General features: G+C 39.9%; 1 protein-coding gene across 1 annotated transcript; it reads right to left on the reverse strand.

The window, feature by feature from the left end:
- Positions 1-377: 377 nt before the first annotated feature.
- On the reverse strand, positions 378-36,876 carry akirin1 (akirin 1). Its single transcript, XM_060847241.1, has 5 exons — positions 36,377-36,876; positions 13,913-14,056; positions 7,832-7,963; positions 2,846-2,917; positions 378-765 (listed from the first exon to the last, which is right to left on the reverse strand). The coding sequence occupies exons 1-5, from the start codon at positions 36,570-36,572 to the stop codon at positions 755-757; spliced, it is 555 nt and encodes a 184-aa protein (XP_060703224.1). The 5' UTR covers positions 36,573-36,876; the 3' UTR covers positions 378-754.
- Between the last annotated feature and the right edge of the window lie 35,213 nt (positions 36,877-72,089).

Raw genomic sequence — 72,089 nt, forward strand, 5'->3', positions numbered from 1 at the left:
AATATGAGACCATAAAAGGTTTTAGCATTGTTCTCGTGACTTTCACAAGTATACATTTCATGTGTCTGGACAGTGAGCCATGGATGTTTATATTTCTGCCTCAGTCAATTTTTGCTTCAGACCAGGTTGTGCGCGCAATTTGGAGGTTTCCAGTTGAAACTTTGAATTCAAAGACTAGATTGGATATACACATCTCACTTACTGTGTAGTAACAGTGTTACAGGTATCTGTTGCTGACAGGTAACAATGCTCCACTGAATTAAAAATTCTACAAAAAAATGGAGATTTCTGCAATATTACTGTAGTGCACTGCATTTTTCAGATCAATATATAGAAACTGAAATTTCTACTTTAATGATGTTCAAAATTCAGATTAATCACTTGTGACAGAACTTTAATCCTTTCAAAAGGTTTGCACGGTAACAATCCCATATTCAGTGCCACTTCTTAAAAGCAGATTAACTGTTGCTTGGTATTCAGCTTCTTGAACTGGAAATAAATGGCAGGTTATTCTCACAGTAGCAGAGTTAGCAGTGGAAAGTAGACAAATCTCTGTACTGATAGCACAATGCCTGGTAAAGTCAGATTTTTTTTGTCTTTTTGTTTCATTTTACAAGAGGTAGGGTGGGCCAGCAGTGAAGAGTTAAAATCCCTCAAGTAGAAGATGGGTAAAACATGGCACCAAAATTAGTTCTCATTAAGTACAGCAGCTGACTTGAGGTGAAAGCCAACACCCGTTCAATCACAAAATGCTTCAGGACACATCTGTAGGGAAAAAAGAAGTATTGTAAGACGGTATATAGAAATGAAAAGAACAAGAACATTGCAATTAAAACTGGCCAGTCATCCAGTTAAATTCTTGCAATTCACTATTTACACATTAATAAAAGACTAACAGTTAGGGAAGTGCATTATCTAAAGTTATGCAAAGATAAACTTCATTAGACAAGATTACAACAGTTTATACAGTTGGACATGAACAGGATCATTACAGAAATCAAGCAGTTTTTTAAAAAATAGTTTAGAGATTTCAATCTTTACTACGTTAATAATGAGTAAAACCAAAATTGTGCCAAATCTATTCATAAATGTATATTGTTTCACAGAAGTGTGGAAATTCTACTGCATCCACTTCTATTGATAATAATCTACAATGGGCTAGCTGCCCTCTAGTGTCTCAGAATAGTTATTCACATTGTAGCTGTGGATAGAATGCCACCAGATTTTCCAAAACAAAAAAATGGGCAAAGTCAACTCACTGCACCTTCATAATACTTTATTCAACAAGAGTCACAGAGTATTGGGCAAAATTCCATTTTAAGGATCAAGCCAATGACAATAACCAGGTTGTCAAGCACAGGAAATATCCATTTATTATGCGCACAATCTCAGTTTTCCTAAATTGAGAACTCAATTCATTTCACATAAGCTGGTGGGAGCTACCATTTGCTTTTTACATCCACTTCATTTAAAAAGTAACATTAAAGTACTGGATACCAATCATTCACAATGTTCTCAAGGTAATCTATCTTCTCTAAACTGCTTACCTGCAGAGTTCTGTTCAAATGCTTTTTTGGATAACATTGCCTGTGTGAATGAACATCTCTATCTAGAAAAAACACTGACTAGCTCTCTAATGTTCAACGAATGACACTTATCTAAACGCAAAAGGGCCACTATTCATCACAACCCTAATTACAGCTGCTTTTAAAATGCTATGACAATAGGAGCAGAATAGAGGCTGAACATTTTGTAGTAAAGTGTCTCCAACATTTCAAGGCAAAGTTAATAGCTTGATGAAATATTCCCCATTTGCCTGATTATGCACAGCTGCAAAACAACCACATCATGCAGGAGAAATTAGTCTGATTGACCAGGGCTCGATTAATCTAAACATTCATTATCAGCAGGTTGTAGCAACAATATACTTTTAGATTAGATTAGATTAGATTAGATTACTTACAGTGTGGAAACAGGCCCTTCGGCCCAACAAATCCACACCGACCCGCCGAAGCGCAACCCACCCATACCCCTACATTTTAACTCTTACCTAACACTATGGGCAATTTAGCATGGCCAATTCACCTGACCCGCACATCCTTGGACTGTGGGAGGAAACCGGAGCACCCGGAGGAAACCCACGCAGACACGGGGAGAACGTGCAAACTCCACACAGTCAGTCGCCTGAGTCGGGAATTGAACCCGGGTCTCAGGCGCCGAGAGACAGCAGTGCTAACCACTGTGCCACCATGCATACACCATGCAACAGCATGCCAAACCTTCCTCGACTGTTCCCATCATGTCACTTAGCAACTCAGGTGTAACAGGGATGGATGATAAATGAAAACAGTGACAATGTGACACCCACTTCCTCAGCAAATATTTTAAAAATTCACAAGTTTTCCAATCAACAACAAAGCTGAACAGATTTAAGATTTCAGTTCTAGCTCAATTTAAACCACAACATTAGAGTGAAACACAATGCCCAACCTGAAACACACTAGGATTTTCAGAATTGTATATATTTGATTGAATCAGAAACTTGCTGGTGCATAGAAGTGTCAATGCTGTACAAAAGCTTTTTCTAAGAGCTGGTAAGCAGTTTATATTTCTAGAATGAATATTAAAAAAAATTGCTTTAGTCTCTCAAACAATTACCAAAAGTAAACCGGAATCTAATAGCCAGTGTTACAGAATGCAAATCTAAAATGCAAACTCTTTATATTCATATTTTAACTGAGTGGTAAGAGGGGTTAGGTACATGTCCAATGGCTTTCCTTGTCACTAAAAACTTGTAGAAATATTAAATTAAAAATTGCAAAGCCTACAAGAAATCTATACTTACAACTAGCAGGTCGTTCTCCATATCGTCTCATAATCTGATCGTGTGTGAATTTCACAAAAGCATCATATTGTTCTGAAAAATAGAATATTCTATTTAAAACAGAATGCAACAGAACTTAGTCTGAAACAGTTGGATTCAATTTGTTTGACATAATTTTGTAATAATAAAATGTTTTAATTAAGTTTGGAAGAATCTTTGTTTTGTCATTTTTAGGACAAGTGTGACACAATGGGTTCAATATATATTATTTTTGGAATTTTGGATTTCAAATTGGTGGCACAGAGAGAGGTCATTTGGTTGAAGTTTTTTTAAAAAAAACAAAAAGAAACAAAAAAAAAGTCAGTATTTCCTTCCGGAACAGAACCCCTAATCCAGCATTTCTCAGAAAGCATGTGGGTGGAAATCCCTGTGGTGTCAATGGAAAATTGTTTAAACTTGGTGGTTTTCAAAGGTCATTAACTTGTTTTCAGTTCAGAATAACCAAGGGATTAATTTTCGTTTAGAAAATAAAGACTGCAAGTGTTTGTCAGTTCAGAGGAGACCTAATTTGGCTCTCTCTTTTTACAGGAGTAGAGGATGGCTCAGGGAAAATGTGGTCACCTCAGCAGAAGGGTAGTTTATGAAGCCTCCAAACTAAGAAAGAAAGAGCTTGGTTAGAAATATACAGGTTATTAAAAACAGAATATTTTAAAACTTGTGTGTAATGACGTAAGGATTTACCGCTGCAGTTCACAGGAAACAAATGGAGTGAATTAGTAAATTGTACTCAAAAAAGAGTTGATATGCAGGTGCTGATTCCAAGGATTTGACTTTCTACAAATGGATCATGGCAGGAAACAAGTTGAGATTTTGATTTGATGGGTGTTTTAAGATCTGTGTTCCATATTTAAAATGTTGGCTTTCACTTATTTCTCGTTAATAAGTCCTGTTAAAATCCACAACCTTGCAGGATTCTGTCCCAGTGACTAAAAAGCATGTTAATTAAGAAAACAAAAAAATCCATCAAGCCAGGTTTCAATCTGGGGTCTGACTTGAACAGCAATATAATTAGCTGGTATCATAAAGCTTATGAAATACACTACTGGAACAATTATGTTTCATACCCACAATCTAAAGACTTGAGATCTTTTAGCACTGTGTCAGTGCCATGGTTAACTGTCTCAATCCAGGCTGGATGACCAAGGAATATGCTTTCATAACACTTGCCAAAAAGGCTAAGTATCAACCTGTACATCTTTCCAATATACACAAACAGTAGATGTTAATAGCAAGAGATTCCTGGTCAGCCACACAAAGAAAACTGGAGTCTCTGCCATCACTATTCATTGCTTCAGGATTAAAAGTAGTATATCTAGCCACAGCAGCCAGACTCTTGGACTCGGGATTGGGTTCCAGCTGGGATTGATTCCAGACATCTTTTTGCCCTATCCCTAATGGGACAGCTTCCAGAATCAAACAGGATAAGATTAGTCAGCATGTAGAAAAGTGCAGGTTAATTCAGAAGAGTCAATATGGATGAGTAAAAAATGTCTAAGTACTTGGAATTTTTTTTGAAGCAGTAACAGAGGGTTGATAAGAGCAATGTTTTTGATGTTCTCTACGTAGACTTGCAAAAGAAATTCTACACAAGAGCCACACCATAGAACTAAGAAAAACTATAGCTCAAAAGGGACAGTACTAAAGGCATTATAAAACGGGGAGGTGATGGTCTAGTGATATTATCGCTTGGCTGTTAATCCAGAGACCCAGGTAATGTTCAGGGGACCCAGGTTTGAATCCCGCCACAGCTGACTGTGTAATTTGAACTCAGTAAAAAAACTTTGGAAGAAAGAATAATGATAAGTGAGAATCCATTGTCAATTGTCGAGAAACCCATCTAGTTCACTAATGCCCTTCAGGGAAAGAAACTGCCATCCTTACCTGGTCTGGCCTCCATGTGACTCCAGACCCATAGCAACATGGTTGACTCTCATCTGCTCTCTGGACAATTAGGGATTGGCAATACATGCTGGCTTGGCCAGTGATTCCCTCATCCCATTAATTAATGTTTTAAAAAGTACAGGAAGTAGATTAAGTATAGAAACCAAAGCAATAATTAATGTGCATATTTTTCAGGTAGGACAAAAGGATTATAGTAGAGCTCCTCAGTTGTCAGTATCGAGTCCCTCACCTATCGTGTGTTAACAACGAAATCTAGATCTTAGTGTGCAGGTGACAATGTCAAAGGTTACACACAATATAAAATTTGGGAGCACTGTATACCGGACAACAGTAAAAAGGTCTCCAAAAGAACACTGACAGGTTCGAGGAGACAGAAAGCTGATAGTTGGAGTTCAATATGGAGAATCGTAAAGAGATTTATTTTGTGTTAAAATGAAGGTATAAACTGAAAGAGTACTATACATGTTGAAATGCTGCAGGAACAGAGACGTAGCTCCATATACTCAGGTGGACTGACAGAAGGTTTCAAAATCATGAGGGGGCCTGGACCAGATAGAATTGAAGAAACTGTTCCCATTGGTAAGAGCATCAAATAAAACAGAGGGCACAAATGTAAAGTTTTTAAAAAATAAAAGCAGCAAATGAAAGTGAAAGCAGATTTTAAAGGTGAGACAATTTAACTAAAAAACAAACGTACAGGGCTACAAGGGGAAAAAAAGCAAATGGTATTAAGTCAAATGCTTAAAGAGCTGGAGAAGGTAATGGGCGGAATTCACCAAAGATCCTTATGTAGCATCTTCCAAAAGCAAACAACTGCTTTCATCTTTAAAAAAACACAAGGGTAGCAGCTGCATTGGAATACCACCACATGCAATCTCCCCTCCAAGCCATTCATCATCTGGACTTGGAGTCAAAATCCTGGAATTCTCTCCCCAAAGATATTAAGAGTCAATTTACAAACACTTGGACTACAGTAGTTCACCACCACCACCTCCACCTTCTCAAGGGCAACTAGGGACAGGTCATAAATGCTGGCCAGCTGACAATGCCTACATCTCATGAGTTAATTAATAAAAAAAAAGTGTGACCTTCTACATCGTAACAATTCTGGGATTCTTGATGTTGCAGTTCAGATCTGCCTTCAGGCAAGTAGTAAAGCTAAATTTAGAGATGAATTCTTCACCACATTGCTTTGACATTTAGAATACCCATGTATGTCTGGGTAAAATTATTCACAGAATCATTATAAAGTCTTCAATGTACCAGTGGTCAGTTCACACTTAGCACTTAAAAGAAAAGACATAAGACCTGTTCAAGTGTTGTTGGGAGGACCAGAATTTACTTGTGCACAAATAATGCTGCAGTACTTCAAGCCAAATTGTTTAGTATCATAGACCTTCTCCCAGCAGAGGTGTGCATAGGCTATATTTCTTAACTCTCCAACTCTCAAAAGTTAACTAAGTATGACAGGCAACTGCAAAAATTGCTCTCCAACTTACAGAGCAAGTGTAGCTTTACAGTTACTCCTACCTTGTTGCATATTGTGTATTTATCATTGTAAGACAATTTCTTCCTTTCAGGCTGCAAGAATCTTGAAACCCATTCTTGACTACCCACAAGACAATATGACAGGTGCTCAGATTGACCATTGGTAACACAAACAGGAAGCAGCAAAAACATACAATAAAGAAAGACAGAAGGATAAAGGGTAAAGTGAAGTTGGAAGTTTTGTCGTGCCCAGAACCAAAACAGGATGCAGCAATTACTTAAAAAGATAACTTAGGTTAACTTGTAAACAGTACCATGTAGATTTGCAAGACTAAGATTTTGCCCAAACTTTAAATATTTCCAAACTTATTGAAAAGAATCACATTGAATATATGGTATTCCAATCATTTTATGCAGAGATCAGAAGAGATTTTCAAGTGTTCAAAGTATTTTCAAAAATCTAAGTGTCACTGGGGGAAAATAAACAATGGCAGAGATTGTCTCTATCCAGCTGCAATTCACATATTACAACCTTGTTTTTCTAAAGACATCTATATAATATCTAAACCATGTGCACATAGACTGAAGCGAGTCCTCAATAACGTTTGGCTGCATTCCTGAACAAAGTTCCACCAAATCTTTCATCAGAAAATCACAAAACGCTTTATCCTCAATGCTGACATTACATTGGTAAATTTGTATGTTGTTTAATTGACCAAATTTAAGAATGCAGGGACGTCACTTCTTACAGCACCTCCTGTGGACTTCTGACTTTGACACTGCCCTGTCAACTTATGACTTTGCACACACCCCCTCCCAGATATGCCAAAAGGTGGAGCCACAGTCTACACCAGGAAGTGCTTCATCATTAAGATCTAGAACAGATCGAGCCATTGTTCATTCCTGACTACATCACCACTAACCACTTCCAGGATTCACTCAACATTGTGGACTTGTTCCTCTTAGTTAGTTGTGGGGCCCTGGCCTTTCTCCTCCTCTTGGCCAGCAGAGCCAGTCATGGCTCCGTTCAGTAGATTTTCCAACTCCACTTTGTTGGAGCAGACTCTGGAAGGAGGGAGTAGACACCAAAAAGCAGCACACTCTCAAAAGAGATGCCATCAGATAGTCACCATGAATGGCTTGGATCAATCATGGCTCAAATAGACAGTCTGAAGTCTAGTGACAAAGGCTCTCTGATTCAGGCCTCAGGATCCACTGAGTTCAGACATTTGGAGATAGTAAATGTCAGAAAGGGAGACGCCTGAAAATACAGTACTGGTAAAACTGTACCAGAATGGTGCCAATCGGATCAGGGAAATTATATTAAAATTAACCTTCAAAACAAGATTACACGTCCAATTAGCTTTCTCATTTAAACACAAAAACATTAAATAAGGCCATATTATATGAGGACTTATTGTACTGTTAAAGATGGTTGCTAGAATTCACAACTTGAAATTTTATTCACCATTATAATACTGTCTATTACTCTCACACAACACTGCTCAATGTTTCCCAGTTCTCCACTGAACTGAACAATGTTTCAAATTATCTTACCTGCAAGTTTTGTGTTCAGAACTTGTTCATATTCCTCCCGGATCTTGCTTTCATGATCTTTAAGTAGGCGCTCACAGATTATTCCAACCTGTCGTAACGTGAACAAAGGTTGGTCTTTCTTAGATAACGTCCCTACATAAAAAAAATGAATTTCAGTTATAGGAACAAATTCAGTTCCGATTGAAGAAACTTTATTTTCTATCACTGGCCTACAGATCTGATGCGATTACTGCAGACCTTTAATGTTGAATGGCTTCTTAAAGCAGATCTTCGATTCAACAGCCAAAATTACAGCTGCCAGAAATGATCAGAATTTCCAATAACTGCATAATCCTTCACCTTTGAGCAATTGTGATAAAATCACCTAAAATAAACAAATTTCTAGATAATTACATAGCCTTTTTATGTGACTATACCACCTACTTGAAAGACATTGCTAACTGATAATGATAGAAAAACAAAGTAAGAGGAGAATAAAGTGAAGGGAAAGATTAAAAAGGATAAAGGAAGGACCTATGGAATTGGAATTTCTTCTTCCTTTTCATTTCAGATCGTTTTTTGGTTAGTAGTTTCATGATCTTTACTCCTGTTAAGCAAATCAGTTTTGTGCTTGAAAAAAATTGAATTACCCAATATTTTAAAGTTTACAAATTTAATCCTACATTACAGGAGCAATAGAAATGATACAAAAGTCAAAAGTTACCAATGGAATTTGCAATCTCTCCCAAAGCTGCAGTTTACAGCCCATTCTCATGCCACCTTCTGCACAGTGGACCAAAATTTTGAGGTCCCTTCCTCTCATTAGCAGAGCTCATGGCATTCAAATAATTTCTCATTTGTAAGCATTTACAAAGAATGTGCACTCAAAGGAGTTTGGTATGATACTAACAACTGTCAACTCAAGATAGATATTTTGCTTTGTAATCCCAGACTTCAACCTGGCACAATTACCCCTAACATCAATCATTCACACTAATTTTAGGAACATTGTTTCAGTAAAAGGGAAATTTCACTTACTTTCATAGAAATGTGACTCTCCTTAAGATATCCATGTATTTTTGTGGACACAGGACAAAATGCACAGTCAACTACCAATATGAAGCCAGTTCAAATACAGCGGTTTTTGACAATGCTAAAGTTAAAACAAGTGGCCATTGCTGAAGGCTACACCAATGACCACTCAACAACAAAAAAAATGACAAACCAATTGTACTTTGTAAGATCTACCTTGAGAGCAAGTTATCTTTCCTGTTTCTAAAAGTAGCGTTCTTTGCCATCAGTTTTCTCTTTTACTGCAAATTTATCTCTATAGGGAAGCTGTTGCATTTGACAGTGAGCACCACCTTTGGAGATCCAGAGGAGCTAACTGCTTTTTCAAGCTAAGAAAAGGCATGGCTTCAATTCTTTCTATTGGAAATTCTCAAACTTTCTCACAACCCTGATTTCATAGAAACTTGGAAGTGGATAGGTTTGGTTTTAAAAATTCAAGAGCTTTCACCGGAATTTTTAAAAATCAAATATTAAAGCATTATACTGAACATTAGCGACTTGGAGTGTTTTCAATATCGGTTGTAACATTAAATATGCCATATAGACCACACAGAAATTCTTGCCTTTTGAATCAAATGTGGTGTTTCTACTTAGCTGTAAATGTTTCTTATGTCTTCCAGAAAAAAGAAAGTTTTGATTTTGTTACTACTGCTCCTACAAAAAAGGTTGAGTGGGTCAAATGTTTCATCTCACTTGCTCAACAAATTGAAATAGCTTGTTTGCACCATGTTATTCACACATTTATTCGACAGCCAATATCATCCAGGCTGACTGAAGATGTTACCTAGTATGGTGATGAAACGTCTGAAAACAAACCTTCCAGCTCAGCAAGCAAACTTACATCCAATGAATATCACATTTTGGATTTGACTACTGGGTAAAGGCTCATTCATCAAAGTGTCATTGAGACAGACAGAGTCTTACTTTCACCAATGGTTCTTTTTGCATTGCCATTTGCAGTCAAATCTTGCCTGTGTGTTGGAGGAGCATCTTCCCTTTCCTAATTATTTACAGAATTAACAATCTCATGGTATGGAGAAAAAAGCCTTTCAGCCCATCGTGTCCTTGCCACATCTGCCAGTCAAAATATGACTGACTGCATTGATGACATGGCTGATTCGTCAAACGATTAAATCAAAAAGACTGCAGAGTTTCTCTAGACTCAAGTTTTGAAGTGTTTTTTACATTTGAAAACATAATGCATTGTAAGATATGATCAAATTGGAAAACTAAAGAGACTAATTTCCTACAGTGTTTTCATTTTTTAGAAATGAAAGTGCATTCGAAGACAAAAATCATATTGGCTCTGCTCAGTTACCTTAAAATTAATAGCAGAGCCCTATTCTGAAGGGTCACTGGACCCGAAACATTAAACTTTGCTTTTTCGCCACAGAAGCTGAAGACCTGCTGAGTTTCAGTAACTTTTGCTTTTGTTTGATTTTTAGCAACCAGAGTTCTTTGGGAATTTTTTTTTGCCTTGTTATTATATCTTCAATAATAGATTCCAACATCTTTCCTTTGACAGAAGTTTACTGTCTCACTTGTTTTTGACTAAAGGAAGCGCATTGGTTATTTTTCAATCTAAAAGGAATCTTCCCCGAATACAGAGGAACCTCGATTATCAGAATATCGATGACCCAAATTTCGTTGTCCGAAGATGATCCGATGGTCCTGATAGAAATATTATAAAGAGGGGTTTTCAACATTGATTGCATCTTTTGTTCATTGATTAAACATGAACTCGGCTTACTGAAATGCTGCCGAGAACAGTTCTGGACAGATGGGAGTCCAGGCACTGTCTCCAAATGACTGACCACCTGCCCTCTCCCCACACTTTCCCTGGAGTTCTACGTAGGGGTGTACCCTAAATCCTCCTTCCCCAGGTAATCTCTCCAACACTGTCCTGAGGACAAAGGTAGAACTTGTCAAAAAGTGGTGTGGCTGCATGTGTATACACTATTTTGAGAGTCACCCCATAAAGGCAGCAGCTGTCTTGCTGCTGGTTGCTGGTGTCCAGTCTGGTTGCGCCGGTTGGGGAGGGGGGTTGGACGGGTTGTTGGGGCTCGCGCACAGTATGCTGCTGCCTACTCCTGAACGAGGAGCAGTCTGTGCGCGTGCACGTGTGTGTGCGCGCGTGTGTCAAGAGGCTTCAGCAATGCTGCAGGTTCTGTACACAGGAGTGTGTCTCAGCTCAGAAATAAGCCCGAAGAGAGAGAGGGGAAAAAAAAAGGAAACTTCAGAAAACTCTAAGCCCTAGAGGAGAGGCACTGAATCAATTAACCAAACAAACAAAATATAGTGCCCGCCAATCTCATTCAGATAATTGAGGTTCCTCTGCAAAATGAGTTTTGGGGAAATCAGTTGGTATGGTAGTTCATCTCGTGAACCACTTTTTTCAAGACCTTACGATTAAATCCATTAGGACCCAGGGACTTGTCAACTCTCAGGAGCAGAACAGGAGAAAGATGATAATGCGCTGAGGGGCGGCATTTCATGGCCACAGACAAGGTTCTATGGAAGGAGATCAGTATTGGAAAGCCTACTGCATACCAAATACAAGCAGGGGAAATAACAATACATACACATTCTATTGAATGTTCACAACACCTTTGTCAACCTTTGTTCAACATCACTGATATTTTGTTCGCTCTATATACAAAGGCGCAGCTGTCAAAGAGTTGCCCAAAATGCACTGCATGAGCCAAACTGATTTGCGTTAACCCTCACCTGTGAAGTCATCATCTGCTTAGTGTGCTTGCAGCTATTTACCTTCCCTTGCTATGTAAATCTGAAGTGTACAAAGGATGACAGAAAACACTTTTGCCAGCCTCCCTATCTCAGCCCAAAAAGCCAGCAAGCCTCCAAAAACATCCATTCCCCTTCTTCATAGGCCAGTTTATCAACCCCAGACGTTTCACACTTCCAACTCCCAATGCAACCGGTCTACATGGTTACAGAACTGGCTGAGTGGCAGAAAGCAGAAGGTAATGGCTCAGGGTGTTCGTGTAACTGGAAGTCCGTCCAGTTAGGCTTTGCAAGGATCTGGGTTGGCTTCCTTGCTGTTTGTGGCATATATACAAGTGATTGAAGGTTGACTAGAGGAGGGTTGATCAGAAAGTTAATGGATGATATAAAAATTGGTGGGGTGGTAATTAGTGAGGATTGCCTTAGATTACAGGAGGGTAATAGACACGCTGATCAGTAACAAAATGGAATTGAATCTGGATAACTTGATGTGATGCACTTGGGCTGGACAAACAAGACAAGAGAATATACGAAGAGCAGCAAGACCCTGGGAATCAGTATGCATCAGGGAGCAGGAGAGGTAGATAAAGTGATTAAGGTGGCACATGGAACACTGGTTTTTACCAGCTGAGGTAGAGAGTTTAAGAGTAGGGAGATTACGTTGGAACTGTATAAAACACTGATTAAGCCACAAGTACAGCCGTGTTCGCAGTTCTGGAATTTACAATATAGGAGTAATGAGACTACCTTGGACAGGTGCAGAGGAAATTTATGTTGTTTGGGTTTGAGGGTTTTAATTACAAAGAGGTAGGGTAGAAGGGGTACGTAATTGAGATGTATAAAGTTAAGAGTGGTAAAGACAGGAAGAAACTTTTCCTCAAGGCAAAGGAATCAATGAATAGGGGACATAGATTTAAAGGTTTGAGACAGGAGGTTTACAGTAGATGGGAGGAAAACCAGTTTCACCCAGAAGGTGGTGGGAATGTGGAACTCACAGTTTATAAGGGTGCTAGCGAGACAGAAACCCTTGTAACAGTTAACTAGCACTAAAAAAAATGTACAATTGCGATGCCAAGACCTCCAAAGCTAACAGCTAAATAAAATGGGATGAGAATAATTAGGTTGTGTTTGAATGGCACAGACTTGAAGAGCCAAAGGGCCTCTTTCTGAGGTGTAGTCCTCTTTGAGATAAACCCAGGATTGGTTGGGAAAGGAGACACATGAAGTGACTTATGTCTGGTGTGGTCATTCACTGCCTCTCCAGGTCAGGGTGCTCTTCTTTGTCATATACTGCCTAGCAATATTTGCTACACCATTTCCCCCCCCTCCCCCAACTTAATTACACACTCTTATCCAGAGCCTGCAGTCCCCAGCCATGAAGATAACTAGAGGACATTCAGTCCACACCTATGGATGCACTTGTACAGTTTCAATCCCAGCAAACAGATTAACCCACTGTGATCGATACCTTGGATCAGAGGGACAGATCATATCCCCCCACCAATTAAGAATACCTCAACCAGATGCCTAACCATGGACAGTTCTCTGGGAGTGGTAATGGGAGGCTACTCTCAACCTACCATGCCAGAATCCCCCTGACTGGTGGGTTCCTTCACGGACTATGCCCCTAAAACTTAAGAGTCATGGCTCCTGCTTGCCGCACACGGGTGCAGCTGAGAGACCGATGTAGCAAACTGCACACAGCAAGAGATATACTCCCTTAACTGATGACTGCTTAGCAAAAAGACAAGCTATTTGTTTCTGTAATTGTGCTAATTGGCACAAAGGCAGAAATGCTGTGAACATGCATGTAGGTCCAAATTAAGGAATGACAAGAGAGCTAGCAATTCAATCTGAATGCCTGTCCCTGTGCGCAAATCTTTCAATGCGAGCTGCTGGTGCACCCGGCAATGCAGGTTTAGTCTGCTAGAATATCCTGACTGTAAATAGGAGCAGAAGTGCCAGAATAGTAGTGACTGATTAGCAGATGCCTAATGCTATACCATAGAGAAGGTACAGTGCCTGATGCCCACTGTTGAAGACATCATGAAGATTTTGGAGCAATCAGCAAGCTGAATCCACCAAGTACACACTCTTGTTGAATATTCCCAATACCCAGCTTGTTTGCTGAGTTAGGTTAAGATGGGAGACCAAAACTAATGAGGCAAGTTGTGGTATTAACAAAATTAATCTGTCGATTGCTATTGTGGCATTCTCTAGCATGATTAAAACTAGCAAAAATATTAATGCAAATTTCTGAAATGTAGTTTGAATATCTTTGCTTACCTGGTGAGCTTGGTGCATTTAGTAATAAAGTATTAGATGATCCTTCAACAGAACTGTTTGCCTCACTTGGATTAAAACTTCCTTCTAACTGTCTCCTCCATTGGAAGCGGCTATATTCTTGCCTGATGTTCTGAAATATCTGTTCTGCAAATTCATTTAAAAGACAAAGTATAACCAAATGAGAAAAGCCAAATAAAAATTATGAGTCAAACTTCACATACAGCAATGCTACAAATTATTCCTAAAGTTCTGCATGGAAATGAAATGTTATGCAAGTTCACCGAAATCTGTAAGTTAGAAACACCAGAAACTTGCATCAAATGGCTCTTTTCAAAATGGTCATTATAATCTAGAAACCAAATAAGAAAATTAGTTGTATCTCTTGCAGCATTCTTTCTTTCAGCATCCTCATTTAAAAGGCCCAATATTTATGCACTGCCAGTGGAAATGAAATTTCAGATTTTAATTTGGTGGTTAGATATCGGAGTCCATTGTACTACCAAGATCTTCAACATGGAAAACATTGGGAGCATCATGACCCTATAAATCTGCTGTGTTGGCCATTTGCACATTACAAGGGGCTGCTGTTGGGCCTGGGAGAACCCTGTGACATAGGAATGATTAATACCTACTGATCCCAGTCCTGACTTCGTCCTTCCACTCGCTATGGTTGTTAATATTGTCAGTTTCTGATACACTGGTAGATTAAGATGTCTGTAATTGCCAAACTTTGAAATACTCCTGCATAGCTGATCACATGACCTCACCCCATGACTCATTTCCCCTCCCCCCACTCCCAACTCCAAAATCATCCTATCCCCAATACTGGCAGGATTGACAAAACAGTTAAAGGGTAGAGATTGCTATGCTGATTCCTCAATGAGAATTGAGTGTTGTTATAGATAGCCCCTGACATTGGAATTACAGCATGGGTACCTAATTTTATTAAACTTCCTGGATTCCTCTCTCATTTGCCAAACGTGACAGAATCAGTAGGAGCAACCATTGTACAGCCCATGCTATATCAATATTTATTGCTCATCCCTAATTGCCTAGAAGGCAGTTAAATATACTCAATGTGGTTGACTCTTTAAGACGGAGGTAGTTTCTGGAATATCAATGGGATCAAGGGTTTACAGGAAGAAAGCAGGATAATGGGATTGAGAAGCATACTAGCTATGATTGAATATCAAGGTAGATGTGATGGGCCAAATAGCCTAATTTCTGCTCCTACGTCTAATGGTCTTACGTTGGTGTGGCACTGGAGTCACATGTAGGCCAGACCAGGAAAGCATAGAAGATTTCCTTCCCTAAAAAAAAAGGGCATTTGTGACCCACATTGGTTTTCTCAACAATCGACAATGGATTCACGGTCACTAGACTCTTAATTTTCTTTTATTGAATTCATATTCTACCATCTGCCAAGGTGGGATGTGAACCTGGATTCCTGGAACAATAGCCAGGTTTCTGGCTTAATAGTCTAGTGATAATACCAACAGGCTATTGCCTTCTCTGAAGCACTACTACGTTAGTAAAATGAAACAAATTTCAAAACAGGCCTAGTAACTCAAAAACTGAACATCCAGGATGTGCTATCAATAGAAGGCTGTCTGCAGTTCGTCATTTGCAAATACCTATCCACTTCAATACAATTACTTGAGAAACTGTCAAAAAAAAGTGTTAGTTTTTTTTGGGTGCATCCATTTGTACTGGTTTTCCTGTACAGGTTGTTCTGCTGTAATGCACATTTCATGAATGCAAAAAATCACTAACACATTGACAAATTGGGGAAATTTTTTCTAAAGCGCGAACATTTAGAGTGTGCATAGGCTATAATGTGACTCCAGCCCCATTAGTTTAAACAGTGCTGCTATTGCATGATTTTCTTATAACACAGGATTGCATGAGATCAGAACTACTGTGTTATAGCAGAACTGACTGCATTGCATTAACTAAGGTTTTTTCACCATTCCCAGTCAACCAGACCTTCAAAAATATTTCTTACTAAATATCCATAATGGATAGCTGTCCTAAAGAATCTGATATTTTGCACAACAGGAAATGAATGGGAATTAAAAGATGCACATCCTTGTGAAGCCAAAACAAAAAATAAAAAATACCCTCTTGGATAAATGAGTGTAAAGAGGAAATACTGAGGTTCAAGGCCTCTTGAAAAAGTGAAAATACAAACACTAAGTTTAAAGGGATGTCTCGGGCATCTTTGTCAAGCAAAATCAAGCTCTAGTGCATTATATACCATTGTAAACTATATAAATGCAAATCAACAAGATGAATATTACAAGAGTGAATTAATACCTTTTATCTATAAAATGGAAAATAGAATCAGAAATTTTACTTCAGCAAATAAACTTTTTTAATTTTCAAATATTCGATCTGGCATTTAGACGAGTGCAAATAAGCTTTCAATATTACCGATCTGGGATATGCCTATAAACTCATGATACTGGAGCAGCAGTTCAGAGTAAGACTCAACCCAAAACGGTAATCTGTACAAGATGTGCTGAAATAAACCATTTTATATAGTGTTTTATTTTAGAAAATTGGTGAAGGATAGCACTCAAGCCAAAACAATGTTTAAATTTTACAGGTTAGTTATTAAAAAACATCTCCTTACCCAGATACAGTTTAGCAAAATTATATACAACTGCATCTCGCTGAAATTCTAAGGGGAATCTGTCAATTAAGAGTTCATTGTATGGTGATGGGGGTAGTCTTTCAAACCTCAGTTCTGTTGATGACTTTAAATCCATTCCATTTTCTCTCCTAAAAAATCTTTTAAAACCAAGCCCAATCCGTTTTCACCCATGTATTATTCCCATATCGAATGATTATTTTCAATGACGTTCAACATAACCATTATGTCGTATCCTATTTAAAATGGAATTCCACATCCACAGTTTCCACAAAAGTGAACATTTCAACAACCTAAGAACTTTTAAACAAACTTTTTTAAAACAACATTTTCTGGAGTTCAATAGGGCAACAGTTCCTACTCTCATCCACTAGAAAAATAACAGAACCAAAAGCAATAAAATAATCATGAATATTAGAATATGAAGCATTTCAAAAAGGTGAACCATGAGACATTTGAACTACAGACAAATACATACTGATGATCCTATTTAATTTTGATGATCCTGCAACGGCTTTTTGTATATTGAGTGACTGGCTATAAAGGAACCATCTGTTAAGTGTTGTTATTCTAACATCGAAAAGACAAAGAGAACGTAGAAAACATTACCACACCAATGGTGTGAAGAAAACAAAGCTTCAGAAAATTTGACTTCATAATATACAATACAAAAAAAACACAATTTAATTTCATTGAAGCAGATATAGAACAGTTCTAAAATAAAGAAATATGGATGCTGAAGATCCAAAACAGATTGCTGGAGAAACTCAGCAGGTCCGGCAGCATTGTGCAGAGAAATCAACGTTAACATTTCAAGTCCAGCAACCCTTCTTCAGAGCTGCCCAGGGGACTCAAAACCTGAACTTCATACAATAGGAATTACTAAGACAGTCATACAGCATAGAAACAGGCCCGTCAGCCTATCATGTCTACGCCAACCAACATAGACCAAACTATACTAAGTCATTCACTTGCACTTGGTCCATAGCCGACTGCCATTGCATTTTACATACCCGTGCAGATGCTTGTTAAATACATGCCTCAAACAGCACTCTTGCAGCACGCTTTCATGCATCTACCACCTTCTGGGGTGAAAATTCCTCCACGTAAACTCATACCACCTGTCTTAAAGAACATAATCTCATGATCTTCTGACTATAACCTCTTAATTTTGTACACCTCAAATTAGAGCCCTCTTCAGCTCCATGGAAAACAAATCTAGCCAGTCTCCATAACCAAGTCTCTACATTTCATCTCAGGCAATATGTAGGTGAACCTCCTTTGGGGCCATGACATACGAGCGGTATTATCACAAGACTATTAATACAGACACCCTGGAAATGTCAAAAAGACTCAAGAACCTTCTCTGAAGTCCCAAGATATTGGCAGAGTAGGGCTCCCATGACAGAGTTTATCCACTCCAGCTTTTTCTTTTCAATGTCTTCTTTGCTTACTGTCCTGAGCTTGGTGGCTAGCATCAGTGACAAGTGCCCAGAGTGCGGACCTCAGTCAGGGCTACTGTAGACCACAAGTGAGCGCCTGGTAGCTTTTCCAAACCAAGCACAAGACCTGGAATTGGTAGCTGCAACATTGGCAGAGGCAACCTACATGTGGTAAGCCCAGCAGTAAAAGATGGCACCTGAGGATTGACGACTTTGTTGTTAGTTCAGTCTGGCACTGGTGAAGCAGTGGCAGAAGGACATCACAGCAGCATCAAATGTGGTGGGCCAAGTGTTGAGAGATGCAACTCTGACATTGGTTGCTCTTGTTGGCAGTGAAAGAATAAAATCGGCCTAGTGGCAAATATGGTGCCTGAGGGTTGATCACTTTGATGTTAGTTGGGTCTGGTGCAGATGGCGGTGAAGTAGTGGCAGGGAATGGTGGCACAGGAATTATTAATGGTGATGAGCTGGCTCAGTACAGATGGACCCTCTAAGCTTTCTCTCTATTTTCCTTATTCTGAAATTATTCAAAATGGTGCCATTTTGTGGCAACAAATGAAAGCTTTCCACTGAATTTTATTGCATTCTTATTGTAAAATACACAAAATTAAAATCAAGTAAAACCTATAGTAGCATACATATTGGTTCAATATCCACATCACTAAAAACGGATTTCTGCCACATGGTCACTCTGAAGAAGTGAATAGTGAATTTGCAATGAGTCAAATTTCAGGGGGATCTGCCCACAAGTTTATGTAAGTGATGCTTAGAGATAGTCCCATATAATCCAATTTGCCTACAACATGCTCTATTAAAAAGTCAAAATAGAAATATTACCTTTGCAATGTTAGTCTACAAATGGCCTGTCATTAAAAAATGTTGCAAAGTTCAGCATATTGGACAAAAAAAAATTGCTGTCTCTCCAGGCAAGTACAATACACAGATCTGTCATGTTGATAAAAAAAAATGACTGCAGATGCTGGAAACCAGATTCTGGATTAGAGTGGTGCTGGAAAAGCACAGCAGTTCAGGCAGCATCCGAGGAGCAGGAAAATCGACGTTTTGGACAAAAGCCCTTCATAAGGAATATTCCTGATGAAGGGCTTTTGCCCGAAACATCGATTTTCCTGCTCCTTGGATGCTGCCTGAAGATCTGTCATGTTGTCAAATGTGTTTTTGGTGTTTGTGTTGCAGTGCGAAACCCTCAGTGACCTTGATGACTTCAGCTAGGGAAACATGTGGGCTAGCATTCACTCATCAGACCCCTTGGATGAAGGACATACTACATCTATCACTGGCATTGTAGATTACATGGTATTGTCCACCTTTAACACTGGTTTCCACGGTTGCCTCTGCTGGAAATTTCTTCACTGGCCTACCACAGGTGAATAGAGTGTCAAGTTGGTTTGCCCCATCTTTGGCAGTTTGCAGTCAAAAGTGATTTGAACCCAGCATGGCATTTGTTAGCATTTTCCACAACATTATGATGCTTGTAGAGTGGAGTTTATTCTGGCTTCCTTAAAAGAAAAATTGATGTTCCCCAATAGCTACAGAGATCAACTCCAGTCAGTAGTGGTTTTCACACTGACTAGAGCTTTGTTGGGGGTTTTTGGCAGCAGGGAGTATCAACTTGACAATCAAGGTGGCAGCGTCAGGATAAGAAAAGCTTCCTTACAATTAACTGTTCTATCATCTTTTTTCCCTTGATGCACATTGTTGGAGTTTGAGCCAGACTTAAAAAGCAAAAACAATGCTGGAGACCATTCAAGTGGTTTTATCGCTTCAAACTGTGGGTAAAGCATAAGTTAGCAAAGCAATGTAGCTTACACTTTCCGAACACGAGCAGCAGTAGCTTTTCAGGCCACAGAACTTTAAGATGAAAAGCAATGGTGAAAAAGTGATGTGACACGTTAAAAAAGTCAAGACATATAGCTTTTCAGGATGTGGGTAGAACCATTTTGCAGCAAATCATCTGCCATTACTGCAGCGCAGTCACCATTTACTGCACAAAATTATGCTGTGCCTGGTCCTGAAGCAGTCCAGCCATGTATTACTGCAGGTGAATTCCTTGTGACCCAACTACTTTGCAAGGGGAACTCCTCTTTCCTGCTGGATTGGACTGGAGCCAAACATTCCCTGCTTAAGTTGCACTGAATAGTATTAAATTTTCTTTTAAATGGTCAGGATAGGCAGCTATTCTCATCCTCTTCCTTATGGAGAAGAGTGCCTATTCGTCAATCTGGTCCAAACTTTCATCTTTTGCTTCAGAATGATTGACAAATTTGATGAAATCTCGCTTTTTTGGAGATATCCATTTTTCACTACATATCATAGTTCCTACTTGCTGGGTCCAGTTAGCTATTAGATTAGATTCCCTACAGTGTGGAAACAGGCCCTTCTGTCCAACCAGTCCACACCGACCCTCCGAAGGAGTAACCCCACCCAGACCCATTTTCCGCAGACTAATGCACCGAACACTTTGGGCAATTTAGCACGGCCAATTCACCTGACCTGCACCCGGGAGATAGCTCTCTTGAGACAAAGCTGGGTAAATCCTCCACATTTATTTAAATTTTCACAGACTGGGTCTCTCCAATCAGAGCTTGAGCTCCCACCCACATTTTGCCTCTTCCTCTCTTTTTTGCAGTCTGCCTCTGTCAGGTTTGTTGATATTTAGAAAACTCTCCAACTGATCATATGATGGTTTCCAATGGATTGTTCCCCTTTCGAAGCCCATTCTCATGATAATATGAAATCACATGGATCTAGTGTCTAGGTAAAAATACTAATTAGCTATCTTCTAGACCACCACAACCCTCAAACCCCACTCTATCTTGGATTAAAGAATCAGTTTACAAAACCTGATGTTTATAACATTTCCTTAATATGGGCAAACTAACAGTCCATCAACCATAAGATTTATTTTTTAACAAACCTGATCAGATACATCTCTGGAGCAGGTAGGACTTGAACCCAGGTTTCTGACCTAGAGGTGGGGACACTGTTACTGCATCACAAGATGCTGGGGTCTGGAAGTTGAAGTAATTTTTCCTCTGTTACAGGTAAAAGCTGGGGGGTTGTCTTCCTGATGCTTGAATCACATGAGAATTTATTAGTGGGCGGCACGGTGGCACAGTGGTTAGCACTGCTGCCTCACAGTGCCTGAGACCTGGGTTTAATCCCCGACTCAGGCGACTGACTGTGTGGAGTTTGCACATTCTCCCCGTGTCTGCGTGGGTTTCCTCCAGGTGCTCCGGTTTCCTCCCACAATCCAAAGATGTGCGGGTCAGGTGAATTGGCAATGCTAAATTTCCCGTAGTGTTAGGTAAGGGGTAAATGTAGGGGTATGGGTGGGTTGCGCTTCGGCCGGTCGGTGTGGATTTGTTGGGCCGAAGGGCCTGTTTCCACACTAAGTAATCTAATCTATTTTTACTTTTCACTGGATTTCCCTTGGCAAAGGTGTGTTTGTGGGGTGTTACAGTATTGGAACAGTTATTGTTTTAGTTGTAAAATAATCTATTATTTTGTAAAGTTTTCCAACAGAGTTGTTATTCCAATTTCTTCTTTCTTTTGTTGTCTTTTCACTATAGTATATTATTAAAGTAGGTTTTGCTTCAAGACTGGTAGTGTGACCAATTGAGTTATATCTGGAATGCAATGCCTGGCACCCTTTAAAATAGGAACAGTTAGAATCTAGGTTATCTTAATAGGTTTTAAGGAAGTTGGGACTGACCGATAACAAATTCAGGCTCTTTTTCAGGATCAAAATTTCTAATTCCAGGTTGTGTTGAGAATTATTCGACTCAAAAGGCATTAAGCAAGGCTTGTTGGTGTTCTCCTTTCAGGTGTTGAACTCAGTTGGTTTAAATAGGGTGTGTCTTGTGTATTAAAAGGTTCTTTCAGTCAGAGTTTTCTGGGGGTGGGAGAAGTCACTTGGGAGATTTACAGAAAATGAGTAAGACAAAGCTTTCGGAATTGGTAAACAAGCTGAAGTTAGGATTGTCAGTGTCTAAGGAAAGGGGAAATAATTGTGGCAATCGTGCACCATTTACAATTTCCAGGAATGCCATTTGAATTTTAGCCATGTCCAAAGATTCTGTGTGTTAGATGCAAAAGAAAAGGAAACCGTTTCAATTAAAAGCAGAGGAAAAAGAAAAAAGGAAAAGAATGGCCCCAGTGGCAGAAGCAGAGGTGAAAGTTAGGAATAGTGATAAGGACAGTGGACAGCAATTTCATCACAGCAAAAGATCTGGTGGGGATCTGTTTAAATATGTCCAGGCATTGCCTAAGTTGGACAAGGTGACTGTAGAAGCCTTTTTCATTTAATTTCAGAAAGTGGCTAAATAATGGTCGGTGACAATGTGGGTGTTCATCCATACAAAGTTGGTTGGTAGAGTTGTGGGGTATTTGCAGCACTAGAGGAGGTATCTAAGTAGTAAAGTGAAGTGAAAAATGCTATCTTAAGTGCTTATGAGCCAGTAGCAGAAGCCTACAGACATTTTAGAAATCTAAAAAGGAGGGAACCTGGTCAAATGTACAAACAAAGCCATTTGATAAGTAGAGAAGGCCACTGAAAATAGACCAAATATATGACACTTTTAGAGAGAGAATTATTCTGGAGTAGTTCAAAAATTCACTTCTTGAGGTAGTGAGACCTCGTGGAAGTTAACACTGCAAAAAGGATTAGCAACCAAAATGGCAGATGATTATAAGTAGGTTCACAAATCAAAGTCTGGCTTCCAATATCAATTTCAATCAGTGAGGAATAGAAATATCCTTATGAGGTAAAGGAAAAGGAGATCACATTGAAGATAGTAAAAGACAGCTTACCACAAAGTTAAAAAAAAAACCCTTGAGGTGGAAAGAGAAGTAAAAAAAGCCCAGGTGGTTTCACTGCAATAAAATAGGCCACATGAAGTCACCATGTTAATGATTTGGAAAAAAGCACTTGGAAGATGGGATGTGGGAGAGCAGGAGAAGCCAGTGAGTTTTGTTTAAGTGGTAAAGGAAAGCAGGGTGGAAGGTAAAAAGCTGCAAAAGAATGCACAACCTGATCGGGGGTTGGTTAAGAAAAAAAATGCCAGATTTCTTTGAAGAATTTACTTGTGTGAATAAAGTCTACTCATGTATGCCAGAAGGAGCAAGTAAAGAAATTAAAATCGAGAGATACGGGAGCAAGACAATTTTTGGAGAGAGATGAGCAGATATGTAATTCAGAATAAGTAATGCCAGAAAGAGTGTAATATGTTAAACTTTTAGTGAGAAGAGCAGTGTACCATTATATAAAAGGAGGTTGGAGAATCCAGTGACAGGTGGTGGAGTGATTGGAGTACTAAAGAAATTCAATTCCAGAAATACATTTTATCCTTGATAATGATTTAGCTGGATCACAGATGGCAGTGATGCCTATTGTGGTTGAAACTGGCAATTAAAAAAGGTGTTACAGAAAGTATAGAGAGTCAGATGCACAGCATGGAAATAGAACCTTCGGTCCAACTCGTCCAGGCCGATTAGATATTCTACCTAATCTAGTCCCATTTGCCAGCACCTGGCCCTTATCCCTCAAAATCCTTCCTATTCATATACTCATCCAGATGCCTTTTAAATGCTCTAATTTGTACCAGCCTCCACCACTTTCTCTGGCAGCTCATTCTACACACACCACCCTTATCTTGGAGAATTTTCCTGACCATGGGTCAGCAGTCACAAAGTCACAAGTTGAATCAGGAGGAGATATCAAGGAGTAAAAAGGAAAGGAAGGTGAAGTTCAATTTACCAGAAATGATGTTCGCTCAAATGGTTGAGAAAAAAAAAAAAAAAAAGAGTTAGTGGACAAAATATTTTTAGTTCAGAGTTGAAACTAGTTGAATCACAACAAAAAAAAACTAAAGCAATTGCACCAAAAAGCATACATAGAAGAATCTGAGTATATCCCAGAATGTTACTACCTTAAAAATGAAGTCTTGTTGAGGATACGGTGATCACCACATTCAGGCAAATGAAAAATGGGCGGAAGTTCATTAAATTGTATAACCGGTGGGTTATCGAAAGGAGATGAAACGGATAGAATCATAGAATCCATACAGTGCCTGAGGTTTTCCAATTACCTGACATGAAATGAAGTGTCTGGCAAAATTCAACTCCATCCTTATGTAATCCAGGCCAGTAAAAATGTTTTTGTATTTTGACTCAAGTTTTCCTTACACCTAAATGACCACCTACTGGTAATTCATGGGCAGCATGGTGGCACAGTGGTTAGCACTGCTGCTTCATAGTGCCAGGGCCCCAGGTTTGATTCCAGATTCAGGTGCCTGTGTGTGTGTAGAGTTTGCACATTCTCTCCCCATTTGCATGAATTTCCTGTGGGTGTTCTGGTTTCCTCCTAAAATCCAGAAACGTGCAGGTTAGGTGGATTGGCCATGCTAACTTGCCCATAGTGTCCACGGATGCATAGGTTGGTGAACTGGCCACAGGAAATGGGTTACAGGTATAGGGTAGGGGGATGAGTCTGGCTGGGATGCTATTTGGTGAGTCAGCATGGAATTGATGGGCTGAATGGCCTGCTTTTGAGAGATGAAACAGGAAGCAGACAAGAGAGCAAATATCTCCACTCGCAAATTTTTGAATAAAGTGCTAACGTTACTCCCAGGAGTAGGTGAACCTTTAAAGACAAGGTTTAGTGGGCCTTATCAAATTGACACGAAATGGAGCGAGGTGAGTTTTTCCTGATAATAACATCAGATAAGAAGAAATCTCAGTGTGTAATGTGAATATGTTCAAATGTATTTTGATAGGGAAGAAAAGCAAAAAAGGAGTGTGTGTGTGTGTTACTGGTTACAAAACAATTACATTCAAATGATCCCAATATGGACATTCCTCAAAATAAGTTGGACAAATTAGTAAGGTCTCAAAAATTGAGGTAAATTGAGCTACCTTCCAGAGAAAAAAAATTGAAATGACCTGAAAAAGAATTATTAAAAACACATGGGGAGATATATGGGAATAAGCTGGGAAGTGCTAATCTGAGTATGCATGATGTAAATAGGGGAAATGCTGTTCCAATTAAGCAATATCTTTATAAACTTAACCCTCTAAAAGGTTGGCACAGGTTTAAAAAGTAACTGAACGCACGCTCAAAGACAATGTAATCAAAGTGAGTTGCAACAAATCATGCCAAAATTGGATGGTATCCAACAATTGTGTGAACTATCACAAGGTCAATGCAGTTACAAAACCCGATTTATATTGGAAGACGGTCTTGAGAAGATGGAACAAGTAACTTATATTTCTAAGGTGGACTTAGAAGATACTGGGAGGTACTTTCTTCCGAAAGAAAAAAAAAGAAATTTTTGCTTTCGTGACTGTACCAGTTTAAAATTATGCCATTTAGTATATAAATTGGACCAGACATTTCAAAGGCTAACCAATAAAGCCATTTTGGAATTACCCACTTGTGGTGTACATGATAAGCTGGTGAATTTTAGTCATACGTGGAAGTAATACTTGGAGCATCTTTCAGAATTACTCAAATCAACTTCAGGAGGAAGGCACATCTGGCCGAGTGAGTTCATAAAAGCCCAAGTCACGCTCCTGGGCCATGACAGACATGGAATGATGGCCCTATGTGTTGTGAAAACAAGGGTACTGGCAAGTTTCCTATACCATCAATGAAGAGGAAAGTACTATGATTCCTATGAGTAAGTTTTTTTTTAAATCAGAAGTTCATGCTGAATTTTAGTAGTGTGGTTGCTCCATTGATTGTTGAAATGCAGAAAATTTCAATGGATAGAGGAATGTCAAAGCAATTTGAAACACTGAAAGCTGTGTTAACCACTGCTCCAGTGTTAGCCACACCTCATTACACAAAGTCATTCAAGGTGACTCTTGATGTGAGTGTTGGTGATGTACTCTTGTAAGACTATGCCAAGATAGAAAGTATGGGATATTTTTCCAGAAAACTTAATCAAGGAAATATTTCACAATTAAGGAGACTTGAGTTTGGTACTGGCGCTGCAACATTTCATATTGCCTGTTGTGTCTAAGACAAATGTACACACTGATCATAACCCCTTAATATTTTTGGAAAAATAAAAGGTAAGAATAGCAGATTCTTTAGATGCAGCTTATTAGTGCAGCCATTCGGTTTTGAGAATGTGCAAAGGATATAAGCAGACAGGGAAAGAGATAAGCTCTGAGTTTTGTGAAACAAGATGTTCAGCTGAGCATGATTCAGATCAGATAAGAACTTGCAGTTAACGATGGGGTGCTGGAGGCAAGGGTGATGGGTTAACAAGGTGCAAAATCAGTCATTATTGGAAGCATTCAGTATGCAAGGTCACCTAACAAGGGGAAAAGTAGAGTATCCATTCTATGAATCCAGTTAAGAAGGTTAAGAACATTCATTCTAGTAACAGTAAAGGGCTTGGTCTCTGCTATTGACACCTTGATTGTAACAGCCACTCAATTAACTTGTATGTTGACTTAGTTGGATGCTCCACCCTGTAAAGGCACTACATAGTTCATTGAGAAACTGCTGTTCCAGAGAAAACTGAGGACACATGTCTTTGTGCACATGGGCGATCGTTCTCTCTCCCTCTAGGGCCCAGAATAAAAAGAGATGGAGGTAAAACTATACTGTGTCACTGTGTTTTGTGCGTCGGGGGGGGGTTCGCGGGGGAAGGGGGGAGAGAAGGAGGAGATGACAGTTTGAAAATTATACATGTGCCAGGATAATAAACAAAGTTGCTGATGTGCAGCTGTGACTTTGATGATGATGGAGGCATTCGGTGGCGGGAAAAACAGACTGAAAAGGACTCAAGAGAACTTGTACCTAATGCATTGAATAATAATGTAATAATAGCACAAGATTAAAGGTTTCATTTTTAAAAACCATCTTTGTATATTTATGGCTCTTTTTCGAAAAGACCAGGGAAGGTGTAACAAGGGTGCTTTTGTGGAATTTCTATGGAACAGTGACTGTTTAGTAGTTAAATAATCTTTTATTCTGTAAAGATTTCCAAGAGAATTAAGTTATTCCAATTTCATATTTCATTTGCATTAACTATAGTATATGAATAAAGTGTGTTTTGCTTCCAAGATTGGTAGCTTGACCAAGCAAATTGCATCTGGAATGTAAACCCTGGCAGTTGCCTTTAAAATCAGAAAAAAGTCTAGGTTATCTTCTAAATATATTTTAGGAGGTTTAGTCTGATCCATAACACTATAAATTTGAAAAGTGACAAAAAAAAAGTTCGGCAACTACAGGATCATAAGTGCGATCAAACTACAGGAACAAATTGTGTAAAAGAAACTGTAAGCAAAGATAGAATAACCAAGGATCTGGATAAGTAGATAATCAAATAACTACCATTAAGTTCTGAAAAGCAAATCAAGTAATATTGAGATTGCTTATTGATGTATTCTGTATTGACAACATGATAATATTTCACAAATTAGATTTAAGAAAATAATGCACATAAGACTGCAGGCAACCTTGCAAATTGGATCAGGAACTGATGAGGAAGGAGTTGAAAGTGTAAGAGTGCACTCTCCAATTGGCAGCATGTATCAGGTGATATCCATTCATCAGAATCTAGACTGGGTCTTCTACTTTAAGTTTTTAGATCAGGTTTTTACTTTCATTGAAGGAAGTGTTTAATAGCACATTTGGAAATTCAAATAAATTAGAAACCAAGATATTGAAGAGCCATAGACAAACTAATAGCATTTGGCCCATAAGCCTCTAAAAACTTTCCTTACCCATCCAGATGTCATTTAAAAAAGTGTTATAATTGCACCAGCTTCCATCACTTCCTCAAGCAGCTCAATCCATACACACACCATCCTCTGCATGAAAAAGTTGCCCCTGAGGTCCCTTTTATATCTATCCCTTTTCACCTTAAATCTCTGCCTTCTAGTTGTGAACTTGCCCATCCAAAAGGAAAGATGTTGTTTACTTACTCCATCCATACCCCTCATTATTTTATAAGCCTCTCAGGTCAGCCCTCAGCCTCCAACTCTCCAGGGAAAACAGCCCCAGCCTATTCCGATAGCTCAAATCTTCCAAGCGTGACACCACCCTTGTAAATCTTTTCTGAACCCTTTCAAGTTCCACAACATCCTTCCTATAAGATGATTCTAGGACTAGGAATTGAAGAAAGTCAGTATTAGTAAGGAGGTTGCACTGAAATATTTAAGGAGCTGAAAGTTGGCAAGTCCATATAACCAGAGCCTTAAAAAGGTGCGACCAAACAGAGTCAGTGCAATTTTGGAAGGTGATTAATTTCTGGAATGATTCTTTCTGGTTGAGTGCTTGCAAATGTCATCCCAGTATTTACAAAATGATTAAGGATATGTAAAATACAGACATAACTATCAACCCATCAGCCTTAAATCAGATTATGGCATTTTCCCTATTATAATCACAAGGATGTGACAAATGGATGCTTAGACAGCATGGATTTGCCAATGGAAAAACATGTTTCATAAAGTTGAAGTTGTTTGAGGAGATTTGTAACAAAAATGACAAAAGGAAAGTCTAAGGAAGTATTACATTTGAATTTTCAGAAGGCTTTAATAAGAACACCCCTCCCCTCCCCCCAACCCCCACAAGAAGATTAAAGCACATGGGATAGGAGACAACCAAAGATTGACTAAAAGACAAAAACAGTAAGGAATAAATGGGTCATTCTCACATTGGCACACAATTACTAATGGGGTACTGCAAGGATTAGTACTTGGCTGCTACTGTTTACAATATATAATCAATGATTTGGACATGGGACCAAATGTAATATTTCAAAATTTGATTGAAAGATAAAAAATGGCTTCATGAGGATTTGCTCAGGCTTAGTAATTAGGCAAGAACATGGCAGGTGAAATATGATGTAGAAAAGTTAAGGTTACACACTTTGGTAGGCAGAACAGTTCTTAATTGGAGAGAGATTGGAAAGTGTAGATGTGCAATGGGACTTGGGTGCCCTTAATTATGCACTGAAGGCTAAAACACAGGTGCAGCAACAATAATAAAGGCTAATGGAATGCTAATCTTTAATCAAGTGAGGATTTGAGTAGAGGAGTAGAAAAGTCTTGTTTCAATTATATAGGAGTTTGATTAAATTCCACCTGGAGATAGCGAGGACTGCAGATGCTTCAAAGTCAGAGTCAATAGAATGTGGAGCTGAAAAAATAAAGCACAGCAGGTCAAACAGCATCAGAATAGCAAGACAGTTGACATTTCAGGCAGGACCCTTCAGTCCTGATGATGGGTCCTGCCAGAAACAATGGCTCTCCTGATGCTGCTTGACCTCCTAGTCTGCATCTGGACTACTATATACAATTTTGGCCTGATCTCAGTCAGGATATTATTGCCACGGAGGCAGCACAATGAAAATCAGTGAGTTGTTCCTGGAATGACAAACTTATCCAATGAATAAAGACTGGGTAAACAGTCTATATTCTCTGGAGTTGACAGACGATCTCATTAAAACTTACATAATATGTCAAGAAAAAAATAAAGAGATGACAGGGTAAATGAAAGCAAGATGTTGCTTTTGGCCTGAACTTGACGAGAATTGGCCACTTAGGACTGAGGTGACATGTTTCTTTACTCAGAGGGAGGTGAATCTTTTGAAACTCCAGGGAGTTGTGAAAATTTTGTATTTAAGTATATTCAAAGTGGAAATTGAAACCTTGTGGGTTACCAGTGGGGTAAGGGGTTATGGGGATATGTGGATAAAGATACTGTAGTGCTTAAACAGCTATGATCATGTTCAATGAACCAATAGGCTTTTCTGGCTCAATACTCTTGTTCGGTGTTTCTAAGTTTTCAAAACTACAATAGATAGTTCACCACATGGGCTCCATGACTGACAAATTCTGAAGGCAAACGATTAGGAGCAGAGAAATGAAAGTATTCAGGTGTGCAAGCAAACAAAAACCAAAGCTCAACCATGGCAATAGAAATCAGAACAGGCCAAAAAGGATCTTGGTCACCAATGAGAAAATTGAAATTCAAAAAATGGAAGTTATCCTTTGTCCCAACAGAGCCACAACTGGAATATAGTTTGGAATCTGGTGCCCAAAACTGCAAAGACTATTAATTTTGGGAGGAGTGTCTTATTAGAGATGGTCAATGCTTAGCAGTTGTGTGGCATAAATGTCCAAGCCTGTATATTATCCAGATCTTTTTCAATTTGAATATGGACTGCTTCAGCATTTTAAGAGTCACAAATGATGCTGAATGTGAAATGCACAATTATCCCAACTTCTGACCTTACAATGGAAGGAAGATCATTGACGAAGCAGCTAATGTTGGTTGGATCCAAGACACACTCCTAAGAAACTCACGCAAAGTGGGACTTGTTTAGTTTGAGAGAAAGTTGAACCAAAGCATCTGTTTCCATGCTGTATAACTAGGAATACAGTGTAAATTCAACAAAATTACATTAGTGTTGAAAGTGTTCTATTAAAGACAGGACAGTTCACAATGAGCTGTATTCTCTATTTTAGAATACCAAGAATTGATCCAAACCAAAATGATGTAAAAGGGTTTTGATACTGTAGATAAATAAATTTTAATCTACAAACTTTAAAAAAAACTTACCATTGAAATTACAAGCAACATTACCATAACATCCAAATTTCAGATTTTTGTAATTTAAATGTCGGACTTCAGACTACTAATTTCTTGTGAAGAGAGCAAGAACAAACGTAGACCGGAGAACCTGGTCACTACATAACTAAATGGCAGAACAAGCTCAAAAAGTTTATTGGTCTATCCTTGTTCCAAAATTATTTGAATACTAAAGGGGCTTTGGCTGTGGGCCAAATGGTTAAAACAATAGACTCAAAATTTGTAACGGCGCTTGAGGTGCATTGGTAGTGTCCCGAACTCTGGACCAGAAGGCCCAGGTTTAAGGCCTAGGCTCCAGATGTATGATAACATCTCTGAACAAGTTGATTAGAAAATAAAAAGTACAAAGAACCAAAAGAGAAAAACCTGAAGGAGAGCACAATAAACTTCAAATTAATCAAAAATCGCTCATCCTAAAATTCTGAAATGAATCTGGTTGCAATCTTTTGGTTCTTTTTAAAAAAAAAGGTTCAGATCTACATTTACCTACTATGCGCAAACACTACATTTTTTTTAAAAATGGAAGTAGGCAAGTTCCACATTTCTCTACCACACAGTATATATCCTCTAAACAAATAAATATTTAGTTCACAGAGAGAGGTGGCCAGACTAAGTCTTCCGCCATAATGATATTAAAAAGGTGCAAACTTTCATTGAAACAGAGTCAGATGTACAACATCAGTCCAACCCGACCAGATATCCCAACCCAATCTAGTCCCATCTGTCAGCACATGGCCCATATCCCTCCAAATCCTTCCTATTCATATACTCATCCAAATGCCTCAAATGTTGCTGAGCAATATGGCTTCACCTGAGCAGAGCACAATTTTTATCACAACTGAGAGCATCCCCAGAAGTTAGACAAAAATTTCACAAATTGACCAACCGCTCAGGAAAAATACCTAGTAACAATGTTTAAGCAGGAAAGTCATCAGCATCCTGCAAGCTGAAGGGAGCTTAAGGGACCTCAAAAAGACCACCATAATATATCCTTTCCAAATTAATTTACTCATCCAAAATGGCTAATACAAGACAGAGAGGAAACACTCCCAATTAATTAGCTTAAGGATATTTTTCCAATATTAATTTACAAAGAGTAATTTTTTTATGCAAAGTAAATCTAGGATCTTTTACTCTCCAATTTCTATCCATTTAAATCTTTTTGAACCATTAACAGATTTACTTCAAAACAATATAAAGTTTCAGAGAGATTATCTCAGCACTCTTCTTTAGGGGCAACACAAGGACATGGGAGATATTTTCTCAACCTGTTTAGAGATGAAATGCTGCCTCTGGGAGTAGGAGAGATATGAACCCAGGACTCTTGGTTCAGAGTTAAGAACACCATCACTTTGCCACAGGAGCCCTATAGCTGGCATTATTATTCATGCAGGTGTTTCAAATGAATTATACTCCTGTTAGAATTGTCCCATATTGGTTTATTCAAGAATTTCAAGATGAGTTTTCAACCCAGTAATACAAATGCATGAATTAGAAGTTGAAATTCAGCCCATTGACTCTGCTCTGCCATTCAATAAGATCATGACTGATTGTTGGGAATTTAGAACATCTACCAATACATGTTGAATATTTAAGGCAGATGTAGACAAGGAGATCGAAATGCCATTTCCAGCACCTTGTAAAGTGGAGAGATCCTCTTAAAAATTTCTCATCATCTGGAATCTTAAAAATACAACTACTAATTTTAAAGTGTGATTCCCTCCTAGCTCTGGACCTATTCAGAACAGGAATAGCCTCGTCAAAGCTATTTTTGATTTTACAGTTATTTTAATAAAGCTGCGTAGACATGTTTTCATGCATCTCCAGTGCAGGTGGGATTTGAACTCTTAGCTCAGAGGCAGGGACACTACCACTGTGCTACAAGAAGATTATTAATCTATTATACTTCAAATCAAGTCATCTCTTATTCTTCTTCATGCCAGTGGAAGAAATCAGTCTGCCCACCCATTCGAGCTACCAATCCAGTAAACCTCCTCTGAATTACCACCAATGCATTTGCATCCTTCTGTAAATAAGGAGACCAAAACTACAGAGACAACTTGAGATCCGATCTCAATGCCCAGTGCAAACAAAACATAAAACATCCTTACTTTTCTTCAATTCTAAGGAATACATCCCATTAGCCTTCTTGATTATGTGATATATATGCATACCAATTTTGAGAATGATGCACCCAGAACTGAATCCTTTTGCAACTCAATTCTGCAATCATTCTCCTTTCAAGTAATACTGGACTTTTTAATTCTTCTTGCCAAAATTTAATATTTTCCTTTTATTATACTCTGCCAGGTTTATGGTACTCATTCAACTTATATCATTCTGTCTTCTCCACAAGATACTTTCTTCAAAAATTTATCCTCACTTCTCTCATTTAAGTCATTGAAGACAAGTGTAAAACGAGACACACAAAAGGACCTGTTTATGCATAATACTGCTGTTACCATGAACTTTAATTTTCCATATTCTCTTCTTGAAGGTTTTTATAATAGCAACACAGTGAAGATATAAATCACCTCAATTCAAAATGCTTGTACATACACGTGAAGTGCCATATATCATACAAATTAAGTGCTGAAATAGGATTAAATCAGATGGATCTTTCCTGCAGTACACATGATACACCAAATGGCCTCTTGCTGTGCTGCTGAATTTCTGAATGGATGAAAACTGAAAACCAGTACAGCATGGTGCTTCATAGGCCTATAATGATCATGTCTAATAAATTAGAAGAAAATAATTTTAGTCAGTTTGATACTACAAGTCACTGATATAGCATTTTACCCTATCGCCCCCGGACATCACTGGCAAGTCAGCATTTATTTCCCAGAGGGCAGTAACAGTCATCCACATTGCTGGAGGTTTGGGTTCACATGTTGGTAAGACCAAGTAAAAATAGCAGACTTCCTTCCCTAAAGGATAAATCATGAATGAGATGGATTTTTAATGACAATTAAGCAGTCACGCCATTAGGCAATTTAATTCCACCTCATTATCGAATTCAAATTTCATCTGTCATTGCAGGATTCAAACCGAAGTCTCTATAAATTTAGCCTAAGGGTCTGGATTTACTGGTCCAGTGATATTACCACTACATCACCATCTTCTCCCATCTTTATAAAATCTGATTTTTCCACCAGCATGGGGATTTTAATTTTGAAAGATGAAACTATGAAGTAACTAGGTAGGCAATGTGATCTTGAAAAGTGTGTGTGTGTGTGTGTGTGTGTGTGTGTATATATATATATACACACACACACTTCTCAAAATCAGGTGCTTGACCCTCTGAAGTCAAAAAAAATGTAACTGTGCCAAAAGGAAACAAATGGAGCAAAATCTTCCATGATAAGTAACACTGAAACTATGAAATTTTAAAAGCTGTTTCTTCAAATGAATATTTGAAACCCAAAATAATCTTCGCATACAAATCTATCACCAATAATACTTCATGACATTAATCTGCATTAAGCATAGAAAACATCTTAACCTGCAAGATGGAATAAAATGCAATAGGACAGGTTTATGGGATTGTTGAAGCTTCTGTTCCACCCCTCTCCCAAATCAGAACCACTAATTCTTCCTCCAATCTCAACTGCAAGCAATAGCAATTACATTTTTTTAAAAATTCACTATTAGGCAATAAATGCTGTCCCAGCCAAAGACACCCATCTCTAGTTGCTCAAGATAATGGTATGTTGCTTCTTGAACCACTGCAGTTTGTGCACTGTAGGTCTACCAAAATGCCATTATGGAGAGAGTTCCAGAATTTTGACCCAACACTGAAGAAATGGTGATAGATTTCCAACTCAGGATGGTGAGTGGCTTGGAGAGGAACACATGGATGACGTCTCCAACTATCTGCTACTCCTGTTTTAGATGATAGTGCTCACGGGTTTGTAAAGTTTTACCGAAGCAGCTTTGGTGAATTTCTACAGTGCATCTGTTTATTGCAAGCATTGGAAGAGGTGCCAGACAGGCTGCTGTGTCCTGGGTGGTGTCAAGCTTTAAGCATTGTTGAAGCTGGAGGCTTTACAGGCCTCAAAACTTCATATGTTTAAAAAACTTGGTTTATTTGACTCTGGTAAAAATAGGCTGTAAAGAGAATGACCTCTGATTCAAAAATATCTAAATGCCAATTGATATATGAATGTGATGCAATTAACATTTAATGCACTGGCATGCACGGATTCTCAAGTGATATTTGCAAAATATCTAAATTACATTCTTTCCAGAACAGATCGCAAAAACAGTGTTTATGAAGGGTTACCAGTTCTAAGAAACATTAATTTTGTCGTAGATAACTCGTATCAGCATCAAGCAGAGTCAATTCAGTCAGAGTAAACGTTCAGCTCCATTAAAGCTAAATCCTCACATACTCCTCTCCACCCCAACTATAAAAGATCACTCTGAACTGATTGAGCACCTATTTGAGGTGTGGGAAGATGACAGCTATGTCCACTAAAAAAAATGATGTGATCAGCTAAATGGCCTATTAGTGGTTCACATTCACTTCTCTCAATTTTGTAGCCTGAGAGACAGTCACAGATTGCAGTACATATTAGATCAGGAGAGCTTGTTGCAGATTTAAAACTACAAAGGCAAAATACCCTGCAGCACAGCATCTTGCAGCTAATCAACACAAGCACAACCACGAAGCTTGGCACCGTCACTTTAAATTCTATGTTCATAAAAAGTAAATTGTCTTTAGTTTACTTTGCAAACATGTGAAACACATAACAGTATAGAAATCTAACATTAGTCAGTGAGTGTATTGTCCAACTCACTGCAGATTTTGGCTTATAAAACATCCACTTAAAATATAAAATATCATTTTCAAAACAATAACCAAATGTACCAGTGATTCATTAAAATGTTTAATTGTAGTTTAATTCTATTAATGCACTAGAAATTTTGATTTCAAAATCTGTTCAAAAACCAATGTACCCGAAGATAGTTCACCAAAAATAAATGCTACCAGTCTACCCTCCCACACACTTTATAAATTAAATAGATCGCGTTTAAGTCTCTATTTCATTAGATATGTAACTAACACGGAGCATAATGTTTAGTAAAAAAAAGCAGATTGCCAAGAAACGATTTCAATTCTGAACGATCGTCTTTATTTGAGACGGCTAATAGTTGAAAATGCTGTACAAATACACTCTAATACAGAAGATAAAGACCTGATTGGAAATGCAAAAATCGAAGTAGCAATTAAGAATAGGATTAGAATTGCGTTTACACATTAAGTTACATCCAAAAGTCGAGCCTTAATACAAAAAAAAAGACTTCCGCCAATTAATCCTTCATGGTTTTCGGGAGACCTCGGTGAGATTTTCCCCCTCCCAAACAAAATAACTGGCAGGTTGTAGAGTATAAAACACTAATATATTAGAAGATAATATTGACCAAAGTAGATTTAACAGCAGCCGAGTACCCTTCCTCCTGCTATAAAAAAAATGGCAGCCGTTTTGAGCGGATGGCTGTTTAAAAAAAGAGATTTCCAGCTTTAGTGTGCAAAATTGGGCCTGTTTGACGGTGGTAACCTATCAAGCTTCTCGTTGTGGAGCTGCCAAAAGGTCCAACAGCAATGAAGCAGATTGCGAAACAAAGACTAAACGAATTCCCCAGGAAGCTGCACCTTTAACACCAAAAATAATCGTCACTTTCATTGCTATTGTCTGGCTTTGCCATTGCTCCGCCGCTGGTTGTTTTACCTGGTGTGAGTCGATGGGCTGAGGAACTCTCTCCGCCGAAGGCCGCCGCCTCGGTCTTCAGGTACTTCTGGGGCGATGGTGTCCCAGTGCCCGGGCCTGTTAAAGGCATACACCGCCTCCGCTTCGGGGACTGAGACTGAGGGCTGAGCAGCGCGTCAAACTCGACGCTTCGTTTCAGTGTGGCCCCACACGCCATGATCCGCCAACACACGCTCACAGCCACCGAGCTCAAACCAAAACGGGCGGAGAGGAGAGGGCAGGGCAGGAAGGCAACGACCGAGCGCTCTGAGGAAACCCACCGACCTCCGCGCTCCCCCTCCCCCCTACTCCTCGAGTCTGAGTGAAATTAACCCTATTCGACCCTTGTCAGGGAAGGTTTAAAAACTCCAGAACGGCGCAGTGAAGCCGCCCTGTTTGAGGATGGCACTTCTCCTTCAGCCTTTGGGCAGCTTTCGCTTTTCAAACAGCAATGGCGTCTCCGGCCAGGCACCGAGCAACAGCCTGACTATCAGCAGCGTCACAATGTAGGCAGCTCCACTCAGCGCCACTGCTGAGGGAGGACCACTCACACAACATACAACATTACCTCAATAAAACCACCCACTCACTCACATACCCTCATCAAAACTATTCCACTGGTGTAACAAATTTAGAATACATTATTTAATACTTTACTAACATGGAAGTAGCTATATTAAATAAACCGAATTCACATGAGGTCACCTACCATTGTTTCTTCATACATGCATTTCTCTATTAAAGAGACACTATCTTTATTTTGCAGGTTGACGTTCAAAATTAAAAGTCCTTAATTCCACCAGTTTTTTAAAGCACGGTTTCCACCCATCCGACGGAGGTGGAATTCAGTTAATTTCAAAAATAATAATTGGAGGAAGTTGTAAAATATGTTACAGATTTTTGGCCATAAAATTAAGCTTAACAAATAGTATTGTTGATTTTGGGGACTTGCGACCAAATTTGACTAAAATAGGCAGTCGACAATGGGTCACAATTTTCTGACAGTTGAGTTTTTCTAAGACAAACCAGGGCAGGACTTACACAGTTAATGGTAGAGCCCCGGATAGTTGTCGACCAGAGAAACATAGCAGTGCAGGTACACAGTTCCTTTAAAGTGGTGTCACAGGTAGACACAGTGGTGAAGCAGGCATTTGACACGCTTGCCTTCATTGGTCACAGCATTGGGTATAGGAGTTGGATGTCATGTTGCAGCTATACAAGACATTGTAAGGCCACTTTTGGAGAACTGTATGCAATTCTAGTCACTCTGCTGTAGGAAAGATGTTATTAAACTGGAAAAGGTACAGAGAGGACTTCCAAGGATGTTGCCAGGACTGGTTAGAGTTATAGAGAGATTCAAAGTTTGTGAGAAGATTTGTAGCTCGGGTGCTCATTGTTGTGTTTCTGTTCGCCGAGCTGGGAATTTGTGTTGCAGACGTTTCGTCCCCTGTCTAGGTGACATCCCCAGTGCTTGGGAGCCTCCTGTGAAGCGCTTCAACAGAAACGCCTGCAACACAAATTCCCAGCTCGGCGAACAGAACCACAACAACAGTTATAGAGAGAGGCTGGATAGGATGGGACTTTGGACCCAGAGCATAGGAGGCTGGATGACCTTATAAAGGTTTATGAAATCATGACAAGTATAAATAAGGTGAATAGTCAAGGTCTTTTTCCCCCAGAGGAGGAGAGTCTAAAACTGGAGGGCATGGGTTTAAGGTGAGGGAGGAAAGAATTAAAAGGGACTTGAACGGCAACTTTTTTACACAAAGCATGGTGCATAACTAGAACGAAATGCCAGAGGAGGTGGTGGAGGAGAGTACAATTACATCATTTAGAAGACATTTGAACAGGCATGTGGACAGGAAAGGTTTAGAGGGATATGGGACAAATGCAGGCAAATGGAATGAGTTCCGTTTAGGAAACCTGGTTGGGATGGAAGAATTGGACCATAAGTTCTATTTTCGTGTTATATGTCTCTATAAGCAACAGTCCAGATATGAAACTTTAGTTAATTAAACAACAAACAGTCTACAATTGACCATTGAGGGATGGTTCACCAATACCAGAGAACAAACAGGCTGATTCTGCGGAGTATGTCATTCTCATTGAAGCTATGGAGGCAGTATTCTGCTCCCTAGTTGAAGTGTTAGAGAACTTTTCTCTGGGTTTTCCTTCTCCTGATCTGGTCCATCTTCCATCTGGAGAAGACAGATCTCTGAGGACTGCCTGATAAAGAGCCTCTTCACCCCCTCCATCCCCATGAGTACCAATTTATGCACCTGAGAACGTGAATATCCTATTTCTGGAAACTGAAAAATATGTCAATCAATTGTTGAATCCTTTTGGTCAATGACAGCAACCCATAATGTCAGATGACCACTGGCCCCTTGCCCACTTCCATTTGAAGGACAATTTTCATTCATCCTAAGAACAAATCCTTCTTATTTTAGAGTACACTGCACTCATATTAGGAATGTGCAGCACCCGGTACTTCTTTTGTTTACACTGGTAAAAGGTATGTTACTACTTAACTCAGTTACTTGAAGTCTCATGCCACACAGGGAATCTCAATATAGAATACTAAGATAATAAGATTTAAAGGGTACCCTGATTTCCAACTGTCCCACCCCCACTTTGAAAAAGAAATCTCCTTTTGACTTCTCACAATTAATTTTTCAATAAACTATTTATTTCTCAGGTGCAAGTTTGGTTCCCAAATTTCTTGATTATATATTGCAGATAACTTAAGGTAAAGCTAATAGATCTATCTAGGATTGATCTGGTTTAGAGACAAAAGGGAGATGGTGTGTTGAAAGATAGCCTGAGGGTGTGGAGATATTTACACAAAATACAGTGGAATTATTAACTTGCTATCATGCTTGTCTTGTGGGTTGGAAGCAAACAGTAGGATTCCAAACGGGCCAAACATTTTCCTACAGGTTTTCCCCCTTTTTTAAATTCCCTCTTTCCTTGTATCGAGTTATTAGCCTTCCCCTTCTGTTCTCCCACATTCTATGAAACTGCGCCATCATCCTTTGAAGACTTTGGTTCACCTTTAGCTGGTTACGGATCATTCAAGTACAGCAACAGATTCTCCAGCTTTTCCTTCACCTCTACCCACCCTGTGAATTCTTATGTATTCTTCCCCCAGCCCTAAAATGTCCCAACCCAAAATTCAATTTTTTTAATCCTCATTCGTAAATATAATTTTGATTGTTTTAAAGTTACTTGATGGATCATGTATCAGTGTCTTATCAATGTGTTTCCTTACTCTTCAGGACAATGATATATTATATATATATATATATATATATACACGACCCATTCTTTAGTGCATGTCCACCATGAATTCCTTCATGTCAGTTAATTCAGATGTATCAATCACTTCTGAATGCTTATCCCAGTATCCCAATACATATTCTTGACTTTCAGGTGAGCTTATTAAAAGATCAAAAGTTAGAGAGAGGGGTATGTATGTATCTTCTCTACTTTGTTCCGATGTTTCCTGATGAAGGGCTTATGCCTGAAACGTCAAATTTCCTGTTCCTTGGATGCTGCCTGACTTGCTGCGCTTTTCCAGCAACACATTTTCAGCTCTGATCTCCAGCATCTGCAGACCTCACTTTCTCCCCGATGTTTCAGATAGCCGCCAAACCATATAATTCAGTTATACAGTCATAGAGTCAGAGAGATGTACAGCACGGAAACAGACCCTTCGGTCCAACTTGTCCATGCCAACCAGATATCCCAACCCAATCTAGTCCCACCTGCCAGCAGCTGGCCCATATCCCTCCAAACCCTTCCTATTCATATACCCATCCAGATGCCTTTTAAATATTGCAATTGTACTCGCCCCCACCACTTCTTCTGGCAGCTTATTCCATGTACGTACCATGCTCTGTGTGAAAAGGTTTCCCCATAGGTCTCTTTTATATCTTTCCCCTCCCACCCTAATCCTATGCCCTCCATTGCTGGTCCCCCCCACCCCAGGGAGGGAACTTTGTCTATTTATCCTATTCATGCCCTTCATGATTTTATAAACCTCTATAAGGTCACCCATCAGCCTCCGATGCTCCAGGGAAAACAGCCCCAGCCTATTAAACCTTTCCCTAGAGCTTAAATCCTCCAACCCTGGCAATATCCTTGGAAATTTTTTCTGAACTCTTTCAGGTTTCACAACATCTTTCAGATAGGATGGGGACCAGGACTGCATGCAACATTCCAAAAGTGGCCTAACCAATGTCCTGTACAGCCACAATATGACCCCCCAACTAACGTACTCAATATTCTGACAAATAAAGGAAGGCATACCAAATGCCTTCTTCACTATCCTATTTGCTTGTGACTCTACTTTCAAGGAGCTATGAACCCACACTCCAAGATGTGTTTGTTCAGCAACACTCCCTCGGACCTTACCATTAAGTGTATAGCCCCTGCTAAGATTCGCTTTCCCAAAATGCAGCACCTCGCATTTATTTAAATTAAACTCCATCTGCCACTTCTCAGGCCATTGGCACAACTGATAAAGATCCTGTTGTAATCTGAGGTAACCTTCTTTGCTGTCCACCGAACCTCCAATTTTGGTGTCATCTGCAAACTTACTAATGATTATTCTTATGCTCACATCCAAATCATTTATATAACTGATGAAAAGTAGTGGACCCAGCACCAATCCTTGTGGCACTCCACTGGTCACAGGCCTACGGTCTGAAAAACAACCCTCCACCACCACCCTCTGTCTCCTATCTTTGAGCCAGTTCTGTTACCAAATAGCTAGTTCTCCCTGTATTCCATGAGATTTAACCTGGCTAACCAGTCTCCCATGGGGAACCTAGGTGATTGCCTTACTAAAGTCATATAAATCACGTCTGCCATTCTGTCCTCATCAATCCTCTTTGTTACTTCAAAAAACTCAATCAAGTTTGTGAAACATGATTTCCCATGCATAAAGCCATGTTGACTATCCCTAATCAGTCCTCACCTTTTCAAATACATGTATATCCTGTCCCTCAGGATTCCCTCCAACAACTTGCCCCACACTGTCGTCAGGCTCACTGGTCTATAGTTCCCTGGCTTGTCCTTCCCACCCTTCTTAAACAGTGGCACCATGTTAGCCAACTTCCAGTCATCTGACTTTTCACCTGTGACTATCGATGATACAAATATCTCAGCAAGGAGCCCAGCAATCACTTCCCTAGCTTCTCACAGAGTTCTAGGGTACACCTGATCAGGTCCTGAAGATTTATCCACTTTTATGTGTTTCAAGACATCCAGCGCTTCCTCCTCTGTAATATGGACATTTTTCAAGATGTCACCATCTATTTCCTTACATTCTATACCTTCCATGTCCTTCTCCACAGTAAACACTGATGCGAAATGCTTGTTTAGTATCTCCCCCATCTCCTGCAGTTCCAGACAAAGGCCGCCTTGCTGATCTTTGAGGGTCCTGTTCTCTCCCTGGTTACCATTTTGTCCTTAATGTATTTGTAAAAACCCTTTGGATTCTCCTTAATTCTATTTGCCAAAGCTATCTCATGTCTCCTTTTTGCCCTCCTGATTTCCTCTTAAGTATATTCCTGCTGCCATTATACTCTTCTAAGGATTCACTTGATCTATCTTGTCTATACCTGACATATGCTTTCTTCTTTTTCTTAATCAAACCCTCAATATCTTTAGTCACCCAGCATTCCCTACAGATACCAGCCTTTCCTTTCACCCTAACTGGAATATACTGTCTTTGGACTCTCATGATCTCATTTCTGAAGGCTTCCCATTTTCCAGCTGTCCCTTTACCTGTGAACAACTGCCCCCAATCAGCTTTTGAAAGTTCTTTTAAAAGAAAGCTTATTGGGTAAGGGCACAAACATCTCCAAGAGAAAGAGGTTAATTAATTAATTTCATACACACTTTCACTTGATATATTCCATCAAACTACGCCTCAGATGAGTTATTCACATTCCTGTTTGATGCTGTGTCATATTTTCCCTATCATTTCTCTTTTACTCTAAGTGGGCATTCATTAATTACCATTCTGTCTGACATAGAAGGCCTGGAGAAATTTTACAGTCCAGTTTTATTTTACAAAGTGTTTCGTTTTTATTATTCATTGACAGGATGAGAGTGTCACTAGCTAGACCAGTATTCATTGCCCATCCCGAATTGAGGCTCAACAATATTGCTGTGGATCAGGAGTCACATGTAGGCTAGACCAGTTGAGGATGGCAGATCTCCTTCCCTGAAGGACAGTCGTGAGCCAGATGGGGTTTTTCCAACAATTGACAATGGATCACAGTAGATTCTTAATTCCAGATTTTTAAAACTGAATTCAAATTCTACCATGTGTTGTGACAGGATTTGAAATCAGGTCTCCAGAATATTAAATAAAAACTGAAAGAACTGCAGATGCTGTCAGTCAGAAACAAAAAGAGAAATTGCTCTTCCTCAGGAGTTCTGAGGAAGAGTCACTTGATCTGAAATGTTAATTCTGATTTCTCTCCATAGATACCATCAGACCTGCTGAGCTTTCCAGCAATTTCTGTTTTTGCCCCAGAACATTAGCTGAGTTTCTGAATTAACAATCAAGTGATAATACCTCAAGGCTAAGGTCTCCCATTTGCATTATATCTTTTTAAAAATTTGTTTTAAACTATTCTTTATTTAATATTAATAAATTTTCAGGAGGTGCGGCAGTGAAATCCATAAGAGGTTTAACACTGTAACGAGGTAATGGGCCTCGCCACCTCCCAAACAAAAATTGCTGAGTTTCTCCAAGCACTTTCTGCATTATATCTTTAAAACAGGAATCAAACTTTACTGTATGCTTCCAAACATTACCAAATTCAGTTTCTTTGGTTTTTCTTAAAGAATATACGTACAATCTTCTCAAAGGTAACTGGCTAGATTATGCTTGATTTTTTATTTTTTTTAAATTATCTAAAATTCAAATTTGGAAACACCAGACTTGAGAGTTTCTCTTGTGTACAACCTCAGCAGTGTTGTTGGGCTGATAAATTTGTCAGTTAAATGTTTCCCAAACAATCTTTCCCATTCTCTCTGATATAAATCAAAACACATTATTTTACCAATCCTGAGTCCTATGTTTCTGTACATTCAGAAACAACTTGTTTATTTTTATCAAATACAAATTATATCTTCAATTAGGGAATTATCAATTTTAAAAATAATATCAAAGAATAACAGTATTACATTTTTCACCTTACAACCAAACTGTAACGCAAGGTGTGATAGTAAATGTACATTTCTTGCTTTCTACGTTAGTGATTGTATGTCTATGAAATGAGATCAGACTGTTAGTAAACAGATAATGAACCTGTTCAGTAACTCCTGCAGAGTTCCAAGGGTGCTACATACTGAATTTTTAACAAAATTACTAATAGGTAGCTTATCACAGTGGTGAATTAGGATCCTATTACCTACCAAAATATTAAACTCCTTTGGAACTTTCTAAATCTTATTTTTGGTGTTCTTTTTTAAACAAAAAATGTACTACAGGCAAGGATTTATTTTATTCATTTGTGACATATGGGTATTTCTAGCTAGCTGGCATTTATTGCCCATTCTTAGTTGCCTTTGAGAAGGTTGTAGTGAGTTGCCTTCATGAACTGCTGCGGTCCATTTGCTGTAGCTAGACCCACAATGCTGTTCGGGAGGGAATTTCAGGACTTTGAACCAGCAAATGAAGGAAAGGCAATTTACTTCCTAATCAGATTGATGAGAGGTTGGAGGGGAGCTGAAAGGTAATGGTGTTCCCATGTATGTGCTGCCCTCGCCTTTCTAGATAGAAGTGGTCATGGGTTTGGAAGATGCTGACAATGGCTATTTACTGAATGTAAGCAGTGCCTCTTATAGATAACATATATGGCTAGTACTGAGAGTCAGGTGGTGAAGGGAGTGATGTTTGTGGATAAGGTGCCAATCAAGTGAGCTGCTTTGTCCTAGATGGTGTCAAGATTCTTGAATGTCATTGGAATTGTGCCCATCCAGGCAAGTGGGGGTATTCCATCACACTCCTGACTTGTGCCTTGCTTTGGGGAGTCAAAACATGAGTTACTCATTGCAGTATTCCTAGCTTCTGACTTTTTTAAGCCACTGTGTTTATACAGCAAGTTCAGTTTCTGGTCAATAGTAACTCCAGAATATTTATAATGAGGGATTCAGTGATGATAATACCATTGAATATCAAGGGGTGGGGGTTAGATTGTCTCTTATTGGAAATAATTATTGCCTGGCATTTATGTGACACCAATGTTACTTGCCACTTGTCAGCCCAAGTCTGGATATTGTCCAGATTTTGTTGTATTTGAACACGAACAGTATCTGAGGAGTCATAAATGGTGCTGAACATTGTTTAATCACAGACAAACATTTCTGACCTTTTGATGGAGAGAAGGTAATTGATGAAGTAGCTGAAGATGGTTGGGCTTCAGATATTATCCTGAAAAACCCCTGCAAAGATGTCTCGGAACTGAGATGACTGACCTCCAACAACCATAACCATCTTCCTATTTACCAACTGTGACTCCAACCAGCAGACAGTTTGTCCCCGATTCCCATGGATTCCAGTTTTGCTAGGGTTCCTTGATGCCCCATGTGGTCAAATACAGCCTTGCTGTCACTATCACCTCACCTCTGGATCTGAGTGCTTTTGTACACATTTGAACCAAGGCAGTAGTGCGGTCAGGAGCTGAATGACCCTGGCAAAATCCAAACTCTGTGTCATTGAGCAGTTTATTGCTGAGGAGGTGCTGCTTAATAGCCCTGTTGATAACACCTTCCATCAATTTAATGTTGATTGACAGTGGACTGATGGGGTAATAATAGGCTAGGTTGAATTTGTCCTGCTTTTTGTGTTTAGGACATTTCTGGACAATTTTCCACATTATCAGGTAGATACCCACTGTTGTAACTATTTAGAACATCTTGACTAGGGGTGTGGCACATTCTATTATTATTATTGTATTGTATTATATTATACTATACTATTGACAGAATGTTGTCAGATCCATAGCATTCACAGTATCCAGTGCGTCCAACTGTTTCTTGGTATCTTGAATTGGCTAAAGGTATCTGTGATGTCAAGGACCACTGGAGGAGGCTGAGATGGATCATCCACTTGGCACACCTGGCTGAAGATTGTTGCAAATACTTCAGCTTTACTTTTTACAATTTTCAAAACGGTATTTATTCAATAGAGGGTCAAATTGACTTTGAAGAATAATCAGACTATAATGCGATTTTTTTTGAATCTCAGAAAAAGACAAGGATGCCCTTGATGAGTTCCTATTTGGTACTATTCAGTGAAGTGTATAGTTTTAGCAACCATATATCAGGAGCAAGGCTGTGTCTTGCTTGACATAATAGTTCCTCTATTTGTATATGAAGTTTTAGATATGCTATGTATTCAGAAGTTAGTAAAACTTATTGATTGAGTTAATAAAAGATTGTTTTTGCTGGATATGGAAGATAAAATGATACATGAGACTGTCTGGAGTTCCAGTTAGTAATTGTAATCAATGTGGAATGATTTAAAGCCTTCCTACTCTTTCATGCATAAGTGAATGTGATGGTTGGCTTGTGTGATCTCCAGTTCAAAATTCTGCAATAAAAAGATGAAAGGCTTTTCCAATGGCACACCTATCGTGTAAAGTTGCAAATGTCAGATCATAAGAGGTGTGTATGCATTTATGAAAATAGTCTTTATACGTTTAATAGGAATGAAGAGAATTTTGATAGGTCTCGAATTGGTGCAATCCATAATATCCATTTAAATTTTTGTCATGATCAAACACTAATTAATGAATCATTGATTTATGTCAAGAGTTTAGTTACAGTTGACGTGTTAATATTCAAATTTTCCAATTGATCTGCAAAACTGTGATCTTGTCAATGCATAACATAACGTTTTTACTGCAACACCATTTATCTTACAGGGTTGGAGTCACAGTATGAATAGTTCATAAGTCAGTGTCATTTTGAAGTATTTTTGGCATTGATAATTCTGTAAATGTGCTATTTATTTACTTCAAAACTTTGAGTCACAAACATAAATGACAAAACAAATTATCAAGCTAAATTACTAAGTCTACCTTTCTGTACAAATGCGGTATGACCTACTGGGTATTTCCAGCTTTTTCTGTATTTGTTTATCTATATTACTTCATATTTCAAACATTAAGTAAGTTTTGTTGTGACTTTACCACTTTCAAAGGCTGAGATGGGATCTTATAAAAACATAAAGGTAGTTCTGTGGCGGTGATATGTTAAGGTTCACTTAGGAATTCTGAATTTCTGTGGCAACAAGAACTTTCACATGCGTGTCATATTGTAGAACTATGGATAGTAATGGTTGAAATTCCAACATTCTTTCTATCCCATTGCAGTACAGTAATCTCTCCTACTCTAGCAACTGCTGTTAATAAGAGTTAGAAGGATTTTTCTGGTTGGGTAATCAAACTGTTTGGCTGCAAATGAATGAATTTTCCTTGGCCATTGTGTCCTGAGATGGGAGTCAAGCCCAGACCATCTGGCAGGGACATTACTCACTGCACCCAAGATGATCCTAAAATATTCAACAACTTTAATTACAAACCTGCTTAAGTTATCCTGGATTCTAAGTGATACTGTATGTAGCAGAAATTGATAGTGGTGCAATGGTAATATCATTGTACTAGTAATTCAGAAGATATGGCAGTTGGTAGAATTTAAATTCAATTTATAAAATATTGAGTGTAAAGCTAGTCTCAATAATAGTGAATCAATTGTGATTAAAACCCATATGGTTCATTAGTGTCCTCTAGGGAAGTAAATCTGTTATCCTTAGTTGGTCTGGTCTACATGACTCCAGGATCACAGAAATATGGTTGATTCTTAACTGCCCCAGAAAACATCAAGCAAGTCACTCAGTGGAAGGGCAATTCAGAACAGGCAACCAATATGACAGTGACATGTGCCCCATGAAAAAAAGTTTTTTTTAAAATGAATGTTCATAAGATGTAAAGCAAATACTTTGAATGCTAATTTTTGCAACAAAACTTAAACTTTTCTTAAGTTAAAGTGTAATGTTTAATTAGTTGCTAAATAAAGGAAAAACTAATCTTTATGTTGTATTCACCAGGAACCTGTGAAGGCCACTGTTTGCAACACTAAATTGTTACGTGGAATTTATTATTCACTAAGTCAAAGAAGTACCTTTTTCTTCTACTACTTTCAGCCTACTGTTGTTGTCTTTTACTTTGGTATTATAAAGAAGCTGTTTGGTGAGTACTAGTTTGCTTTCTATTATTTTAATGTAATAAGTAGTTTGGACGTCCTACCGGTGTCTGCAGGATTAAAAAAAAGAGAGAATTTCACAACCAAGAGCTAAAAGTTATGGCATGTTAACATTAAATGTTCACTGCAGATAATTGGAGTGTAGCACAACAACAAACATTGCTTCTTACTTGGTAGCCAAGACATAGAAGTTTTCACAGAGTCAGTTTTTGCCAGTCAGCACCAAGATCTTCTTCTGGTAGGGATGAAGAAGTGAATATCTGTCACCTGACCACCCATCTTGCCTCTTTTTTGACCCTGTTATGGGCTGTTTTCTCGTGGAATCAGAGAAAGGGAGGGATAAAATGAAGTGAAAATGGGTTGCACGGCTGTTAGTGCTGGTATAGGTAGGGAAGAAAGTGGTGAGATAACCCAAGTGAGAGAATAGACAGCACAGAGGGCATTCAATACTGGAAAGTTTGGTGGATTGGGTGGGTGAGAGTGAATGAGGGAAGCTGTTGCATGCAATAGTGATAATAGTAGAGCATTAACCTTTGTGGGAGGTGGGCAACTTCGCAGAGATAGATAGTGAGTAATAGTAGAAGATGGTGGCATTTACCCTAGTTGAGCAGAGATTATTCACCTTCTGCCTGTACTGTTGGATGTTTCTCCTTACCATGGAGAACACAATGACAGTAGTAGCAACCTCAGACCAGGCTGGCAGGGTCTGATGTTGTGTCCTCCTCAGACCTTGCGATCCTCTGTACCACCCAGGTCGTCAGGTCCTTATCAGCAAAGTGAATGTCAATTTCCCTTTCTCCCCTGTGCCCAGGCCGAGTGGAACTGCAGAGAGCAGCTCTGGACTGCTTGAACAAGTATACCATATCCTATTAGATATTGTGCTGGTGCAAGGGATGCTGGTATATCCTGGAATACTATTGAGAATTGGAGTCCCTTTAAAGTCAAATTTTCCCACTATTTGCTGTGGAGCATGAGATTTCATTTATTGCTATGACAGCACTAACTAGTTTTTCAAATTTCTAGCATATGAAAAGAAAAGATCCCAAGGATCACCAAAGTCATAATGCTCCATTGAACTGAGGTCAAAAATTTACCTAGCACCATAAGTTCCCTATTATCAACGTACTGTTTAGGAAAATAAGAAGATTTTGTTGGTAAAACAACCTGTAAATGAAAGCAGGAAAGGAGAAAATGGTTATCTTGGCATCTTGAGTAGCTAGAAGAAAGTGAGGACTGCAGATGCTGGAGATCAGAGCTGAAAATGTGTTGCTGGAAATATGCAGCAGGTCAGGCAGCATCCAAGGAACAGGAGAATCGATGTTTCGGGCATAAGCCCTTCTTATTTAATAAATTACCTGAAAATATGTTACAGGTGATTGACTGCTTATATTTCGGAAATTGTGGTCATGAACCTCCTTAACCTAACACCAGGTAGTGGTAAGTGCTTCTGGTTGCAACGAGTAGGAGATTCAGACAAGCATCAGATGAGAGGGGTGCTAAAGGAGATGATAGGTAGTTCCCTAAGAGCCTTGTACTCCTCAGGGATACAGTCATCTATGTGTAGGATAGTGGGGTGGACACCTGCCTCATCAGCCCAGACCAGAGAAGGCCTTTAATGGAGTATTGTACACATACATGTGGTTCATGTGCTCCAAAATGGGCTTTGGGGAGGGAATCTGCAATTGGATCCAACTGCTCTACACTAACACCAGTAGAACAGCATCAATCAATGGGTGGGAATCAGAAAGTTTGCCGAACAGATGCCAAGTCAAGCAGGGCTGCCCACTCTCTCCTGCCGCGTTTAGGATTTGTATAGTGCCTTTGCTGAGTTTATCAGGAAGGATCTGAGCCTGAGAGGGGTGACTATTCCAGGTAGCAGAGGCCTGCAGGTCAAAGTCTCCCTGTACATGGATGATGTTGCTGTTGATTGCTCGGATCCACTGTCAGTACACAATGGATCCGAGCAATCTGCGGGGTCTGTGCATTGAGAATAGGAGTTGGGAGGTCATATTTGCAGCTGTACAGAACATTTTTGGAATACTGTGTGCAATTCTCATCTCCCAGCTATAGGAAGGATGTTATGAAACTAGCAAGGGTTCAGAAAAGATTTAGAACAATGTTGGCAGGGTTGGAGGGTTGGAGCTATAAGGAGAGGCTGGGGGTATTTTCTCTGGACTGTTGGAAGCTGCGGGGTGACCTCATAGAGGTTTATAAAAGCATGAAGGGCATAGACAGGGTAAATAGACAAGGTCTTTTTCCCAGGGTGAGGGAATCAAAAACTAGAGGACAGAGGCTTAAAGTGAGATGGGAAAGATTTAAAAGGAACCTAAGTGGCAACTTTCTCATACAGAGGATGGTGCATGTATAGAATGAGCTGCCAGACAAAGTAGCTGAGGCTGGTACAATTGCAACATTTAAAAGGCATCTAGATGTGTATATAAATAGGAAGGATTTGGGACATATAGGCCAAATGCTGGCAAAAGTGACTAGATTTATCAAGTATATCTGGTCAGCATGGATGGGTTGGACTGAAGAGTTTGTTTCCCTGCTGTTTGTCTCTGTGACTCTATGTCTAGTTAGCACTGGTCTCAGGAGCCAAAGTAAATCAAGGTAGGAGTGAGGCCATGTTCTTTGGGAATATTGTGTGCAATTCTCATCTCCCAGCTTTCGGAAGAATGTTATGAAACTTGCAAGGGTTCAGAAAAGATTTACAACATGTTGGCAGGGTTGGAGGGTTTGAGCTATAAGGAGAGGCTTAATAGGCTGGGGGTATTTTCTCTGGATTGTTGGATCCTTTATCCCCTTCACCATCAGGACAGATTACCTGAAAGTTCTGGGAATATTGTTTGGAGAGGCTGGGTCGTGTGCAGAAACTTAGAAGGAGCGTATGCCAAGGTGAGGCAGAAACTGGGCTTTTCAGAGAATTGCTCCCTCACATTGAGGTTAAAAACCTGATCATCAGATGTATGGTACTCTGTTGTTTTACATGTTGCAATCTGGCCCATTCACCAAATCTGTGCTATTGCAATTACTTGAGCCATCTTCCACTTCATCCAGAGGTTTCAGATGGACCGTGTCCAGAGGGAGATCATGTACAAATGTTTGGATAAGGGAGGGAAGAATGCACCCAGTCTCATCCTGATGGCCACTTTGTGTATGGCTGCATCAAGTTGAACATAGACCCTTGATATGCAAACACTAAACGTCACAATATACTGAAGTTCTACTTGTCCCTGGTGTTATGAAGGATGAAGCTGGCCACACTGCCAGGCAACACTCTCAATAATTGGATCCATCCACATCATTCTCCCTCATGGAGAAATTTGGAAGGAAAAACACCTTTGACCACAATCTATCAAGAAATGGTAAGTATGTAGCGTCCTCAAGATCCTGTGGGAAAAGGAGAGGGTGGATTCTGCTGGGTTGTTCCTTTAACAGACTATCAAAGCCATTTGGCAGAATGCCCCATCACCAGAACTTTCCAAAAAACATCAAGATATCACTTAGTTGGTACTGAGAAGGACACTACCTATGAGATCCTTCATGTATACCCGGAATCTCTCTGCTAACGCATGCTGCCCTTGAAGCAGCTACAGAGGGGGTAGAGATTATCACACATATTCTAAAATGTGCCTTTGCAAAGGAAGTCTAAAGAGAGATGCAATGACTTTTGACGGGTTTCATCTTGATCAGCTCCATGACACAGGACTCTGTGCTTCATGGTCTCTTCCCCACGATGCCCACCAAGACAAACATTGACTGCATCTGGAAGATCATCAATTCGGTAAAAGATACTCTTTGGTCTGCTCAAAACTTGTTGATCTTCCAGAGCAAAGCATTGGCCTCAACCAAGTGTTGCACATGGGAACATTCCAGGGACCAGAACTATGTGCTGAGGGATGTACTAAAGCTTGGAGCAGCTGTCACCAAGGCACAGTGGGGAAAGACCATCATCTAAGGTCTTCCCACTGAAGTAGAATTGGGGTCTGTCCAGTTGTTGGGCTCTCTCAGTGCCTCAAGTGTATGTACATATAGTCTTGTCTAAGTAAGAAATGTCTTGGGTTTGCTTGTTCTCCAAGTGTAAAGACTATACAGAATTGAAGTGCTTGAGTGACTATGTATATTCATGATGACATTTTATGAAGAAAGCATATTTTTGAAATTTTTAAAAAATTGCCAAGTTTGGGATTATAGTGTGAGAAAACTGCCAGACGGAAATCCTTCATGAAACCCAATAAAACTTATACTTGGCCAAAATATGCTACAATTCAGCCATGTCTCCTTAATAAATGCAGAATTCTAACACATCATTCCTCACTGAATTTAGGTAGATGAATTGCTCCACAACCACCTTGGTGGATATGGCCTGCTAAGAGCCCACTCCCCTCTTGCCACCACCCCAAGAAATCTGTCCTACACTACACAGTCTCAGCCTATTCTATTATTTGTGTTCATTCTGAAGCGAGTGCACTCATATCTAAGAATCATTGATTTATATATTGATGTAGCTGAAAATGTGTTGCTGGAAAAGCGCAGCAGATCAGGCAGCATCCAAGGAGCAGGAGAATCAACATTTCGGGCATGAGCCCTTCTTCAGGAAGAAGGGCTCATGGCCGAAATGTCGATTCTCCTGTTCCTTGGATGCTGCCTGACGTGCTGTGCTTTTCCAACAACACATTTTCAGCTCTGATCTCCAGCATCTGCAGTCCTCACTTTCTCCTTATATATTGACATAAGCAAGTGCTTCAGCACATGCCACATAACGTTATAGGATGTTTTTATGACAATTTCCTTGAATAAATTTTTGGTATTGACTAAGAACAAACATTCCTGAAGAAGGGCTCATGCCTGAAACATCGATTCTCCAGCTCTTTGGATGCTGCCTGACCTGCTGCGCTTTTCCAGCAACACATTTTCAGCTAAGAACAAAGATATTCTAGATAAGACATAAGACATAGGAGTGGAAGCAAGGCCATTCAGCCCATCGAGTCCACTCCGCCATTTAAACATGGCTAATGGGCATTTCAACGCCACTTACCCACACTGTCCCCATATCCCTTAATTCCTTGTGAGATTAAGAATTTATCAATCTCTGCCTTGAAGACACACAACATCCCAGCTTCCACTGCGCTCCATGGCAATGAATTCCACAGGCCCACCACTCTCTGGCTGAAGAAACGTCTCCTTATTTCTGTTCTAAATTAACCCCTCTAATTCTAAGGTGTGTCCACGGATCCTGGTCTCTCTGCCTAACAGAAACAACTTCCCAGCGTCCACCCTTTCTAAGCCATGCATTATTTTGTAAGTTTCTATTAGATCTCCCCGAACCTTCTAAAGTCCAGTGAATACAGTCCCAGAATCCTCAGCCGATCATCGTACTACTATTCCAGGAATGAATGTAAAGGTGTGAATCTCCGCTGGACATGCTCCAGTGCCAGTATGTCCTTCCTGAGATGTGGGGCCCAAAATTGGACACAGTATTCTAAATGGGACCTAACTAGAGCTTTATGAAGTCTCAGAAGCACGTTGCTGCTTTTAAATTCCAACCCTCTTGAGATAAATGACAACATTACATTTGCTTTCTTAATCATGGACTCAACCTGCAAATCCAACTTTCAAAAGTCCTGGACTAGCACTCCCAGATCCCTTTGTACTTTGGCTTTATGAATTTTCTGACCTTTAAAAAATAGTACATGCTTGTATTCTTTTTCCCAAAGTGCAAGACCTCGCACTTGCTCACATTGAATTTCATCAGCCATTTCTTGGACCACTTTCCTAAACTGCCTAACTCACTCTGCAGCCTCCCCACCTCCTCAGAACGACCTGCCTGTCAGCCTAACTTTGTATCATTGGCGTACTTCGCCAGAATGCCCCCAGTCCCCTCATCCAGATCATTAATATATAAAGTGAACAGCTGCGGCCCCAACACTGAACCCTGCGGGACCCCACTTGTCATCAGCTGCCATTCCGAAAAAGAACCTTTTATCCCAACTCTCTGCCTCTGTTATTCGGCCAATTCCCAATCCATGCCAGTAGCTCACCTCGAACACCATGGGACCTCACCTTACTCAGTAAAAACTATTGGGCATTGATGCAAGGTTGATTAGCAATCTCATATCAAAAGATTCTCTGGGAAAAAGATATCATAATACAATTGAATTCACATAGGTTTTACAGCAACATACTTGAATTCAAAGCAATTACACTTAAGCCAATCATACAGACATTGGGAAAAGCTGAGTAAAGATGATTGGGTGGATGAACAAAAATGTGCAGTGGTAAATAATTAGCAGGATAAACTTAAAGAAATGATCCAAAGTTTTTGAGAAAATACATTTAGTTAATCAACAAAATGAGAGAAATCAGTCTAGGAAAGGCAGCATTAGATTAGAAAAAAAGATGTTTAGAATATTTGAAAAACTCTAGTAAACCTAAGAATCAGGAGAAATTTAAAAAAACCAGCAAAGGGAGACTAAAAATGTTGTTGTAAGGGAGAACATAGAATATGGGAGCAAAATAAACAGGAATATAAAAGCAAATTAAAAGAACAGGCTGAGGGGGTGACCTTATCGAGGTTTATAAAATCATGAGGGACATGAATAGGATAAATAGACAAAGTCTTTTCCCTTGGGTGGGGGAGTCCAGAACTCAAGGGTATAGATTTAGGGTGAGAGGGGAAAGATATAAAAGAGACCTAAGGGGCAATTTTTTTGCGCAGAGGATGGTTCGTATATGGAATGAGCTACCAGAGGAAGTGATGGAGTCTAGTACAATTGCAACATTTAAAAGGCATCTGAATGGCTATATGAATAGGAAGAGTTTGGAGGGATATAGGCCAGGGTCTGGCAGTTGGGACTAGATTGGGTTGAGATATTTAGTCGGCATGGACGAGTTGGACCGAAGGGTCTGTTTCTGTGTTGTACATCTTTATGACTCTATAACTTCTCCAAATAGATAAGAAGAGGCAGAGTGAAAGTAAACATTAACTAAAGTAAAAGCAAAGTAAAATAAATGATCCCTTTGAGGCAGAAGTAAGGGAAATTGCCAGGGGAAGAAATTGAAGATTTATGGAATGGGAGGACACTGAGTAAATATTTTGTTATTGATATTGTATGTTACAAATATTTCATTGTCTGCATTAGTTGAATAACCAGAAATAATGAATGTCAAAAGGTCTTTAAGATTGAGGAAATTAGAGAAAATTAAGATAAAAAAAGCTCACTAATCTGATGGCCTACATCTTAGAAAATAGCTGCAGAGATCATTTCCCATGATATTTCAAAATTCCCTACATTCCAGAATGTCCCATCAGATTGGAAGTTGGCAAATATAACACTCCAACACAGTAAAGGAAGGAGAGTGTAAACGCAGGATTTTTTTATTCATTCAGGGGATGAGGACATCGCTGGCTATGCCCAAATCTATTGCCCATTTCTAATTATCCAGAAGGCACATTAAGAGTTTACCACACTACTGTGGGTGTAGAGCCACATATAGGCCAGAACCAGGTAAGGATGGCAGTTTCTCTCCCTAAAGGATGTTAGTGAGCCAGATGGGTTTTTCCTGACAATCGACTATGGATTCATAGTCATCATTAGACTCTTAATTCCAGATTGTTATTGAATTCAAATTCCACCGTCTGCCACGGCAGGATTTGAACCCAGACCCCCAAAACGTTATCTGGGTTTGTGGGTTAACAGCCCAGTGATAATACCAATAGGTAATACCAATAGGCCTTCGTCACCCCAATTGTAGGCCTTTAGCCTGACATCAGATATGAGGGAAGTTTTGGGATCTATAATTGGGAAGACTTCGTAATGTACTTAGAGCATTTTTTTGGAAAAGAGAAATGGTATTTCACAAATTTGCTACAGTCAGTTCTGCTATAAGGTGTATTTCTTCAATACGAATTGGCTTTAATTCAGTTGAAGAATTTAGACTGTTATTTGCAGAATGGGAAATTTCCTTACCTGTATTGGCTATAATGCTATTCTGGTCCTATTAGTTTAAATGGCACAGCTATAGTGCAATTTTCTTATAATACGAGATCAGACAAGAAGGGAACTATCACTTTATATTAGAAGTGACTGTAGAGTATTTTTGAAATTGCAATTAGTAGGGTGGATAGGAGCAAGATGTATAAATCATGGATTTCCAAAAGACAGTAAATAAGGTCATTCAATGAAATAATCAAAGGTATTATCAACAGTTACATCAGTATTAACCTGCTTACTGATGCTCAGTTTGGGTTCTGTCTGGGCCACTCAGCTCCTGAAACTATTATAGTTTTGGTTCAAGCACTGATAAAAGAGCTGAATTCCAGACTGAGGTGAGAATGACTGCCCTTGATATCAAGGCTGTATTTGACCAAGTATGACATGAAGAATCTCTAGTAAGACTGGAAATGTGGGGAATTAGGGGGACAACTCCCCCGATACCAAGGAAAATGGTTGCGGTTGGAGATCAGTTATCTTAGCTCCAGGCATCTCTACAGGAGATCCTGAGGATAGTGCCCAAGAGCCAACCATCTTCATCTGCTTCATCAATGATGTCTGGATTACTTCCGGTGCTATGAGCTAGTGAGGGCAGGAATACGAGGACAGAGCAGATGGATGCATGGCTGAGGAGCTGGTGTATGGGAAAAGGATTCACATTTTTGGACCATTGAAATCTCTTTTGGGGTAGAAGTGACTTGTACAAGAAGGATAGTTTGTACCTAAGTTGGAAGGGGACTAATGTACTGGCAGGGAGATTTGCTAAAGCTGATCGGGACGATTTAAACTAGTAAGGTGGGGGAGGAGGTGGGACCCAGGAGGTAGTGAGGAAAGAGATCAATCTGAGACATATACAGTTGAGAACATAAGTGAGTCAATCAGTCAGGGTAGACAGAGACATGGTAGGACTAATAAATTAAACTGAATTTATTTCAATGCAGTGGGCCTAACAGGGAAGACAGATAAACTCAGGGCATGGTTAGGAACATGGAACTGGGATATCATAGCAATTACAGAAACATGGCTCAGGGATGGGCAGGACTGGCAGCTTAATGTTCCAGGATACAAATGCTACAGGAAGGATAGAAAGGGAGGCAAGAGAGGAGGGGGAGTGGCGTTTTTGGTAAGGGATAGCATTACAGTTGTGCTGAGGGAGGATATTCCTGGAAATACATCCAGGGAAGTTATTTGGGTGGAACTGAGAAATAAGAAGGGGATGATCACCTTATTGGGACTGTATTATAGACTCCCTAATAGTCAGAAGGAAATTGAGAAACAAACTTGTAAGGAGATCTCAGCTGTCTGTAAGAATAACAGGGTGGAGGATTTTAACTTTCCAAACATAGACTGGGACTACCATAGTGTTAAGGGTTTAGATGGAGAGGAATTTGTTAAGTGTGCACAAGAAAATTTTCTGATTCAATATGTGGATGTACCTACTAGAGAAGGTGCAAAACCTGACTTACTCTTGAGAAATAAGGCAGAGCAGTGACTGAAGTGTGATTGGGGACGTACTTTGGGGCCAGCGACCATTATTCCATTAGATTTAAAATAGTGATGAAAAAGGATAGACCAGACCTAAAAGTTGAAGTTCTAAATTGGAGAGAGGCCAATTTTGACGGTATTAGGCGAGAACCTTAGAAAGCTGATTGGGGGCAGATGTTCACAGGGAAAGGGACGGCTGGAAAATGGGAAGCCTTCAGAAATGAGATAGCGAGAATCCAGAGAAAGTATATTCCTGTCAGGGTGAAAGTATATTCCTGTTAGGATGAAAGGAAAGGCTGGTAGGTATACTGAAATCAGGAGGGCAAAAAGGGGACATGAGATAGCTTTGGCAAATAGAATTAAGGAGAATCCAAAGAGTTTTTACATATACATTTAGGACAAAAGGGTAACTAGGGAGAGAATAGGGCCCCTCAAAGATCAGCAAGGCGGCCTTTGTGTGGAGCCACAGAAAATGGGGAGATACTAAATGAGTATTTTGCATCAGTATTTAAGGTGGAAAAGGATATGGAAGATATAGCAAGTACGGAAATAGATGGTGACACCTTGCAAAATGTCCATATTACAAGACGAGGATGTCTTGAAACGCATAAAGGTGGATAAATCCCCAGCACCTGATCAGGTGTACCCGAGAACTCTGTGGGAAGCTAGGGAAGTGATTGCTGGGACTTTTGTTGAGATATTTGTATCATCGATAATCACAGGTGAGGTACTGGAAGACTGAAGGTTGGCTAACGTGATGCCACTGTTTAAGAAGGGTAGTAAGGACAAGTCAGGGAATTATAGAGCATGAGCCTGATGTCGGTGGTGGGCAAGTTGTTGAGGGAATCCTGAGGGACAGGATGTACATGTATTTGGAAAGGCAAGGACTGATTAGAAATAGTCAACATGGCTTTGTGCATGGGAAATCATGTCTCACAAACTTGATTGAGTTTTTTGAAGAAGTAACAAAGAAGATTGATGAGGGCAGAGCCATAGATGTGATCTGTGTGGACTTCAGTAAGGCGTTCGACAAGGTTCCCCATGGGAGACTGGTTAGCAAGGTTAGATCTCATGGAGTACAGGGAGAACTAGCCATTTGGATACAGAACTGGCTCAAAGGGAGAAGACAGAGGGTGCTGGTGGAGCATTGTTTTACAGACTGGAGGCCTGTGACCAGTGGAGTGCCACAAGGATCGGTGCTGGGTCCTCTACTTTTTGTCATTTACATAAATGATTTGGATGTGAGCATAAGAGGTACAGTTAGTAAGTTTGCAGATGACACCAAAATTGGAGGTGTAGTGGACAGCAAAGAAGGTTGCCCTAGATTACAACAGGACCTTGACCAGATGGGCCAATGGGCTGAGAAGTGGCAGATGGAGTTTAATTCAGATAAATGCGAGGTGCGGCACTTTGGGAAAGCAAATCTTAGCAGGACTTATATACTTAATGGTAAGGTCCTAGGGAGTGTTGCTGAACAAAGAGACCTTGGAATGCAGGTTCATAACTCCTTGAAAGTGGAGTTGCAGATAGATAGGATAGTGAAGAAGACAAAGTTTGTGAGAAGATCTGTGAAGAAGACATTTGGTATGCTTTTTTCTATTGGTCAGAGTATTGAGTACAGTAGTTACATATTGCGGCTGTACAGAACATTAGTTAGGCCACTGTTGGAATATTGCGTGCAATTCTGGTCTCCTTCCTATCAGAAAGATGTTGTGAAATTTGAAAGGGTTCAGAAAAGATTTACAAGAATGTTGCCAGGGTTGGAGGATTTGAGCTATGGGGAGAGGCTCTATAGGCTGGGACTGTTTTCCCTGAGGCGTCGGAAGTTGAGGGGTGACCTTATAGAGGTTTATAAAATTATGAGGGGCATAGAGGTTAAATAGACAAAGTCTTTTCCCTGGGGTCAGGGCATCCAGAACTAGAGGACATAGGTTTAGGGTGAGAGGGGAAAGATATAAAAGGGACCTAAGGGGCAACGTTTTCACGCAGAGGGTGGTACATGTATGGAATGAGCTGCCAGAGGAAGTGGTGGAGGCTGGTACAATTGCAACAGGTGCAGCTGGCAGGTGGGACTAGATTGGTTGGGATATCTGGTCGGCATGGATGGGTTGGACCAAAGGGTCTGTTTCCATGCTGTACATCTCTATGACTCTATGATTCTGTGTGAGGTTGTTTTTGATGATTGTGCAATGTTCCGACTATTCTGAATCCTCAGATACTGAATTAGACCGTGTTCAAATGCCGCAAGACTGGACAGTATCCAGATTTGGGCTGACAAGTGGGAGGTAACATTTATACCACACATATGCCAGGCAATGACCATCTAGAATCTAACCATTGCCTCTTGACATTCGATGACCATCACTGAGTCCTTCACTATTATCATTTTGGGGATTACCATTGACAAGAATCTGAACTGGACTAGTCATAGAAGTCCTGTGGTTACAGGGGCTGGAATCTTGCAGCAAGTAGCGGCGGGAGCTGGGCGGAAGTGAAGTCGGAACGCAAAGCCGGTCGGGAAGGTGATTGTATTTTGAGTGGAGAAGGAACCCTTTGGAGGTAGTATGGGCTGAAGTCAGAAATAGGAAAGCAGCAGTCACTTTGTTGGGTGTTTACTATAGGCCCCCCAATAGCAGCAGAGATGTGGAGAAACAGATTGGGAAACAGATTTTGGAAAGGTGCAGAAGCCACAGGGTAGTAGTCATGGGCGATTTCAACTTCCCAAATACTGATTGGAAGCTCTTTAGATCAAGTAGATTGGACGGGGCGGTGTTTGTGCAGTGTGTCCAGGAAGCTTTTCTAACTCAGTACGTAGATTGTTCGACCAGAGGGGAGGCCATATTGGATTTGGTACTCGGTAACGAACCAGGACAAGTGTTGGGCTTGTTAGTGGGTGAGCCTTTTGGTGATGGTGACCACAATTCTGTGACTTGCACCTTGGTTATGGAGAGAGATAGGTGTGTGCAATAGGGTAGGTTTTACAATTGGGGGAAGGGTAAATATGATGTTGCAAGACAGGATCTGAGGAGCATAAGTTGGGAGCATAGGCCGTCGGGGAAGGATGTCATTGAAATGTGGAACTTTTTCAAGGAACAGATACGACGTGTCCTTGACATGTATGTACCTGTCAGGCAGGAAAGAGATGGCCGTGTGAGGGAACCTTCGTTGACGAGTGAGGTTGAATGTCTAGTAAAGAGGAAGAAGGAAGCTTACATAAGGTTGAGGAAACAAGGTTCAGAAAGAGCGTTGGAGGTATACAGGATAGCCAGGAGGGAGCTGAAGAAAGGGATTAGGAGAGCTAAGAGAGGCCATGAAAAATCTTTGGCGGTTAGGACTTTTATGCATATGTGAGAAACATGAGAATGACGAGAACGAGGGTAGGTCCAATCAAGGACAGTAGTAGGAGACTGTGTATTGAGTCGGAAGAGATAGGAGAGGTCTTGAATGAATATTTTTCTTCAGTATTTACAAATGAAAGGGACTGTATTGTTGAAGAGGAGAGTATGAAACGGATTGGTAAGCTAGAGGAGCTACTTGTTAGGAAGGAAGATGTGTTGGACATTTTGAAAAACTTGAGGATAGACAAGTCCCCCTGGCCTGATGGGATACATCTTAGGATTATGTGGGAAGCAAGAGAGGAAATTGCAGAGCCGTTGGCAATGATCTTTTCGTCTTCACTGTCAACAGGGGTGGTACCAGGGGACTGGGGAGTGGCGAATGTTGTGCCCCTGTTCAAAAAAGGGAATAGGGATAACCCCAGGAATTACAGGCCAGTTAGTCTTACTTTGGTGATAGGCAAAGTAATGGAAAGGGTACTGAGGGATAGGATTTATGAGTATCTGGAAAGACACTGCTTGATTTGGGACAGCCAGCACGGATTTGTGAGGAGTAGGTCTTGCCTTACAAGTCTTATTGAATTCTTTGAGGAGGTGACCAAGCATGTGGATGAGGGTAGAGCACTGAATGTAGTGTACATGGATTTTAGTAAGGCATTTGATAAGGTTCCCCATGGTAGGCTTATGCGGAAAGTCAGGAGGCATGGGATAGTGGGAAATTTGGCCAGTTGGATAGAGAACTGGCTAACCGGTCGAAGTCAGAGAGTGGTGGTAGATGGTAAATATTCAGCCAGGAGCCCAGTTACAAGTGGAGTTCTGCAGGGATCAGTTCTGGGTCGTCTGTTGTTTGTAATTTTTACTAATGGCTTGGAAGAGGGAGTCGAAGGGTGGGTCAGTAAATTTGCAGATGATACGAAGATTGGTGGAGTTGTGGATAGTGAGGAGGGCTGTTGTCAGCTGCAAAGGGATGTAGAAATGATGCAGAGCTGGGCTGAGGAGTGGCAGACGGAATTCAACCCTGTCAAGTGTGAGGTTGTCCATTTTGGAAGGACAAATAAGAATGCGGAATACAGGGTTAACGGTAGGGTTCTTAGTAAGGTGGAGGAACAGAGGGATCTTGGGGTCTATGTTCATAGCTCTTTGAAAGTTGCCACTCAGGTGGATAGAGCTTGTAAGAAGGCCCATGGTGTATTAGCGTTCATTAGCAGAAGGATTGAATTCAAGAGTCGTGAGGTGATGTTGCAGCTGTACAGGACCTTGGTAAGGCCACATTTGGAGTACTGTGTACAGTTCTGGTCGTCTCACTTTAGGAAAGATGTGGAAGCTTTGGAGAGGGTGCAGAGGAGATTTACCAGGATGTTGCCTGGAATGGAGAATAGGTCATACGAGGATAGGTTGAGAGTGCTTGGCCTTTTCTCATTGGAATGGCGAAGGATGAGGGGTGACTTGATAGAGGTTTATAAGATGATCAGGGGAATAGATAGAATAGACAGTCAGAGACTTTTTCCCCGGGTGCAACAGAGTGTTACAAGGGGACATAAATTTAAGGTGAAGGGTGGAAGGTATAGGGAGAATGTCAGGGGTAGGTTCTTTACCCAGAGAGTGGTGGGGGCATGGAATGTGCTGCCTGTGGGAGTGGCAGAGTCAGAATCATTGGCGACTTTAAGCGGCAATTGGATGGGTACATGGATAGGTGCTTAAGCTAGGACAAATGTTTGGCACAACATCGTGGGCCGAAGGGCCTGTTCTGTGCTGTATTGTTCTATGTTCTATACAGCACTGAAACAGACCCTTTGGTCCAACCAGGCCATGCCAACCATCATCCTAAACTAAACTAGTCCCACCTGCCTGCGCTTGGTTCAAATCCCTCCAGTAAAAAATGAGGTCTGCAGATGCTGGAGATCACAGCTGAAAATGTGTTGCTGGTCAAAGCACAGCAGGCCAGGCAGCATCTCAGGAATAGGGAATTCGACGTTTCGAGCATAAGCCCTTCCACACATTTCTTATTCACTTACTCATCTAAATGTCTTTTAAACGTTGTAACTATACCTGCATACACTACTTCCTCTGGAGGTTCATTCCACACATGAACCATTCTGTGTAAAATAATTTTATCTCATATCGTTTTCTTTATATAATATATTTTATTAAGAAAAAATAGATTATTAAATATTACAACAAATACAAAATAATGCAATTCGAAACAGTACAAAAATAGTACAAAACTAAATCCAAATAATAAAAAAAATTCCCCAACCCACACTCCTATACGACTATATAAACATATAAAGAGAAGTGTAAAATTTAAAAAAAACCTACACTAGCTATTTAACTAAATAAATAAATACTTAACAAAAACAAATAAATAGTAATAACTCAGCCCAGCCAAACAAAACACTCATGCATTCACAGTTCCTCCTCCCTGGATATTGGATTCATGAAACGCAATCATTACGGCTATATAAAAGTCCTTGTTAGTGTGGCAGATAAATCTGTGTCCAGGTATTTCGAAAAGGGTTGCCATGTCTTGTAAAAATTCTCAGTTTTGTGGTGTACCATATTTGTGAGAAAATCCAGGGGAATATGCTCCATCACAATCTTCTACCAACCCGACAGGCCTGGGGGTTTTTTCGGATATCCAACCTAGCAAGATATTCTTCCTTGCACAGAACGTAAGAATATTGAAAAGTTTTTTTCTTATGCGTGTCTGCAGGAAATACGATGGGTCGGCCCAAAAGGAGAGAAATAGGGTCCTTCTCCACCCCTACACCTAAAATCCTCTCCATTGCACCCACCACAGCGCTCCAATATGTTTGAAGCCTGTCACAAGGCCAAAGACAATGGGTAAGAGTGTCCGTGCAGACCTTGCACTTGGGACATGCTGAAGATACCCCGCTTTAAATTTTGACAAACAGCCTGGGGCTAAGTGGACCCTGTGGAGAATCTTCAACTGTAAAGCATGGGTCCTTTTGCAAAATGATATCTTCCTTGCATTCTCCCAAATATCCTCCCATGCCTCTGAAGAAACTTCAACACCCAGCTCTCTTTCCCACATCTTGCAGAGTCCATCAGACTCATCTGAAGTGGCACGCCCCAATTAGTGGTATAAAGTACTGACAGAGAATGTACTCTTAGCCCTTAGTTACCCCTCTTTCTATGTCGGATTTGTAGGATCAGTCAAAAATGTGGTCTTTTTTTGAATAAAATCCCTAACTTGAAAAAAACAAAAGAGGTCTCTATTAGATAACTCGTACTTCCATACTAACTGATCGAAGGACATCATTACGTCTCCCTCAAATAAATCGCCCATGCAAGACAGCTTCCAAGTCAAGGAATTTCGGAAGCCAATCTTCAACAAATTCCGCAGGCCGCTCACCTTCCTTACCCTCGGGCAGACCGATGATCCGAATGTTTTTTCTCCTGCCCCTGTTTTCAAGATCATCCACTTGGTCACGCAATTACGAACCTGCGCCTTCAGGGCTTGGATCTCTTCCTTGAATGAACTGGCATCAGCTTCCACCACTGTGACTCTGTGCTCCACCTCATCCGCCCTCTTCTCCTGGTCTCCCAGCTGCTGCTCATGCTTCTGCAGCATGACAGAGACTGGAGCCAGCTTATCTTCAATCTGTTTCACCAACATCTCGCGAGATTTCGAGAGCTGGTTCACCAGGTCCTGGAGAGTAAGCGCCTCCGAGGCTGCTGCAGGCTGAGCTGCAGGCCCGGCCTCAGATGCTCCTCCTCCCTTTTTAGGCATTTCTGGACAGCTGAAAATACAGGTAAGTCAATTTTTAAATGTTTCTTGGGGCTCCACAATCTTTCCAACACCTCAAGAAATCCTGATGGCCTGGATTGGGTGGGTTAAAGGACCATCCTGCTCCTGCTGCGATGCGAAGCTCTGCAGAGCGATCTTCTCAGATCGTCGCCATCTTAGATCCCCCCTTATATTGTTTTTAAATATTTCTCCTCAAACCTTAGAAATATGACCCCTAGTCTTGAAATACCCCACCCTAGAAAAAGGACACCTGTCATTCACCTTATCTTTACCCCTTGTTTAAATTTTATAAATCCCTATAATGTTGCTCCTCAACCTCCTATATTCCAGAGAAAAAAGTCCCGGCCTATCCAGTCACTTCTTATAACCCAAACTCTTTGTTGCTGGCAACATCCTGGTAAATCTTTTCTGAACACTCTCCAGCTCGATAATATCCTTTTTATAACAGGGTGACCCAGAAATGGACACAGTTCTTCAGACGAGGCTTCAGCAACGTCTTGTGCAACCTCAACATAATGTCCCAACTCCTATACACAAAGGTCTGAGCAATGAAGGCAAGCATGCTAAACACCTTTTTAACCAGTATGTGACACAAACTTCAAATAATTATGTACCTGTACCCCAGGTCTCTCTGTTCTACAACACTATCCAAGGCTCTACTTCTAACTGTATAAGTCCTGCCATTGTTTATTTCACCACATATTTATCCAAATTAAATTCCATCTGCCACTCTTCAGTCCAATGACCCAATTGATCAAGATCTCTTTATAATTTAAGATGTCCATCTTCACTGTCTGATATAGCACCAATGTTGGTGTCATCTGCAAACTTACTAATCATGCCTTCTATATTCTCATCTAAATTATTTATTATAAATGATAAATGAAAGTGGACCCAGCACTGATCTCTGAGTAACCCACCTCTTGATTCCTCAAAGCATATCCACCATATACAAGGTATAAATCAGGATTGTGATGGAATGCTGCCTACTTGCCTGGATGAGTGCAGCCCCAATCTCATTCCAGAAGATTAACACTAGCCAGGACAAGCAGCTTATTTATTTGGCACTGCATTCACAAATATTTAGTCCCTCCATCATTGACAATCAATGGCAGCTGTGTGTACCTTCACCAAAATGCACTGCAGAAATTCACCATGACCATGACTATCTATAAGGACAAAGGCAGCAAATACATGGAAACACTACCACTTGAGTTCCTCTCCAAGCCATTCATTAAAACTGGAAATATATGTCCAGTACTCAGTGTTGAGACAAAACCCTGGAACACCCTCCCTAATGGCATTGTAGGTGTATCTCCACCAAGTAGACCACAACTATTTTAGAAGGCAATTCACCACCACCTTCGCAAGAATAGCTAGAGATATGTAATGAATGTTAACCTGGCTACTTATGTCTATATCCTGTAAATGACCAAAACAAAGTGTCACATAAACAAATAATTAGGAGGGCTAAAAAAGGACCATGAAATTATATTGGCAAGTAGGAATAAGGAGAATCCCAATGTATCATAGGTGTACATTGTGAGAAAGAGGGTAGCTAGGGAAAGGTTAGGTCCACTCAAGGACAAAGGAGGTAATTTATGCATGGAACCACAGGAAGTGGGTGAGGTCCTTAGTGAATATTCATCAAGGAGAAGGAAATGGATGATGGTAAGATTAGGGAGGCATGTTGATATGAAGAAAGAGGAGATGTTAGGTGTCTTGTAAAATATTGTAGATACGACCCCAGGGCTTAATTGGATCTGTCCCAGGATACTGAGGGAAGCAAGGCAAAAGATTAATGGTGCCTTGACAGTGATCTTTGTATCCCTCTTTAGCCACAGGAGAGGTTCCAGAAAAATTGAGAAAACCAATGTTGTTCCTTTGTTGAAGAAAGACAAAAGGAATAATCCAGGAAATTATAGGCCAGTGAGCCTTACATCAGTGGTAGGGAAGTTATTTAAAAAGATTCTTTGGGGCAAGGTTTACTTGCATTTGGAAAAGAATTCCTGAAGAAGAGCTCATGCCCGAAACGTAGATTCTCCTGCTCTTTGGATGCTGCCTGACATGCTGCGCTTTTCCAGCAACACATTTTCAGCTCTGATCTCCAGCATCTGCAGTGCTCACTTTCTCCTTGAAGATTTTAACCTACTGCGAATCCTCTTGCAAGGATGCCTTCCTTGAAGAAGCTCTCTTCCTCCCTCTACAAGGATTTCAGTGAGTCCCTCTCTCACTGCACACCCCAGGTCATCTCCTCTGCACAGAAGCTCTTCAGCCACGTTCTCAAACAGACTCGCTACCACAGCCACATCTCCTTCCTCAGCACCTGTCTGCGGAACCCACTAATCCCGCACGGACTCCGGACTACGTTCAGACCAACAAAATTTGGACCCAACCAGGACAACCAATACCTACATCAAATCTGAAGCCTCCAGCAACAGACCTCCCTCCGGATCCTCCGCTCCACGCTTGCAGCCATGCGTCGCTACCTACATTCCCTGCAATTAGCCCTACCCCAGCTCAGGACAACACTCTCACAGACCTGCAAAGGACCTCTACTATTCCTGAAGAAGGCCTCATGCCCGAAATGTCGATTCTCCTGCTCATTGGATGCTGCCTGACCTGCTGCACTTTTCCAGCAACACATTTTCAGCTTTGGAAAAGAATGGACTTATTATGGATAGTCAGTATGGCTTTGTGTAAGAGAGGTCTTACCTCAAATTTGATTGATTTTTTTAGGATGTAATAAAGATGGATTGTTTTCACGAGATCATCAGAAGCCGAGGGGCGACCTGATGTACTATATAAAATTATGAGAGGCATGGATAGGGTGGACAGTTGGAGTCTTTTTCCCAGGATGGAAATGTCAAATACTAAGATGAGAGTGAGGAAACATTAAAGGAGATGTGTGAGGTAAGTGTTTTATACAATGGGTGGTAGACATCTGGAACACACTGCCAGGGAGGTGGTAGAAGCAAATATGAAAGCAATGTTTAAAAGGCATTTAGACAGACACATGAACAGGGTGGGAATATTTTGGGACATTATATTTAAAATTTGTGGGTTTGGAACGCTCCTCTGCACATTGGTGCAAGCACAACATATGCAAACTTATTTGTTCTATTTGATATGCTCAACCATGTCTTCTAAAGCATAGTTCTTTTTTAAGTTCCAATTTATAACAATATATAATGCATTAATGTAATTTAAGATTCCAAAAAAATGTTACGGTGTATTATCTTACATAAAATGTACTACAATCAATATTGTTGTTATTCTGTTATTCTATTACTGTCATTCTGTTTCTCAACTCTAATCACCCAGTGCCAAGAGATACCCTTTTCAACCACTACAGTTCTTGAGATATAGGTACATCATAATCTGTTTGGAAGACAGTTACAGGTCTTCAACCCAGTGACAGTGAAAGAAACAGGATTAAGTTCCAAGCCAGGATTATGTGTGACTTGGAGTGGAACTTGCAGGTTATAGTTATCCCACACTTTTGCTGTCCTTGTTCTTCAAGTCGTGGAGGCTTGGAAGAGAGATTTAGAGAGGTCTTGCAGTACATCTTGTATGCAGTACATACTGATGTCACTGAACTGCTGGTAGAGCAAGAGAATGTTTAAACAGATAATGAAATATCAATCAAGTGGACTGCTTTCTCTGGATTGTTTTGAGTTTCTTGAGTCTGTTGCAATTATAAACATTCAGGCTTCTCGCTTGAGTCTTTTCAGTGACGTACAGGTTTTTTGAGGGATTTGCTACAACATTCCTACCATCTCAACTTCTCTTGTACCCACATTATTTATGTGCGTGGAGCAGTTCTGTTTCTAGTCATTGGTAGCCTTGAGGAAAGTGATTAAGTGGGAGTCATCAGTGGTAATGCCATGAACTGCTAAAAGAGATGGTTAAATTCTTTATTTTGAAGATGATTAATGTTTGGGACTTGGATGATGTGAATATTATTTGACATATATCAAATATTAATTTTATCTATGTCTTGATGAGTGTGGACTGGTTCAATATCTGAGAAGTAATAATGATCATTACAGTGTGAAATTATCAGTGGACATTTCCACTTCAGAGCAGAGGGAAAGGTCACTGAAGAAATAACAGACGATGGTTAGACTTAGGATACTAGGCAGAAACTCTTGCATTAATGTCCTGGAGCTGAGATAGTTGACTGCCAACAACCACAACCTCCATTCTTTATATTTGATGTTCCCTGAACCATACATACATCACTTGATGCAACATTCAACCAAACATGCCTTGTCATGAATGGTATATCTCTTTTACCCATTGTGATATAAGATATGATCTATACGGACTTTAGCAAGGCATTCAACAAGGTTCCCCATGGGAGACTAGTTAGCAAGGTTAGATGTCATGGAATACAGGGAGCACTAGCCATTTGGATACAGAACTGGCTCAAAGGTAGAAGACAGATGGTGGTAGCAGAGGGTTGTTTTTCAAACTGGAGGCCTGTGACCAGTGGAGTGCCACAAGGATCGGTGCTGGGTCCTCTACTTTTTGTCATTTATATAAATGATTTGGATGTGAGCATAAGAGGTACAGATAGTAAGTTTTCAGATGACATCAAAATTGGAGGTGTAGTGAACAGCAAAGAAGGTTACCTCAGATAACAACAGGATCTTGACCAGATGGGCCAATGGGCTGAGAAGTGGCAGATGGAGTTTAATTCAGATAAATGCGAGGTGCTGCATTTTGGGAAAGCAAATCTTAGCAGGACTAATACACTTAATGGTAAGGTCCTAGGGAGTGTTGTTGAACAAAGAGACTTAGAGTGCAGGTTCATAACACCTTAAAAGTGAAGTTGCAGGTAGATAGGATAGTGAAGAAAGTGTTGGGTATGCTTTCCTTTATTGGTCAGAGTATTGAGTACAGGAAATGGGAGGTCATGTTGTGGCTGTACAGGACATTGGTTAGGCCACTGTTGGAATATAGGCTGAACAGGGTCAAGATTAGAGTGGTGCTGGAAAAGCACAGCAGTTCAGGCAGCATCCAAGGAACAGTAAGATCAACGTTTCGGGCAAAAGCCCTTCATCAGGAATACAGGGCTGTACACTTTCAAGGAGTTATGATATTGCTGTATTCCTGACAAAGGGCTTTTGCCTGAAACATCGATTTTATGGCTCCTTGGATGCTGCCTGAACTGCTGCGCTTTTCCAGCACCACCATAATCTAGAATCTGGTTTCCAGCATCTGCAATCATTGTTTTTATCTGTATAGGCTGAACAGGCTGGGACTGTTTACCCTGGAGCTTCAGAGGTTTATAGAGGTTTACAAAATTCTGAGGGGCATGGATAGGATAAATAGACAGTGTCTTTTCCCTGGGGTCGGGGAGTCCAGAACTAGAGGGCATAGGTTTAGGGTGAGAGGGGAAAGATATAAAAGAGACCTAAGGGGCAACTTTTTCACGCAGAGGGTAGTATGTGGATGGAATGAGCTGCCAGAGGAAGTGGTGGAGGCTGGTACAATTGCAACATTTAAATGGGTATATGAATAGGAAGGGTTTGGAGGGATATGAGCTGGGTGCTGGAAGGTGAGACTAGATTACGTTGGGATATCTGGTAGACATGGACGGACTGGACCGAAGGGTCTGTTTCCGTGCTGTACATCTCCATGGCTCTCTATGACTCTATGTGCAATTTATGCATATATATTAACATAATTAATTTTTATATTTGGATTTTGAACTAGTGGCATGTGGGTTTAGGCCTGTATTTATAGAGCAGAATTAATGACTAACCTTTCAGTATTTCTGAAGCCATGAATTTGTTTAAAAAAACAGTGTGAGAGAGGGAGTCCCTGGCATGATAACGCAAATTTGTTTTCATTGGCAGAGCTTTATGAGTGGACTGAATAAACATCGAGGAGCATTAGCTTGCTTTCAGTTTAGAAGGTTCTGTGTTTCTTTTTGCTAAGGGAATAACCCATAGTTTGGGAAGCTTTTCGTTTCAGTTTGCAGAGGCCCTGATTGCAGTTCAATGTTAGGTTCAGATTCTCCTAGGGAAAGAAATTAATTTTGAATTGTTATGAAATAGGTTACCTCAATTTCAGGGTTTTATTGTGAAGGATCAAGACCTACAGTGGTGGTTAGAACCATAAAGGGCTTACTTGAAGCTAAGAAAGTCTAAGCTTAGTTGTGTGACAAATCAGGGAAGAAGCTATCAAAATCTTAAGACTGGGAATTAAAATAAACAGTTAAATCAAACCTATCAATATGAAAAAGAAGGGGCTATCTCTGGTGATTGAGTACTGATGGTGTTAGGATAGATAGAATTACATTGTTTACTTTTGTGTTTTGAAATCTTTCACATTTAATCATATGGAGAAAAAGCTTGGTTTATTCTATTGTATCTTCTTTTCTTTTGTGTAATAAACTTCTTTTTTGTAGTTAAATTCAGATCTGCAGCACTGTATGCTTTTGCTTCAGTGAAAGACCACCCAGTAAAACAAAAACAAAATATGATTTTCAAACCAGATTTCAGCCTTCAATCTGATTTGTCTAGTAATAACATCAGTTAGGAACAATCTTCAGCAATCTTGCAGGATTTAAATTGGATTTTAGAAGTATCTATATCTTTCTTTATAAAGTAACTGCTTTGCTGGTGGTTCTGATCATAAAATGGCTGCAATGTGGTCAAGTCTACTGCATAAAATTTAAGTATTGCTCAGTGTCTTCTTGTAGTGGAAAATATAATGGTGGATTATTTGAAATCTTTAACAAAAACTAAACCGTGGGAGTTAGCAGATAAATTGAAAGTGGAAGTAAAAGCAGGATCTCACAAGGAAGAAATGTTTTAAATAATTATTAAATATTTAGAATTGGCCAAAAGGAAACCTGAAATTGGAATTGGAATGCCACAGCTAGAATTAGCTGAGATAGTTTGAAATGAAAAGACTTGAGTTAGAAGAAAATTGGGTAATAGAAATTGAGTAAAAAGAAAACAGATAAAGATGAAAAGTGACGAGAAAGAAGAGAGTAATGGAATTATTTTGTAAAAAAATACTTGAACTCCAAAGAAATGGGAACTGAGAGAACATGCGTTTGCCAAAAAAACTCTTACAGATAATAAGGAAGGAGGAGATAGCATCTTGGATGATGGTACTGATTCCAGTGAGTGATTTGATCCAACAAAGAATCAGCACCTAATACCGAAAATGATTAAGATGGAGTCAAAAGGTATCTTACCTCATTTTAGAAGGGAGTTGGGCAGAAAGTGGCTGAGAGATGATTGGACTTTAATTTTTCCAAGATCATTCTCAATTTTTTCCCCTGATCTGAGAGATCTAAGCCACTGATCCCACAGTGCTTTTGTCCCATCGAAACTCCTTAAATGTCAGATTAACTGTTCCTCTTGTAGTGCAAAAATTTAATTGATGAGCTTCAAGCATGAGTTTATAAGCACAGACAGATACAGATGGCTGATGGTCACATGGAAGTCTACAAGGAAATTAGATGAATAGAAAATCTGTGGATGAAAGAGACATTGTTTTTTGAAAAGAGACAGAAGGTCACCAAAGTAATAAAGACAGGAACTAAAAACTGATATAAATAAAGTGACATATAAGAAGACTAGACATACCAAAGCCATTTACCGAAAGTTAAATGGAAGGTTGATTGCAAGTGCAGAAATGTTTAAGGAATCTTCAAAAAAGGGAGGCATCAGGAAAGGATATAGGTAATAAAACTGAGGTAGCAGTACAGACAGAAGATATTTCCTTAGAACGTACTATGAAGGGAAAATTGGTTGATGACAATCATGGAAATTCTTCTTCGAAATTGATAAGGA

Source organism: Hemiscyllium ocellatum, chromosome 30 (assembly GCF_020745735.1).
Source record: "Hemiscyllium ocellatum isolate sHemOce1 chromosome 30, sHemOce1.pat.X.cur, whole genome shotgun sequence".
Lineage (NCBI taxonomy): Eukaryota > Metazoa > Chordata > Chondrichthyes > Orectolobiformes > Hemiscylliidae > Hemiscyllium > Hemiscyllium ocellatum.

Bases quoted from the DNA above. Each gene is read 5' to 3' on its own strand.
- akirin1 (XM_060847241.1), bottom strand. From the start codon at position 36,572: ATGGCGTGTGGGGCCACACTGAAACGAAGCGTCGAGTTTGACGCGCTG. The intron at 14,057-36,376 runs GTAAAACAACCA...ATGAATTTGCAG, and splicing joins AGCCCATCGACTCACACCAG to AACAGATATTTCAGAACATC. The intron at 7,964-13,912 runs GTAAGCAAAGAT...TTTTTTATGTAG, and splicing joins AAATGCACCAAGCTCACCAG to GGACGTTATCTAAGAAAGAC.